This window comes from Triticum urartu, chromosome 1A (assembly GCF_056163025.1).
Source record: "Triticum urartu cultivar PI428250 chromosome 1A, HENAU_Tu73, whole genome shotgun sequence".
Taxonomy (NCBI): Eukaryota; Viridiplantae; Streptophyta; class Magnoliopsida; order Poales; family Poaceae; genus Triticum; species Triticum urartu.
The window spans coordinates 533,890,147-533,962,235 of record NC_141873.1 but is presented as its reverse complement, the minus strand read 5'-3'; the positions used below and the strand labels follow the sequence as shown (position 1 = coordinate 533,962,235).

The window sequence follows — 72,089 nt, the reverse complement described above, 5'->3', positions numbered from 1 at the left end:
GGAGGTAGTGGCATGCATGGCGAAGGCGGCCGTGCCCACTTGATCATCATCACCGTCATCTTCATCTCCAGACATGTATTCTTCATGAACAAGAGCCTTGTCATCCTTCCTCTTTGCAAACTTGGTGAACTTCTTCTTCTTAAGCATAAGCTTCTCGGACTTGTCTTCACGTCTCTCATATGGACAATCATGAACAAAGTGTCTTGGGCTATCACAATTGTAGCATTTCCTTCGTCCAAAAGATCTTCCTTGAAGATTTCTTCCTTTGTTTGCCATGGTCCCGGAGTACTTCTTGAATAAGAGAGCCAAGTCTTCTGCAAAATCATTTGCTGGGCACGAGGTATCATTATCCTCCTCACATATCTCTTCACTCACTTATTCCTCCCTTGAGGATTGGCTCATCACTTTCTTGGCCTTCAAGGCAAGATTGGAGTTCTTGGTTGCTTGAGCTATTGCAAATGTTTTCTTGGACTTGGTTTCCAAAAGAACATGGGTATAGAAGGTGGAAACAACTTGAGCCGAAGTCAACTTGTGATAGTCCGGACGTTGATGAACCATCATGACCATGGTATGTTCTGTGAGAACCATAGCATCTATGAACTTGTCCTTGATGAATTCATCATTTGCCCAAGTGCACCCAAAGGTTCTCAAGTTGAGCACAAGGGACTTCAACCTTCGGTAAACCTCTTCTGTGGACTCACGCTCATTCCTCACAAAGAGATTGACTTCTTGTTTGAGCAAGGCCAACCGAGATCTTTGAATTGCTTCATCTCCTTCAAGAGCCTCCTCAAGGCAATCCCAAATTTCCTTTGCGGTTTTGAGAAGAGCAATGGAATCACTATAGTCTTCAGTCACAGCGTTGCGAAGCATGTTGTGTGCGGTAGCATTGAGTTGATCGTCAACTGCTTCCCTTGGAGTGAGATTCATTGGGTCCTTGGGGTTGAATCCATTGACCACAATCCACCACAATTGAGTTGAAGCACTGCGCATGTGAGACTCCATATCTAGCTTCCACTTAGCAAATGCATTAGCTTTCAAAGAGGGCGGAGGCCCAACAGGATTAATGCGGGGATGTTGCAAGGGTTGAGGAGAGTAAAAGGGTTCCATGGCATTGTACTGGGGAACTTGAGTACGAGCCGGAGAAGCAAGAGGTTCCCTCGAGTCATCCGCATCATGAACCTCATTTGGATTAAACGAGTTTGATGCGGACGTTGATGGCTTTAGGCGAGCATCAATTTCCTCCTTGACCGAGGCTCGAACCTCTTTCAACATAGAGACTTTAAGGTCCGCAAACATTGAAAGAAGATCGGCCGCGGTTAAGGGGACAATCGGGTTAGTAGTAGCGGCGGGATCAACGACCGGAGCACCAAGTGTCTCAGTCGCGGCGGGGGGTTGGTTTTGACCATCTCCCGCAACGGGTAGGCCACCTCCCTCATTCCCTAGATCGACCATATCCTCTAAGGTTGTAAAACCTTATATTAGAGCACGAGGCTCTGATACCAATTGAAAGGATCGATACAGTTGACTAGAGGGGGGGTGAATAGGAGACTACAAATTTTAATCTTTCTTGTAGATTTTAAGGCTTAGCGGATAAAAGAGTTCACTAGATATGCAACTAGGTGAATGCAACCTATATGACAAGCAAGCTCCAAGAAGAAAAGCTAGGCAACAAACTACTTAGCAAGCCAACAAGCATACAACAACAAAGAAAGGTGTGGGGAAGGATTAACCACAAGTGAGCCGAGGACGCGGATTTTAACCCGAAGTTCACTCTTCCTTGGGGAAGAGCTAATCTCCGTTTGGAGCGGTGCCGGAGCCAAAGCTTGCGGAATGCCACCAAGGGCTCACCGTATTGTCCTTCGAGTCACCCCCAATGGATGAGCCTCGAACCACTCGGGCTTGGTCTTTGTAAGTGCATCTAGTGCCACCCCTAGTTGGTTTTGGAGTACTGACGACAAACCTAGTTGAGGGACTAATGTGTTTGTGAGAATTGCAGGATAACACAGGTAGAAGTCCCTCATTGATTCGGTTTTCCTACTAGAGATGACCCCTAAAAATGTATGAAGACATTGATGTCAAAGGTGGTATATGAAGATATTCTCATTGAAGACTATGACAAGAGAAGACATCGCATGAAGCCTATGGAGTTCGAAGACTTAGATCTTTCATAGTTCTTTTTCTTCTTTTGTTGAGTCATAGGAACCACCATACTGTTAAGTGGGGTCCAAGAGAACCAGTCAGAATGATTGAAGTGATGCTTAACCAAAACCTATGTCTTCGAGTGAAGACTATGAGAGCGAATCTTGTCCAGAGTCGGACAAGTCAGCTTTGCTTGTAGCCCAAGTAAAGTTGCCGTGTGTGTTTGAAATCTGACCATTGGAACACGTGTCAGTTCCTTAGTGACCCAGGGTCATTTCGGACAAATCAGGTCGGGTTGCCTAGTGGCTATAAATAGCCCACCCCGTACAACCATAAATGGTTGGCTGCTCAGAGTTAGAGTACGGCTTTTGTCGTTTGAGAGCAACCCACATCGAAGCCTTTGAGAGAGAATTCCTTGCGAGGATAAAGCCCTAACCACCCAGAGCTAAAGAGTGTTAGGCATCACTTAAGTCTTCTTGTCTCTATGATCTGAAGACTTATTACACTTGAGGACTGTGAATCCTCCAGCCGGTTAGGCGTCGCGTTCTGAGCATCCAAGAGACATTGTGGATCGCCGGTGAACGAAGTCTGTGAAGGTTTGGGAGTCTACCTTGAAGACTTACCAGAGTGATTGGGCGAGGTCTGTGTGACCTTAGCTCAAGGGGAATACGGTGAGGACTGGGTGTCTTGAGCTGTGTGTTCAGGACTGGGTGTCCGGGACTGTGTGTCCTCAGGTTTAAATACCTAGCCGCCCTAACCAGACGTACAGTTGTCACAGCAACTGGAACTGGTCCAACAAATCATTGTCTTCAATGAGTCACTGGTTTCATCCTTCCCTTCCCTTTACTTACTGTTGGTCCTTGTGAAGTCATTGTATGATTGCACTATCTTTTGTCTTCACTGAGTGACTGCTTGTTCTGATCGGCTTCATAATATCTTCCTACCTGATCCTTACTACCTAGCTGCTATTAGTCATTGTGCTTTCACTTCATTGAATACTTGACTATGGTTTGCCTAGTGTAGTCAACCTTCCACTGCATGGTAATAGGTTTATTTCTATCGTTTGTCTTTGAAACTTCCACGTTTTGAAGACTTTCATAAGAATCGCCTATTCACCCCCCCTCTAGTCGATATAACATACTTTTAATTGGTATCATAGCAAGGTATTCCCTTGTTCTGTGTGATTCGGTTTAACCACCTGGAATTTTAGCTATGTCGACTGCAGGGATAATTAAAGTCTTCGCTGCGTGCCCCGTCTTCGATGGAACTGAATATCCCTACTGGAAGAATAAGATGCGCATGCATCTTGAAGCCATTGACGTCGACCTATGGTATGTCGTCAAGAATGGCATTCCCAAGGCTGGAGAAGGTGTCACTGCTGCTGATGTCAAGAAGTTCATTCAACTGGACTCTACTGCCAAGAATATCATCTGTGGTCATCTGACCAAAGGACAGTATGGCCGTGTGAGTGCTTTGGAAACATCTAAGCTAGTCTGGGACTGGCTCTCCAAGGTCAACGAAGGCGTCTCAACCCAGAGAGATCAGAGAATCAGTGTCCTTCGCAACCTCTTCAACCGCTTCAAGAGAAATGACAATGAGAATGTCCAGCTCACGTTTGATCGACTCACTGACATCATAAATGAGCTTCAAGCCCTTGGCGCTACTGAGATCACCAAGCATGAAGTCGTCAAGACACTATTGAGATCACTTGACAGTTCGTTTGACACCCTAGCCTTGATGATTCAAGAACGTCCTGATTTCAATACACTCGATCCGTCTGACATACTTGAGAGGCTCAACACACATGAGTTTCAACTTTCTGAGAAAAGAGATATCTACGGTCCAAACTATGGGCGAACTCGTGCCTTGAAGGCAAAAGCTGTCTCCTCATCTGAAGAAGAATCTGACAGTAGTTCTGATGATCTTGAAGACATTGGAAAGGAACTTGCTATGCTTGTGAAGAAGTTCCAAAAATTCACCAAGAAGAAAGGCTTCAGAAAGTCTTCACGATCAAGCTCAAGGAATGATGAAGCTTCTGCTCATGACTACAACAAAAGATCATGCCACAAGTGCAAGAAACCTAGCCACTACATCTCTGAGTGTCCGCAGTGGGACAATGAGAACAACAACAAGAAGAAGAAGAGCAAGGAGTATGACTCCGACGACAAGAAGAAGAAGAAATACTCAAAGTCTTCTTCCAAGTCTTCCTCCAAGTCTTCATCACACAAGAAGAGCTCATCTGGCAAGGCACGTGCGTTTGTTGGCAAGGAAATGGATTCAGAGGAGGAGTCCGCTTCTGAGGAGGCGGAGGTGGAGTCTGAGGAGGAGTCCGATTCTGGCGTTGCGAGTCTGGCTACAGCATACGTTGCCAAGTCCATCTTCAACACTGAAGACAATGACTCCATCACTGACACCGATGCAAATGACAAGGACTACTCCACTCCTACCTACTGCTTCATGGCACGCGGTGCCAAGGTAAACACACGCACTACTCACTATCAAACATCTAGTGACGATGAATCTGACTGTGGTTCCAAACCCAGCTACAAAACACTCACTAAAATTGCAACTGAACAACAGAAAACCATGGAACACATTCAAAAACTGTTAGACAAAAGCGACGATCTGTTAGACGCTGAAATGACTCGATCTCAGTCCTTAATTGAAGACATAAAAAATCTTCACGTTAAGTATGAGGAACTTGAAAGTCGTCATGAAACGCTCTCAACAGCTCATGAAAGGCTTTCCTATGATTATCTTCAAAGGAAGCAATATCTTGAGAAATTGAGAGTGGCTCATGAAGATCTTCAGAAAGAAAATGAGTCGCTTCGTGCCAAACAGATCAGTTCAGCTTAGGAAGGATTTGAACCACCATGTCTTAAATGCATTGAGCGTGATAATGCTACTTCTGTTGCTGAATGTTCTACTGCTGCTACTGTTGCAATATCTTCAACTGTTGATGTGGGAACTAACCCCTCTACTGAGGATACCACGGCTATTGCTGATGAGAATGCTAGGTTGAAGACATTGCTTGAAACAGGGATGTACAAAAGTCTTAAAGGGCATCAGACACTATGTGATGTCCTCAAAAAGCAGATCCTGAACCGAAACCGAGGAAAGAGGGTGTTGGGTTCGTAAGGAAAATGAATGCTGATGGATCTTACTGGAAACCTGAGCAGTACCCCAAAACCACATGGGTTGCTGCAAAGGAACCTTCAGTAGATCCATCCACTCTATCTGGCTTCACTTGTGCTAACCCCATTGTCATTGATGAATCATTTGATGCAAACTATAAACTGTTTAAGAATCAGAGTGGTGAAGTGGTTGCCAGGTACATTGGTACTAACTGCAGGAATGGACCGCCTATGAAGAAGATCTGGGTGCCAAAAAGGTGTTTGGAGAATCTTCCTGTGAATGTCATCATGACACCACAGGTGAAGAAGACAAACCCCAGACCACAGGCTTCATACGGTCCAAAGGCTTCATATAGACAGAGGACTCACCTGAGTCGCACTAACGCAAATGTTTTGCAGGGAAACCATACTCAGGCCTATGAATATGAGCGCGGTTCATCAAACCGCCATGTTCATAAGACCAAGAACTATTCTGCTTATTCTTATGAGTACTATTGTCCGCCTGCAAGACTTTTTGCTAGGGCTCCAAAGCCAAAGTTCTCAGACGCTGCACTTAGACTTATTGCTTCTAAGCCACCCTTGAAGATGTGGGTGGCTAAGAAAGCTTAACTCTCTTTTGCAGGGAAGGGTCTCCAGCAGAAAACCAAAATCGCCTGACGCTATTGCTGGGGACCTTAAACATCTTGTAGGGAGCAAGATCAAATGCCAGAATGGTCTTATTATGTACTTCGTTCCTGAATCGCTTGCTACTCTCCCTATCAGTCCTAATCTGGATCTAAGCTTTCATAACCCACTGGTTCGTCAAATGTTTTTGCTTCACAATTCTCTTCATGAAGCCTATCCCCCTAACTGCACTGTAGGGTACGACACCAGCGTCTTCAGAATGGATTATTGATAGTGGGTGTACCAATCACATGACTGGCAAAAGAAGCCTTCTTATGGACTCAACCTTATGTCCATCCGACAAGAGTCACATCACATTTGCTAACACTGGTAAAAGTAAGGTATTGGGTCTAGGTAGAGTTGCAATCTCAAAGGATCAACACATGGATAAAGTCATGCTTGTTGAATCCCTTGGCTTCAACTTAATGTCTGTCTCAATGCTTTGCGATTTGAACATGATCATAATGTTTGGAAAATATCGCTGCCTTGTTCTAATAGAATCTGACAAGTCTCTAGTGTTTGAAGGGTATTGGAAAGATGATTTGTACGTGGTAGATTTCTCAGCAGGACCACAGCTTGCCGTATGTCTTCTAGCAAAAGCTTCAGAATGCTGGCTCTGGCATCGGAGGCTAGGGCATGCTGGCATGAGGAACCTCCACACCCTTGCAAAGAAGAAGCATGTCATAGGCATCGAGGACGTCAAGTTCAAGAAAGATCACTTATGCGGTGCCTGTGAAGCAGGAAAGATGACGAGGGCCAAACATCCCTCGAAGACAATCATGACAACCACTCGACCCTTCGAACTGCTCCACATGGATCTTTTCGGTCCCACTCATTACTCAACTCTTACTACTACTGCTTGTCTCTATGGCTTTGTCATTGTTGATGATTATTCTAGATATACTTGGGTGCACATAATCCTCTACAAGGCTGAAGTGCAGGATGTCTTCAGAAGCTTCGCAAATCGAGCAATGAACAACTATGGCGCCAAGATAAAGCACATCAGAAGTGACAATGGCACTGAAAGAACACTGGCCTTGATACATATCTTGATACTTTGGGCATCACACATGAATTCTCAGCCCCGTACACGCCACAGCAGAATGGCGTCGTCGAACGCAAGAACAGAACACTCATTGAGATGGCCCGAACGATGCTTGATGAATACAAGACTCCAAGAAAATTCTGGCCTAAAGCCATTGATACTGCATGCCATACAATCAATCGTGTTTATCTTCACAAGCTTCTGAGCAAGACATCTTATGAGCTCCTTACTGGCAAGAAGCCAAATGTCAGTTACTTCAGAGTATTTGGCGCCAGGTGCTGGATCAAGGATCCACATCACACTTCAAAATTTGCACCAAAAGCACATGAGGGTTTTATGCTTGGATATGGAAAGGATTCGCACTCCTACAGAGTCTTCAATCTCTTTCATTATAAAGTGGTTGAAACAGTGGATGTGCGGTTCGATGAGACTAACGGTTCACAAAGAGAGCACCTGCCAAATGTGCTAGATGAAGTTCCATCCAGTGAATCAATCAAACTAATGGGAACTGGAGAAATCATACCCTCTGAAGCTCAACCTGAAGAGGAACTTATCATCTCCGCACCTGATCAACCTGAAGACAATGCTCAGCCTCAAGACAATCCCTCTAACAATGATAATGATCAACGAGAGCAAAATCTTCGCCCTGTACATCCTCGTGTTGCCAATGAAGTGCAGATTGAGAGAATAATTGATAGCATCAATGCACCCGGTCCGCTCACTCGTTCAAGGGCAACACAGCTAGCAAATTTCTGTGGACACTTCGCATTCGTCTCAATAACAGAACCCAAGAAAGTTGAAGAAGCCTTCATGGAACCTGAATGGATTCAAGCTATGCAAGAAGAGCTTCAACAGTTTGAGCTGAATAATGTATGGGAACTGGTTAAGCGTCCTGATCCTCGGAAGCACAATATAATAGGCACCAAATGGATATACCGCAACAAGCAAGATGAGCATGGTCAAGTTGTCAGAAACAAAGCTCGTCTCATTGCTCAAGGATATACTCAAGTGGAAGGAATTGACTTTGATGAAACATTTGCTCCTGTGGCTCGACTTGAGCCATACGCATACTGCTGGCCTATGCAAATCATCATAACATACTTCTATATCAAATGGATGTGAAGAGCGCTTTTCTCAATGGCAAGATTGAAGAAGAAGTGTATGTTGCACAACCACCTGGCTTTGAAGATCCAAAACATCCTAACATGGTATACAAGCTCAACAAGGCACTGTATGGCCTCAAACAAGCCCCTCGAGCTTGGTATGACACACTCAAATACTTCCTGAAGAGCAAAGGCTTCATACCTGGTTCCCTTGACCCCACTCTCTTCATGAAGACATATGATGGTGAACTATTTGTGTGCCAAATATATGTGGATGACATCATCTTCGGCTGCACCAATCAGAAGTACAGTGAAGAGTTTGGATATATGATGCAAGAGCAATATCAAATGTCCATGATAGGAGAGCTAAAGTTCTTCCTCGGTCTTCAAATACGACAGCAACGCAACGGCATCTTCATATCTCAAGAGAAGTATCTCAAAGATTGCCTGAAGAAGTTCGGTATGCAAGACTGCAAAGGCTTCACGACGCCAATGCCAGCCAAACATCATCTGGGTCCTGACGACAATGGTAAAGAGTTCGATCAAAAGGTATACCGCTCCATGATTGGTTCTTTACTTTATCTATGTGCATCTAGGCTAGATATTATGCTTAGTGTTTGCATGTGTGCTCGATTCCAAGCGGCACCAGAGTCGCATCACTTAGCTGTGAAGCGAATTCTTCGATATTTGGCTCACACCCCAACTCTAGGATTATGTAATCCAAAGGGCTCAGAGTTTGATCTAGTTGGATTCTCAGATGCTGATTATGCCGGTGACAAGGTGGATCGTAAGTCTACATCAGGCACATGTCATTTTCTGGGACGATCACTTGTATGTTGGTCTTCAAAGAAGCAGAACTGTGTATCTCTCTCCACTGCTGAATCTGAATACATTGCTGCTGGATCTTGCTGCGCTCAGCTTCTGTGGATGAAGCAAACACTCAAAGACTATGGCATTCATCTGAAGCAAGTGCCACTCTACTGCGACAACGAAAGCGCCATCAAGATTGCCAACAATCCAGTTCAGCACTCAAACACAAAGCACATTGAAATTCGTCATCACTTTCTCAGAGATCATGTTGTTGAAGGAAATATGCCCTAGAGGCAATAATAAAGTTATTATTTATTTCCTTATAATCATGATAAATGTTTATTATTCATGCTAGAATTGTATTAACCGGAAACATAATACATGTGTGAATACATAGACAAACAAAGTGCCACTAGTATGCCTCTACTTGACTAGCTCGTTAATCAAAGATGGTTATGTTTCCTAACCATGAACAATGAGTTGTTATTTGATTAACGGGATCACATCATTAAGAGAATGATCTGATTGACATGACCCATTCCATTAGCTTAGCACCTGATCGTTTAGTATGTTGCTATTGCTTTCTTCATGACTTATACATGTTCCTATAACTATGAGATTATGCAACTCCCGTTTACCGGAGGAACACTTTGGGTACTACCAAACGTCACAACGTAACTGGGTGATTATAAAGGAGTACTACAGGTGTCTCCAAAGGTACATGTTGGGTTAGCGTATTTCGAGATTAGGTTTTGTCACTCCGATTGTCGGAGAGGTATCTCTGGGCCCTCTCGGTAATGCACATCACATAAGCCTTGCAAGCATTGCAACTAATGAGTTAGTTGCGGGATGATGTATTACAGAACGAGTAAAGAGACTTGCCGGTAACGAGATTGAACTAGGTATTGGATACCGACGATCGAATCTCGGGCAAGTAACATACCGATGACAAAGGGAACAACGTATGTTGTTATGCGGTCTGACGAATAAAGATCTTCGTAGAATATGTGGGATCCAATATGGGCATCCAGGTCCCGCTATTGGTTATTGACCGGAGACGTGTCTCGGTCATGTCTACATTGTTCTCGAACCGTAGGGTCCGCACGCTTAAGGTTTCGATGACAGTTATATTATGAGTTTATGAGTTTTGATGTACCGAAGGTTGTTCGGAGTCCCGGATATGATCACGGACATGACGAGGAGTCTCGAAATGGTCGAGACATAAAGATTGATATATTGGAAGCCTATATTTGGACATCGGAAGTGTTCCGGGTGAAATCGGGATTTTACCGGAGTACCGGGAGGTTACCGGAACCCCCCCCCCCCGGAGCTATATGGGCCTTAGTGGGCCTTAGTGGAAAAGAGAAGGGGCTGCCCTACATGGGCTGCGCGCCACCCTCCCTCCCCTAGTCCTATTAGGACAAGGAGAGGTGGCCGGCCCCCCCTCTCTCTTTTCCTCCTCCGCGAATCCTATTCCAACTAGGATTGGGGGGGGGGGGAATCCTACTCCCAGAGGGAGTAGGACTCTTCTGGCGCGCCAACCTTGGCCGGCCAGCCTCCCCCCCTCTAGTCCTTTATATACTGAGGCAGAGGCACCCCAGAAAGACACAAGTTGATCCACGTGATCTATTCCTTAGCCGTGTGCGGTGCCCCCAGCCACCATATTCCTCGATAATACTGTAGCGGAGTTTAGGCGAAGCCCTGCTGCTGTAGTGCATCAAGATCGTCACCATGCCGTCGTGCTGACAGAACTCTTCCCCGACACTTTGCTGGATCGGAGTCCGAGGATCGTCATCGAGCTGAACGTGTGCTCGAACTCGGAGGTGTCGTAGTTTCGGTGCTTGATCGGTTGGATCGTGAAGACGTACAACTACTTCCTCTACGTTGTGGCAATGCTTCCACAGTCGGTCTGCGTGGGTATGTAGACAGCACTCTCCCCTCTCGTTGCTATGCATCACATGATCTTGCATGTGCGTAGGAATTTTTTTTGAAATTACTACGAAACCCAACAGTGGCATCCGAGCCTAGGTTATTTATGTTGATGTTATATGCACGAGTAGAACACAAGTGAGTTGTGGGCGATATAAGTCATACTGCCTACCAGCATGTCATACTTTGGTTCGGCAGCATTGTTGGACGAGACGACCCGGACCAACATTACGCGTACGCTTACGCGAGACCGGTTCCCCCGACGTGCTTTGCACATAGGTGGCTTGCGGGCGACTGTCTCTCCAACTTTAGTTGAACCAAGTATGGCTACGCCCGGTCCTTGCGAAGGTTAAAACGGAGTCTATTTGACAAACTATCGTTGTGGTTTTGATGCGTAGGTGAGATTGGTTCTTGCTTAAGCCCGTAGCAGCCACGTAAAACAGGCAACAACAAAGTAGAGGATGTTTAACTTGTTTTTGCAGGGCATGTTGTGATGTGATATGGTCAAGACATGATGCTGAATTTTATTGTATGAGATGATCATGTTTTGTAACCGAGTTATCGGCAACTGGCAGGAGCCTTATGGTTGTCGTTTTATTGTATGCAATGCAATCGCGATGTAATGCTTTACTTTTATCACTAAGCGGTAGCGATAGTCGTAGAAGCACAAGCTTGGCGAGACGACAACGATGCTACGATGGAGATCAAGGTGTCACACCGATGACGATGGTGATCATGATGGTGCTTCGGAGATGGAGATCACAAGCACAAGATGATGATGGCCATATCATATCACTTATATTGATTGCATGTGATGTTTATCCTTTTATGCATCTTATCTTGCTTTGATTGACGGTAGCATTATAAGATGATCTCTCACTAAATTATCAAGAAGTGTTCTCCCTGAGTATGCACCGTTGTGAAAGTTCTTCGTGCTGAGACACCACGTGATGATCGGGTGTGATAGGTTCTACGTTCAAATACAACGGGTGCAAAACAGTTGCACACGCGGAATACTCAGGTTATACTTGACGAGCCAAGCATATACAGATATGGCCTCGGAACACGGAGACCGAAAGGTCGAGCGTGAATCATATAGTAGATATGATCAACATAACGATGTTCACCATTGAAAACTACTCCATCTCACGTGATGATCGGTTATGGTTTAGTTGATTTGGATCACGTAATCACTTAGAGGATTAGAGGGATGTCTATCTAAGTGGGAGTTCTTTAATTAATTTGATTAACTGAACTTAAATTTATCATGAAACTTAGTACCTGATTAGTATCTTGCTTGTTTATGTTTGATTGTAGATAGATGGCTCGTGCTATTGTTCCGTTGAATTTTAATGCGTTCCTTGAGAAAGCAAAGTTGAAAGATGATGGTAGCAATTACACGGACTGGGTCCATAACTTGAGGATTATCCTCATTGCTGCATAGATGAATTACGTCCTGGAAGCACCGCTGGGTGCCAGGCCTGCTGCAGGAGCAACGCCGGATGTTATGAACGTCTGGCAGAGCAAAGCTGATGACTACTCGATAGTTCAGTGTGCCATGCTTTACGGCTTAGAATCGGGACTTCAACGACGTTTTGAACGTCATGGAGCATATGAGATGTTCCAGGAGTTGAAGTTAATATTTCAAGAAAATGCCCGGATTGAGAGACATGAAGTTTCCAATAAGTTCTATAGCTGCAAGATGGAGGAGAACAGTTCTGTCAGTGAGCATATACTCAAAATGTCTGGGTATAATAATCACTTGATTCAATTGGGAGTTAATCTTCCAGATGATTGCGTCATTGATAGAATTCTTCAATCACTGCCACCAAGCTACAAGAGCTTCGTGATGAACTATAATATGCAAGGGATGAACAAGACTATTCCCGAGCTCTTCGCGATGCTGAAAGCTGCGGAGGTAGAAATCAAGAAGGAGCATCAAGTGTTGATGGTCAACAAGACCACTAGTTTCAAGAAAAAGGGCAAAGGGAAGAAGAAGGGGAACTTCAAAAATAACGGCAAGCAAGTTGCTACTCAAGAGAAGAAACCCAAACCTGGACCTAAGCCTGAAACTGAGTGCTTCTATTGCAAGCAGACTGGTCACTGGAAGCGGAACTGCCCCAAGTATTTGGCGGATAAGAAGGATGGCAAGGTGAACAAAGGTATATGTGATATACATGTTATTGATGTGTACCTTACTAATGCTCGCAGTAGCACCTGGGTATTTGATACTGGTTCTGTTGCTAATATTTGCAACTCGAAACAGGGACTACGGATCAAGCAAAGATTGGTTAAGGACGAGGTGACGATGCGCGTGGGAAACGGTTCCAAAGTCGATGTGATCGCAGTCGGCACGCTACCTCTACATCTACCTTCGGGATTAGTATTAGACCTAAATAATTGTTATTTGGTGCCAGCGTTAAGCATGAACATTATATCTGGATCTTGTTTGATGCGAGACGGTTATTCATTTAAATCAAAGAATAATGGTTGTTCTATTTATATGAGTAATATCTTTTATGGTCATGCACCCTTGAAGAGTGGTCTATTCTTATTGAATCTCGATAGTAGTAACACACATATCCGTAATGTTGAAGCCAAAAGATGCAGAGTTGATAATGAGAGTGCAACTTATTTGTGGCACTGCCATTTAGGTCATATCGGTGTAAAGCGCATGAAGAAACTCCATTCTGATGGACTTTTGGAACCACTTGATTATGAATCACTTGGTACTTGTGAACCGTGCCTCATGGGCAAGATGACCAAAACACCGTTCTCCGGTTCTATGGAGAGAGCAACAGATTTGTTGGAAATCATACATACAGATGTATGTGGTCCGATGAATATTGAGGCTCGTGGCGGATATCGTTATTTTCTCACCTTCACAGATGACTTAAGCAGATATGGATATATCTACTTAATGAAACACAAGTCTGAAACATTTGAAAAGTTCAAGGAATTTCAGAGTGAAGTTGAAAATCATCGTAACAAGAAAATAAAGTTTCTACGATCTGATCGTGGAGGAGAATATTTGAGTTACGAGTTTGGTGTACATTTGAAAAATTGTGGAATAGTTTCGCAACTCACGCCACCCGGAACACCACAGCGTAATGGTGTGTCCGAACGTCGTAATCATACTTTACTAGATATGGTGCGATCTATGATGTCTCTTACTAATTTACCGCTATCGTTTTGGGGATACGCTCTAGAGATGGCCGCATTCACGTTAAATAGGGCACCATCAAAATCCGTTGAGACGACGCCTTATGAACTATGGTTTGGCAAGAAACCAAATTTGTCGTTTCTAAAAGTTTGGGGCTGCGATGCTTATGTGAAAAAGCTTCAACCTGATAAGCTCGAACCCAAATCGGAGAAATGTGTCTTCATAGGATATCCAAAGGAAACTATTGGATACACCTTCTATCACAGATCCGAAGGCAAGACTTTTGTTGCTAAATTCGGAAAGTTTCTAGAGAAGGAGTTTCTCTCGAAAGAAGTGAGTGGGAGGAAAGTAGAACTTGACGAGGTAACCGTACCTGCTCCCTTACTGGAAAGTAGTACATCACAGAAAACTGTTCAAGTGACACCTACACCAGTTAGTGAGGAAGCTAATGATAATGATCATGAAACTTCAGATCAAGATACTACTGAACCTCGTAGATCAACCAGAGTGAGATCCGCGCCAGAGTGGTACGGTAATCCTGTTCTGGAAGTCATGCTACTAGATCATGATGAACCTACGAACTATGAAGAAGCGATGGTGAGCCCAGATTCCGCAAAATGGCTTGAAGCCATGAAATCTGAGATGGGATCCATGTATGAGAACAAAGTGTGGACTTTGGTTGACTTGCCCGATGATCGGCAAGCAATTGAGAATAAATGGATCTTCAAGAAGAAGACTGACGCTGACGGTAATGTTACTGTCTACAAAGCTCGACTTGTCGCAAAAGGTTTTCGACAAGTTCAAGGGGTTGACTACGATGAGACCTTCTCACCCGTAGCGATGCTTAAGTCTGTCCAAATCATGTTAGCAATTGCCGCATTTTATGATTATGAAATTTGGCAAATGGATGTCAAAACTGCATTCCTGAATGGATTTCTAGAAGAAGAGTTGTATATGATACAACCAGAAGGTTTTGTCGATCCAAAGGGAGCTAACAAAGTGTGCAAGCTCCAACGATCCATTTATGGACTGGTGCAAGCCTCTCGGAGTTGGAATAAACGCTTTGATAGTGTGATCAAAGCATTTGGTTTTATACAGACTTTCGGAGAAGCCTGTATTTACAAGAAAGTGAGTGGGAGCTCTGTAGCATTTCTGATATTATATGTGGATGACATATTGTTAATTGGAAATGATATAGAATTTCTGGATAGCATAAAAGGATACTTGAATAAGAGTTTTTCAATGAAAGACCTCGGTGAAGCTGCTTACATATTAGGCATTAAGATCTATAGAGATAGATCAAGACGCTTAATTGGACTTTCACAAACAACATACCTTGACAAAATTTTGAAGAAGTTCAAAATGGATCAAGCAAAGAAAGGATTCTTGCCTGTGTTACAAGGTGTGAAATTGAGTAAGACTCAATGCCCGACCACTGCAGAAGATAGAGAGAATATGAAAGATGTTCCCTATGCATCAGCCATAGGATCTATCATGTATGCAATGCTGTGTACCAGACCCGATGTATGCCTTGCTATAAGTCTAGCAGGGAGGTACCAAAGTAATCCAGGAGTGGATCACTGGACAGCGGTCAAGAACATCCTGAAATACCTGAAAAGAACTAAGGATATGCTTCTCGTATATGGAGGTGATAAAGAGCTCATCGTAAAAGGTTACGTTGATGCAAGCTTTGACACTGATCCGGACGATTCTAAATCGCAAACCGGATACGTGTTTACATTAAACGGTGGAGCTGTCAGTTGGTGCAGTTCTAAACAAAGCGTCGTAGCGGGATCTACATGTGAAGCGGAGTACATAGCTGCTTCGGAAGCAGCAAATGAAGGAGTCTGGATGAAGGAGTTCATATCCGATCTAGGTGTCATACCTAGTGCATTGGGTCCAATGAAAATTTTTTGTGACAATACTGGTGCAATTGCCTTGGCAAAGGAATCCAGATTTCACAAGAGAACTAAGCACATCAAGAGACGCTTCAATTCCATCCGGGATCTAGTCCAGGTGGGAGACATAGAGATTTGCGAGATACAGACGGATCTGAATGTTGCAGACCCATTGACTAAGCCTCTTCCACGAGCAAAACATGATCAGCACCAAGGCTCCATGGGTGTTAGAATCATTACGATATAATCTAGATTATTGACTCTAGTGCAAGTGGGAGACTGAAGGAAATATTCCCTAGAGGCAATAATAAAGTTATTATTTATTTCCTTATAATCATGATAAATGTTTATTATTCATGCTAGAATTGTATTAACCGGAAACATAATACATGTGTGAATACATAGACAAACAAAGTGTCACTAGTATGCCTCTACTTGACTAGCTCGTTAATCAAAGATGGTTATGTTTCCTAACCATGAACAATGAGTTGTTATTTGATTAACGGGATCACATCATTAAGAGAATGATCTAATTGACATGACCCATTCCATTAGCTTAGCACCCGATCGTTTAGTATGTTGCTATTGCTTTCTTCATGACTTATACATGTTCCTATAACTATGAGATTATGCAACTCCCGTTTACCGGAGGAACACTTTGGGTACTACCAAACGTCACAACGTAACTGGGTGATTATAAAGGAGTACTACAGGTGTCTCCAAAGGTACATGTTGGGTTGGCGTATTTCGAGATTAGGTTTTGTCACTCCGATTGTCGGAGAGGTATCTCTGGGCCCTCTCGGTAATGCACATCACATAAGCCTTGCAAGCATTGCAACTAATGAGTTAGTTGCGGGATGATGTATTATAGAACGAGTAAAGAGACTTGCCGGTAACGAGATTGAACTAGGTATTGGATACCGACGATCGAATCTCGGGCAAGTAACATACCGATGACAAAGGGAACAACGTATGTTGTTATGCGGTCTGACCGATAAAGATCTTCGTAGAATATGTGGGAGCCAATATGGGCATCCAGGTCCCGCTATTGGTTATTGACCGGAGACGTGTCTCGGTCATGTCTACATTGTTCTCGAACCCGTAGGGTCCGCACGCTTAAGGTTACGATGACAGTTATATTATGAGTTTATGCATTTTTGATGTACCGAAGGTTTTTCGGAGTCCCGGATATGATCACGGACATGACGAGGAGTCTCGAAATGGTCGATACATAAAGATTGATATATTGGAAGCCTATATTTGGACATCGGAAGTGTTCCGGATGAAATCGGGATTTTACCGGAGTACCGGGAGGTTACCGGAACCCCCCCGGGAGCTATATGGGCCTTAGTGGGCCTTAGTGGAAAAGAGAAGGGGCTGCCCTAGATGGGCTGTGCGCCACCCTCCCTCCCCTAGTCCTATTAGGACAAGGAGAGGTGGCCGGCCCCCCCTCTCTCTTTTCCCCTCCGCGAATCCTATTCCAACTAGGATTGGGGGGGAGGGAATCCTACTCCCAGAGGGAGTAGGACTCTTCTGGCGCGCCAACCTTGGCCGGCCAGCCTCCCCCCCTCTAGTCCTTTGTATACTGAGGCAGAGGCACCCCAGAAACACACAAGTTGATCCACGTGATCTATTCCTTAGCCGTGTGCGGTGCCCCCAGCCACCATATTCCTCGATAATACTGTAGCGGAGTTTAGGCGAAGCCCTGCTGCTGTAGTGCATCAAGATCGTCACCACGCCATCGTGCTGACGGAACTCTTCCCCAACACTTTGCTGGATCGGAGTCCGGGGATCATCATCGAGCTGAACGTGTGCTCGAACTCGGAGGTGCCGTAGTTTCGGTGCTTGATCGGTTGGATCGTGAAGACATACGACTACTTCCTCTACGTTGTGTCAACGCTTCCGTAGTCGGTCTGCGTGGGTACGTAGACAGCACTCTCCCCTCTCGTTGCTATGCATCACATGATCTTGTGTGTGCGTAGGAATTTTTTTTGAAATTACTACGAAACCCAACAGTTGTGAAGGAAGATATTGATATCGTACACGTCAACACTGAAGAGCAATTGGCAGATATCTTCACCAAGTCCTTGGATGAGAAGAGATTTTGCAAGTTACGGTGTGAGCTAAATATCTTGGAATCCTCAAATGTCCTGTGATCAGGCACACATCCTAACACTTATGCATATTGATGACTTAGATGTGCAACACACGAAGTAAAGTATATCTTCAATCAATGAAGACATACATTCTAAGTGTGAATACATTAATGTGGAATTTGACTTCGGAGCACCACGATAATTGTGCGCCATGTCTAGGTCTAATACTTCCTATACGGTGGGTAACGCTACCACCAAAGGTTCTGTTTGAAGTGTTTCACTCATGGCGTTACATTTGCTATGTCTTCACATTTGGTTTGGCTTCAATCTCAACATGTCTTCATGATTGTCTTCACTATGTTGATTATATATATATACTAGTGTTCTGTCCTCTACAGCATTCACTTATAGCTATGTCTACTTGTTGAATCTTTTGAACTAAGTGAATGCGATCGGACCCTAACCTCTTTATGCTTTCTATCTCAAACTCTATCTCTCCAAATCATATGCATTCTATTGAAACTGTCGAATGTCTTCTCTGCGTCCTTGTCAGCAGAAGATACAGAGACGAACATTAAGTCCATTTTCAATGCTCATTCCTTCACCTGAAACCCGGAGAAGTGGGAACGACCACCCGACAATCCAGGCATGCGTGGGACGTGGAACAACCCCCGATATGCTGCATGATGGCCACGTGTTCCTCAGATGTGAATCGCCAGGGGCACCTGTGTAATAACACTGAGCCGCCCCTGACCCTATAAATACATGCCTCACCACAGTCATTATCTCTTCTTCCACTCTCGCACGAACCCTAGCGCCACCGCTAGCCCTCAACGACGCCGATGACGAAGCGCTTCGCTGCCGCAACCTCTCTGACACCGTCTACACGCCGACCGCGGACATCGTCTTCTCCGCTGTCGCCGTAGGTGTCCTCCGTCGCCAAGTTAGGGCACGGACGATCGAACTGCTCGGCCTCCTCTTCCACTCCGTCTAGCAGTTCCTTATGTGGTAAATAAAACTTCCTTTTTATGGCCCCTTTGATCCTACAGATTCGTCACTTTCTACCACAAGTAGTTTATGTTCACACATGTTGGATCCACTTCATAGTGCATCTCATATTATGCCTAGTATGTTCACTTATGCTTCACAAAGCAGTTAGATTCCTCACTTGTACTGATCTCTGGATTCGTACAAATCTGGAACCAACTCCTTATCTATGAGTGAATGTCTTCGCACAATGAGGTCAATGTCTTCTAAACTGATTTATCTTCAAAATCTTCTGAGAATGCATATGACCTCTTCCCCTTCCCGCGCACCTCAATGCTGTCACAGGTACATGTCCGTGGGAGAATCCCTTGGTTCTCATAGTCTGCATTCATTTGCAGAATTCTTACAGCATCATATAAATTCTCCCGAAGCCAGTTCATGTTTGTCCAGCAAGCGAAAGCCTCTGAAGCCTTTGAACATGTTGAAGCCATTTAGGTTAAAATTCATGGCTACAGAAAAATCTGCAAGGAAGGGAGGCAGACAGCGTCGTGGGGGAACATCAAGAGATTTGCCTGATGACCTCTCAGAGCTTTACAAGACAGATCCTGAAGAGGATTATAATTAGCGCAAGACCCGAATCCAGTGGATTCGAAGATATTGGGCAGAACAGTGGTACAAATACAGATTGGTGACCAAGGAATATGCTGAGAAGAGTGCTATCAAAAGTCCTTGGGGTGATATTCTCTTCCGAGGCCTTCCACCCAAGAACATAGCTAAAACTATTGCTCAGGGTTTCTATCCGTGTATGGTCCGTGGACCTCAGCCTGAAGATGCCGACCCATCATCATTGCTATGGTGTCGTGACGATAATCTCTTCAAGCGTAACTTCCAGCACGCAAAGGCATCGGCCAAGGAAAACAAGAAGTCATTGGGACTAGACTTCAACCCTGGTCCTTCTGCTCCCCGGGCTGACGGCACACGCGATGCAGAACCCAATGTCATCGGTCCTTTCTACAACCTTGATGGACTCATCACTCACATCTCAATTCAAGGTGCAAAAGTGGATCATTCTGATGATGATGCTGACACTGATGAAGCCCCAGCTCCTACTCCAAAGCCGCAGAAGCCAAAGAAGGCTAAGGCTTCAAGATCAGCTGCTCCACCAAAAATCTCACGGGCGAAGCCACTGGCTACTGCACCTCCTGAAGACAGTGTGCAGTCTGAAGAGTTGTCACGCATCTCCAAGCCCCAGAAAGTCAAGATGCCTCTGCCACACACCGGCCAAGAACTGACAGCTGCTGCCATTCTGCGCAACGATACCATTGATCTGTCCAGTGATGAAGATTTTGCAGATGACGCTCTTGAGCAACTGATCAAGAGCAAAGAAGAAGCAGAAATCTTCAACAATTTGCCTCTCTTTGACGTAGCAATCATCCACAACTTCATCGATGAGTGGTTTGAAACGCCCAACCTCAGCTTTGAAGACCTGCAACTTCCCATTGGTCTCAGTGTCGCCTTCCATGGCGCCATTGCTTCAGAGCTAGCTCTAGCTCAACGCATCGTCGAACTGAAGCAGAAGATTGACTTTGAGAAAGCTCAGTTCAAGAAGCATATGGCCAAGCTCAGCGTGCAAGAGGTCAAGAACTTCAAGCTCATGCTGCACGAGCTTAAAGAAGCCTTTCTCAAGAAGCGTGAAGAAGCTCAAGGTTCTCGTGAGCGCATGAAGAGCCTGGCTGACAAGTGTGTGCAAGCCTACAATGAGGCTGAGAAGCGCAAGGCCCTTGGGCGTCCTGGAATCGACCCCGGGATGGCTGCAAAGAAGAAGAAGAAGCCTGCTATGGCCAAACCCGACGCACCAAGGCAGAAAGCAGATCCTATTGTCTTCCCAACTAGCATGACTGGCTCGAAGCCAAAGGCCCAGTCAACCGCTTTAGAGCTGAAGAAGACAAGGACTGCTGAGGCTGAAGCCAAAAAGAGGAAACATCCTGAAGCCTCTGCTACTGCCCCCTCCAAGAAGAAGCGGAAGACCAAGAAGGAACGGGCTGCTCCCACAGAGCCCTTAATTGTTGAACCCATCTCCATGGTTCGCCCAGCCACCGAACATCACGAGCGCCAACTGACTGTCCATGAGCCTGCTTTCACAGAGGCTCATGAAGCTGAAGACTTTCCAGTAGCTGATCCCATCGCTGCTGAAGACATTGGTCACCATGACCATGTTGAAGATGATGCAGTTCTTCCTCAGATCGAGCACCAACAGGTATCATCGCCTATGCTAACGCACAGCGAACTCATTAGCATTGGTCGTCCTCTGACGCCAATTGCCCAGGATGCATCATGGGCTGATCACCCACAAGCACAAGAGGAAGATGACTTTGAGGCCCAGCCAACTCCAACTCCACAGGCGTCGCCAGCGTTACGCAGGCTTCGCAAAGGACCAAGGCCTCCAGTCTCCGAGTCTGAAGCTAAAGCTGTTGAAGACATTCCGGCTGCATCAGCCGATGAAGAAGAAACCCCAAGAGTTGCTACACCCCCGTCTCACCAAGAAGCTGTTCTCGAGGAGAACGTGACTGTGACCGACCCTCCAGCTCATCAAGTGGAGGTTGAGAATCTTGAGGCTGCCACCGATGCCACTGACGCCGTCATGACTGAAGCCAATGTGGAGCCTCCACCAACTCAAGCACCAGAAGTCAGCGAATCCACTGATGCTACTGCTTCTGTTCCTGCGCCTGCTGCTGGTCCTCAATTTGACTATCATGTTGAGCACAGGCCTCAGGTACAGAAGCCAATCCCAAGATTGCCCAGGTTTCCAGGTCCTGCATCAGCACCTGGATCCTTCAATGTCAACGGCTTCAAAGCAGACAACACTTTCTTCAATAGCTCCAAGAACCCCTACTCAAGGGAAAGAATATCTTCTGATCGGTTCTGGAGCTATCCGCAGCGAAGCTATTACTCCTGCATTCTGTACAATCAAGGTCGCATCTTCCCACATAAGCGTCTTGACATCGAAGCAATAGCTGGTCTGCCCTGTCTGGAAGAAGCTCTGGATTGCTTCAAAGAGGTTGGATTGCTGCCGTTTGTCACCGACCAAGAGCACTGGAATGAAGAGTTGCTGCTCCAATTCTATGCCACACTTCACATCCGTGGGTACAACAGAGATCCGAAGACTTGGGTCCTGGAGTGGATGATAGGAAATGTTCATCACGAAGCCAAAGCCTTTGATATCATTGAGCTCACTGGTCTGCCCACTCCTGGCGATCTCTACGAACCTGGCTCTCAGCTTCATAGTGAAGCTATGGAGAGCATCTTTCAGAAGCCTGAACCAAACATGAGTCAGATGCTCAGTATGATGAAGCCATTGCCCCAAGATGTTGCATATCCCAAGGAGTTCTTTGTTGAAGACCTTGAGTATCTGCCAAGGACTATTTATCACATCATAAGGCGAACTCTCTGGCCCATCAAAGGACATTCTCCACATGCCAAGCTGGAAGGTGCAATGAAGACTTTGGTCTTCTATATTCTTCATGGAAAATGCTTCAATGCACAGGACTTCTTCATCCGCCAACTTGCTGCATCAGGCTCTGATCTTTTTGGCTTGAAGTTCTACGCTCCATGGATAATGCGGCTGATTAAACTCCACTCCGCTATCTCATATCAGCCATCTGCTCGCAATCATCGGATCTTTCTGCCTGATGTGGATATGTCTGTTGAAGCCATTTATCCTGAGCCTGCCAAGGAACCTCTTAGTCTTCAGAATGCGGAGCATCAAAGTTTTTCTCAGAACATTGAAGGAGTTGAAGCAGTCACTCATGTTTATCCTTTGGCTGGAACTACACTAAGAAGCGCACTCGTGTTCTCAATTGCCCAACGACCCAAGAAGCGCACTCGTGTTCTCAATGACCTAGAGCTTCTGGTGGCTCTTCATCAGAAACAGGATAGGCATCATGACTGGCTGAAGCGCCAAATGCAAAGCCTCTTGGTGGATGTCAACCGCATTCACAATCTTACCACCAAGAATGCCTTTGTTGCCCATGAAACCTCTCGACGCACATGGAAAGGGCTGATGCTTATGTGCTCTGAAGATGATCTTCAAGAGGATGGCTTCTCTGAACGCTTCAAGTTTGACTCCACACCTCCTCGAAGGGCAGTGCTGCGACGAACTCCATCTCTTGAAGACTCTGAGTTCTCTTCCTCTGCTACAACTGTGAATGCCAGAGTGATCGAGGATGAAGACGATGCTACTTCACCGCCACCTCCTTCAGCACGCTTCGACACTGCTCCAAGTTCTTCTGCACCGCCGAACACCACCGACGACCCTACTGCTTCCCCTACTCTTCATGGGAACAAGTAGATGCTCTATGTCTTCAAACATTTTTGGTCCTTACTGACAAAAGGGGAGAAGCATATGAGTTTGATAGTCTTCAAGCGGGTCCATATGGGCGGTTGCTTTATATTTTGCCTTGTGTTTACAACTCTCGTTTTGATACATTTGGTTCTTTGAGTTGTAACGCCTAAATTCGATGGTCGTCTGCTACTTATTTGCTACTTTGTGATGCGACGATAAATTCCGCATGTGCGACGATAAATTCCGCACTTAGATCATTTTGCAGACGTCCATTTTCCATTATGCATGTCATTATCTTCACATACCTTCTCATGCATAATGAATTGTCATCATAAGTTGAAGAGGATCTCCACGAGTACAACCTGCCATGTGCATTTGCATTCCAAAAGCAAATTACTTATATGCACATCTTCAGGGGGAGCCCTTGCAACTAATGAAGACAATTCCTTATCCTTTACAATTTCACATATTATATTCCCCGTTGAAAACTTCAACTAGTTTGTCATCAATCACCAAAAAGGGGGAGATTGTAAGTGCATCTAGTGCCACCCCTAGTTGGTTTTGGAGTATTGACGACAAACCTAGTTGAGGGACTAATGTGTTTGTGAGAATTGCAGGATAACACATGTAGAAGTCCCTCATTGATTCGGTTTTCCTACCAGAGATGACCCATAAAAATGTATGAAGACATTGATGTCAAAGGTGGTATATGAAGATATTCTCATTGAAGACTATGACAAGAGAAGACATCGCATGAAGCCTATGGAGTTCGAAGACTTAGATCTTTCGTAGTTCTTTTTCTTCTTTTGTTGAGTCATAGGAACCACCGTACTGTTAAGTGGGGTCCAAGAGAATCAGTCAGAATGACTGAAGTGATGCTTAACCAAAACCTATGTCTTCGAGTGAAGACTATGAGAGCGAATCTTGTCCAGAGTCGGACAAGTCAGCTTTGCTTGTAGCCCAAGTAAAGTTGTCGTGTGTGTTTGAAATCTGACCATTGGAACACGTGTCAGTTCCTTAGTGACCCAGGGTCATTTCGAACAAATCAGGTCGGGTTGCCTAGTGGCTATAAATAGCCCACCCCCTACAACCATAAATGGTTGGCTGCTCAGAGTTAGAGTACGGCTTTTGTCGTTTGAGAGCAACCCACCTCGAAGCCTTTGAGAGAGAATTCCTTGCGAGGATAAAGCCCTAACCACCCAGAGTCAAAGAGTGTTAGGCATCACTTAAGTCTTCTTGTCTGTGTGATCTGAAGACTTATTACACTTGAGGACTGTGAATCCTCCAGCCGGTTAGGCGTCGCGTTCTGAGCATCCAAGAGACATTGTGGATCGCTGGTGAATGAAGTCTGTGAAGGTTTGGGAGTCTACCTTGAAGACTTACCAGAGTGATTGGGCGAGGTCTGTGTGACCTTAACTCAAGGGGAATACAGTGAGGACTGGGTGTCCTGAGCTGCGTGTTCAGGACTGGGTGTCCGGGACTGTGTGTCCTCAGATTTAAATACCTAGCCGCCCTAACCAGACGTACAGTTGTCACAGCAACTGGAACTGGTCCAACAAATCATTGTCTTCAACGAGTCACTGGTTTCATCCTTCCCTTCCCTTTACTTACTGTTGGTCCTTGTGAAGTCATTGTATGATTGCACTATCTTCTGTCTTCACTGAGTGACTGCTTGTTCTGATCGGCTTCATAATATCTTCCTACCTGATCCTTACTACCTAGCTGCTATTAGTCATTGTGCTTTCACTTCATTGAATACTTGACTATGGTTTGCCTAGTGTAGTCTACCTTCCGCTGCATGGTAATAGGTTTATTTCTATCGTTTGTCTTCGAAACTTCCAAGTTTTGAAGACTTTCATAAAAATCGCCTATTCACCCCCCTCTAGTCGATATAACGCACTTTCAGTCTTGAAGGCGACCACCACACCTTTACAAACTTCTCCGGAGCACACCACAAGCAAGGAATCTTCCGGAGGAACCTCTAACCGCCTAGGAGCCCAAGCTCCAAGAGTAACAAGTCAATGGGGAAGAAATGTTGCGGGGAACGTGATTTGGTTTGGTCAAGTTGTAGATCGGGTCTTGCTCTCCCAATCCCCAAAGTTTCAACAAGTTTGGGTGGAGAGATTAAGAGTATTGAGCAAAATGCGATGTACCAATGGTGGAGCTCAACAAGACATTAGGGCTAAGGGTTGTAGGTGGAAGAAGGGCCTTTTTATAGTGTTCATGGGCTGGTGGGGATTTCTTCCCGTTGGACCCCGTGCGCACGGGCTAAGTCAGCCCCGTGCGCATGGGGTATTCAGAGACAATCGCACCACCCCGTGCGCACGGGGGTCAAAAGACCCCGTGCGCACGGGGTACCCAGAGAGTTACCCAGTACCCCGTGCACACGGGGGTCAAAAGACCCGGTGCGCACGGGGTACCCAGTAACTTACTGTTGCAACTTTCTGAGTACCACAATACACACACTAGGTTCATTTGAGGTGGTCGGAGTGGGAAGGGTAAGAAAGTAAGGCTCGGCAAAGGCATTCCCACACGACATTTATCCACACAGACCTCTCTTAATAGTGCGGTCTTTCCTACGACTCGAAGCAAACCAAAACTAAACCTTCGAAGCGTCGAAAGACCATGCCTTTGTCCTTTTTAAAATAGGGGATCGCACATCTCCATCGCCGGTACTTAGAACCAATAACCTGAGATAAATTTTAGCAACCGATATTAGTTCAACTAACCACATTGTCATCATACCAAAATATAGCTTAAGTGCCATTAGCACTTTCAAGTGGGCAACAACAAGCAGTTGCAGTAGCGGCAAACAGTAGCAGCGGGCGGCGGTAGGCAACAAGCATTAGCAATAGCGCACGCAACAACATCAGCAGTGGGCAACACCACACCCCACGCGCAACCACGATCAGCCACTTCCACGACCGACGCATGCAAGGCCGCAGCAGCCACAGCCGGCGCACAAGGGTGTGATTGTTTTTCTTTAAACTAATAGGAACTGATTGCTTTTTAAAAAACTATCAGGGACTCAATTGTTTTTTTAAAACAAACAAGGACTTGACTGTTTTTTAAGTTACATGACCTGAGTGCTTTTCTAAAAAAGTTACAGGGACCGATTGCTTTTTAATTTTTTTAAGGGACCGACATGTGGGCTTCACCTGTCATAACGGCCAACCTGACGGTTAAAGTTGACAAGTGAACCCCATAAGTAGGCCAACCATGTAAGTTTTGATTTTAGTCGTGACTCAACTTCGGATCAGTGTGATTTGTTATTCACTTGTCACAGAGTTGATGGTTATTTGTGTTTTTTTGACAACAACGGTGGCAACCTGTTATCCTAGCTATAAATATAATGGTTTTGATCAATTCATTCCATCCCACTAGTCCACGTATGGAATCCGTAAAAAAAAAAAGGACCAATGGCGCTGTTTTGTTTTTGAGAAACTCCACTGGAAACCGGCCGGTCCAAGCAGACGGCCAAGAAAAAGCCCATGAACGCCAGCGGCCGACCAGAACAATTCCCGAACCGCAACGCGTTCGCGTCCTCCCTCCTCTCTGGGTGACCTCCCTCCACCCGCAGCGCGTTCGCCGCCGGCGCCGCAATCTCCACCGACACCGCCTCCCCCTTCCAATCCTCCCTCGTTTCCATGGCATCGCCGTCGGGAAGCGCCGGGGACCGAGCCGAGCCTTGCGGGGGCTCCTCCTCTACTATCTCCCCAATCCGGCCGATGCTCTCTTCAGCTCCTCCTCCTACTCTTCTCCCCCCAGGTAAAGATCCCCCACCATCCCCCTCTGGATTCGTCTAGAACAGTAGCTTTTTGCTTGTGTTAGACTATTAGCTTTTCGCAAGACATCCATGGATCGTTCGTGAGGTAGGTCCTTTTGTGATCCTTCAGGTCGAGAGGTAGGTCGACATCTGTAGTACTAGGAGTAGAAGTGCCAGGAAGGGCATGTGGCATGGATTCATGGATAGTAGCTAGCTAGCTACTACTCCCTCCGTCCCAAAATAAGTGTCTCAACTTTATACTAACTTTAGTACAAAGTTGTATTAAGCTTGAGATGCTTATTTTGAGACGGAGGGAGTACTTTATTAATCCATGGTGCTGCAAGTAATGTTTCAGACACAGTTTCGCGGTTTGAATGATTTCGTGGTTTGAATACAGAAAAGGAGCTCTTGAATTTCAGTCATTGACACTAATATGTCATTGCCCATGATATTAACTCACTGGATCACACACAAAATAGTATGTTGTCCTTCAAAAGTTAGCAAAAGTCTCAAATAATACTTGGAAAATGATTGCCTGGAACTACCGTATGTCAAGGAAATCATCCAGTAGATCCAAATATTAGGACAGGAAAGTAAGCTTACATATTGCAGGCAGTTTACCTTTGATACTAAGCAATTAACCATCAGCACCTAGTTACCAAAGCACCTGGTAGGTGTGCTTCAGATCACTATTATTTCTTTTGGGCAAATTCCAGATCACTTGCACTTTCTGCCAATGCCGCAGATTGAGATGGTTTGCTTACTCACTCACTAGTACATATATAGTGTTATACTACTATACTAGTAGATAGTTTTGCAATAAAGAGTAAACCCCTGTTTTTTTTTGAACCGGGCGCAACCCCTTTCCATTACTCAACATAACGGAAATACAAAGTTCAGACCAGTGCACAACCCACCAACTCAGACTGCCCAGAGACTGATCAACAACCTGAAGGAAACTAGACCCCTGTTAGTTACTGGAGAACAAAGGCCGGATGTATGTAGCCTTGTGGTTTGTTTCTATATCCCACTTAACTGTAAAGGGGATCGATTGATAGCCAGAATCATCTCCTTTGGGTTCAGCTTTGATTACATCTTGATATAGACACCGCTACCTTTCATATGCATGCATGCTGGTCATGTTGCTTTGCTATGGTTCCTTCTTGAGTGATTTCGCTAGGACCACAAAAGTAGGCAATGTAGTTAGTCCCCTGAGCAATCGCACGCATCGGCGTCCAGAACCTCACCAACTTCTGTGCCCCCCCCCAGTCTCTCGTTCGCTTGTGTCCCGAACTTGGGGTCCTTTGTATTAACTTGAGATGAGGGTATTGAGATGGAGATGGCTCAGCGTGAGTTTGTGGTTTATCAGGCTTATGATTTTGACCTGATTTAATGATACGAGCCATCTGTTATATTTTCTGTAATATAGGTTTTGTTCTATGCAAATAGCAGGTTATTGTTCATATTATTATTATTTTTTGCCTTGCATTGGATGGTTATGTAGTGAACATGCTTCTGTGAGCAAACATTACTGTTTAGATCCGGACATGGCAAAAGGGCAATCGATGTATCATATCCTTGCCCACTCATGAAGCTGATAAATAGTTTGACATTTTTAGAATGGATTATCTATTTCACTACAGTAAAGCTATAATTTTATGATGGTTCATTTTCACCAAAATTTGGCTGCACCTCGACAGCAGACTATGTGATAATTTGTAATAGAGTCTGTAGAACTGAGCAACACACAGTTCCCAAAAGTGTGCACCATGCTGTTACTGAGACAAATCTCCTGATGCAGTATGGAGGGAATTTGTGTGGGGAGCAATTGCAGGCGCATTTGGAGAAGGCATGATGCATCCAGTTGACACCCTGAAAACAAGGCTTCAGAGTCAAGCTATAATGTCAGGTGCTAAGGTGTGGGATCGTTTTCCTAAAAATTTCCATTCACTTTACATGGCCATGAGCTGTAGAGTTTCTTGTTTTATTGAATGATTTTGACACATGGATGCCATGCCTTTCTTCACTTGTTCTGAACAGGCTCAGAAGAATATTTTCCAGATGGTCAGGACAGTTTGGGCTTCTGATGGACTGAGAGGTTAGTAACCCCTCTGATTTTTAGTGGAAAAAGAGAGTGAAAATCCTGGAACACTGTAGTATTAGCTTTGTGAAAATCAGAAAAAATCTCCCTGTGCCTGAGCCCTGAGATTTGATTGACCTTATTCAGAGCTCCAATAGTCATCTTGTAAACTTCAGTACGCTTGCCATATTTCAGGTTTTTACAGAGGAATTAGTCCAGGCGTTACTGGTTCACTTGCTACAGGTGCAACATATTTTGGTATTATTGAATCAACAAAGACATGGCTGGAGAACAATAATCCCAATCTTAGTGGTCATTGGTCTCACTTTATTGCTGGAGGAATTGGTGAGAAATTGTTTACTTTATGTGTACTGTATTTTACCCCCCAGAAAATCTGCATGATGCTGCTTAAAATTTGTGAATGCTTATTATCAGAATGTTACTAGGATTTAGAGGCAGAAACTGATTTTTACACGCTGTCTACATCGAGTTCTCAATAAGTTATTCTTTGTCATTTTTAGTGTCACAGTCTCTGCATATTCAAACTTTTCTGTTTTTCTGCTTCGTCACTCATGTAATGCTGTATTGATATAATTTGTCTTTTCATTGGCATAATGTGCTGCTTCATTGACACCACACAAACTTTTGAATGCCCACTCCAGGAGATACACTTGGATCTTTTATCTATGTGCCTTGTGAAGTTATGAAGCAACGGATGCAAGTCCAAGGCTCCAGCAAATCTTGGGCACTAAATGCTACAAAAGGAAATGTTTCTCAATCTCCTGGCACTCAGATGTATGGGTACTATAATGGAATGTTCCATGCTGGTTCTTCTATCTGGAGAGATCATGGTGTGAAGGGACTCTATGCAGGGTACTGGCACTGACTGCTTGTTGCTAGAATAAGATCTTCTGTTTTCTGAAGAGAGAAAAATGAGTTTAAACATATAGTATCTTCAAGGAGCAGATTAGCTGATTGTTCAGTCAATAATTTATTTTCCTCCATTCTAAAATCGAATCCAAGGAAGTATGCTAGCAGACTTGAATACTGTGATACAAGTATAGGAGTATCAATTTTAAAAGTTATCACAATTTTTTGAGTTATTTATGCGCACATTTTTGAAGCATGAGTATGTTTGTTCATGGAATAAACTTGGTCAACTTTTGTGTAAAAAAACCCTGATACTATTCTGCACATGATGATAGTCTATTTGTCACACATTTTAGTTTTGCTTCAGTCACACAACCATTTATTTCTCGCAGATATGGGTCTACGCTTGCCAGGGATGTCCCGTTTGCTGGCCTAATGGTAAGTGAGAATTCAGCTTATGCTTTTCTCATTGTTCTTGTAACTTTGGAAACCTGTTCGCCTCTTGAAAGAAATGTTTATCTTTATGTTTGGCCAACTCCTATAGCTAGTAGGTAGTAAGATGACTAGATCTTGGTCATGACATTCAACTCCAGATGTTGTGGATATTGGTTTTGTCTGACACTATTATGTCATGGCTGGATCTGTTCATTTAAAAAAAAAAAAACTGCTTGTGGGCTGCAGAAAATTTAAGATATTTTCCTTCCAATCCTTTTTATGTGCATGATCTTTGGCATCTCCAGGTAACTTTCTATGAAGGGTTGAAAGAACTTACTGTGTATGGGAAGAGGAAGTATTTGCCAGACAGTGATTTACAAGTCAGCAACTCTTTTGAAGGGCTTGTTCTAGGAGGATTATCAGGCGGTAGGTCTGGTCTATTATATACTCCCTCCGTCCCAAAATTCTTGTCTTAGTTTTGTCTAGATACGGATGTATCTAATACTAAAATGTGACTTGATACATCCGTATTTAGACAAATCTAAGACAAGAATTTTGGGACGGAGGGAGTATATTTGATAAATCACATTGTTGGTATCATGTTTCTTGAGAATCCCAAAGTGTTTAGCCTGTTGATTTACCACTCTTTTCCAATGTGTTTTGCAGGTTTTAGTGCATACTTGACAACCCCCTTGGATGTCATCAAGACAAGACTTCAAGTACAAGGATCAACAACTAGGTACATGGCAAAATCAGACCCTTGTGATTGACACACGCATCTGTTTTTCTGCTAGCCAGTTTGATATTTATTCGATGCACATTGATATTTTCCTCCCCATCTTTCTGTTAACCTCTAGAACCATTAGTTCTCTACACATCACCGTGACAAAGTTCATTTCCCGTTCCGTTTGATAGCATGTGATTTGTCTCCCAGGCTACTAAGTCTCTTCTGTTTTGTAATACAACAATCAGGTACAATGGATGGCTGGATGCTATAAAAAAGACATGGGATGCTGAGGGAGTGAATGGCTTATTCAAGGGAAGCGTCCCTCGGATAATATGGTATATACCCGCATCTGCATTCACGTTCATGGCGGTGGAATTCCTGAGAGAGCATTTCAACGAGAAGACCGATACAGATGCGGAGACGGCCTTGAACTAGCCTACCTGCTGAGTCTGAGGCTGAGGTGCAAGAGAGAATTGACCCAGAGGATTTTTTGGTTTGTCTGACAGCGGAGTTCCATTTGGCTGATGCAGGAGTAGATATGCATTTTCAGCAATGCAGAAACATATGTAGGTAGAAGAGAGAAGTAGAGCTGGCTGTCCTTCGTTAAGTCGGAGATTTTTGGGAGTTAGAGACCAGCCGTCTTGGAGCTAGTTGCCTGTACCAATTCCATTTGTAGCCCCTACCATTTGTGCCACATTGAAGATTCTAAATGCAGTTGCGATCTATAGCTAGTATTCCTTGTGTTTGGCTTCTGAAGCTCTTAGTTTTCGACGAAGATCATATGCAAATGTTCAGTGTCATGCGTCTCATACATTTTCTACCTATAAAAATCTGGGCGGATTCTAGGCTGGTCTTGGGTCGTTTGCCTGCTGGGTTCTGGGCTTGGGCCTCGGCATGCAGTACAGTAGCAGGCCGGTCGGACTAGCGAGGCGACGCACGAAATCAGTAATTAAGACCCCTTTTTCTTCTAAAAGAGAAGAAGTAATTAAGACCCCTAAAAAAAGAAATAAGTAATTAAGGATCACTCTTTGCAAAGGTCACTCTCACCTTTGCAAGTTGCGACAAATGGTGCATTGATGTGCCCTACTTGTCACAAGCTATGCAGTGTGCCACTTGTCGAAACTTAAAAGCTTTCCCTTTTTTCTATCCGTTTATTTAAAATGTTTTATCTCCTAAATTGTGCATTCAAATCTTGAACCGTATCCACCATTGAATTGCTCGCGTTGAGATCTTCAAAATTAGATCCCATGTTGATAAGTTTTGACAAACTTTTTGTTTCATGAAAAAAACCGGACCGGAAGCACGTTTTTTTTTCTTTCCAAAAGAGGCACGAGTGTGCCTCTCACGGAAGGAAAAAAAAGAAAACATATTTTTTTTCGTTTCCAAGAGGCACGCCGTGCCTCTCACGGAAGAAAAAAAAGAAAACATGTTTTTTTTTCTGTTTCCTATCTCTTGCGGAAGCAAAACCGTGCCTCTCGCGGAAGGAAAACAAAAAAAACGCAATTTTTTTCCGTTTTTGACCATGCCTCTCGCGAAAGCAAAATTCGTGCCTTTTACGGAAGCAAAACCGTGCCTCTCGCGGTAAGGAAAACAAAAATGACAACATATTTTTTTTCTGTTTTCAAGTGGCACGCCTCGTGGAAGCAAAACCGCGCCTCTCGCAGTAGAAAAAAACACGTTTTTTTGTGCTAAATTATTTTTATCCAAAAGCTAAGAAAAACCGGTGGAAATAAAAAAGCCGAAAAAACCATCTAAAAAGTCAAAGACGTATACAAAAAAATAAATAATAAAATCCGAAGAGAGCACTCAGAATGCGACATGTGGTGGCGGCTGAGAGCGCGCCACAGAGGCTGCCGTAGGAGCGCTCCTTTGTTAGTTGCTCCCCTACTATTAGGAATGCAGGATGCTGACGTGAGCAGCAAGGTACACGATCGATCGCTAGCTCGGATGCATACATATGTGCGTAGGAAAAACCGGGGGCTCCTATTTGGCGCATAGGGCGCTGTCTAGCGCCCTAGCGTGTACCCCCCACTCTGAATCGGTCGCACAGTGGGTTGGCCTAGTTTTTCCAGGATATTCACTGAATTCTCGCCTAGTTTTGGGAAGGTTTCTAGAAGCTTCCCTGAACCGGGACTTTTTTCTTGTTTTTTTGTTCGGGTTTTTCTTTTCTTTTCTTTTGTCCTTTTATGTTTTTATTTTTATTTTATTTTCTCTCTTTTCTTCTTTACCTTTTCACATTTTTTGCCAATTTTATTTTAAATTCATGAACATTATTTTTTTATCAGATTCAAAAATATTCAACAATGTAATGTTTATCGAATTAAAATTTTGTTCATTGAATTAAAAAAATGTTCATCAAATTCAAAAAATGTTCATTGAATTAATTTGTTTTTATCATATTCGAAATTTGTTCACTTTTTTTAAAAAATATTCTTCAAATTCAAAAAAAATTCATCATTTTTACAAAAAGTGTTCAATGAATTCAAAATTTGTTCACCCATTTTCAATAAACAATGTTCTTAATACTGGATAATTTTTTCATCAAGTTAAAAAGAAGTCCATAGAATTTTGAATTAGCAATTTTTTTTGGAATTTATGAACATTTTTAATTCAAAAACATTTTTTAAATACGTAATTTTTTTCCGGAAATCATGAACATTTTTCTAAACCAGAGCATGTTATGATTTCTGGAACATTTTCCCAAAAAATCATTTTTCCTTAAATTTTGATTTTTTTTTTGATATTCAGATTTTTTTAAAGAAGAAAAAACAGGAAAAAAATATGGAATTAAAAAACTGGGGCTCCCAACGCCGCTTATGGGCAGGCCCATGAGGGGCGCGTAGGAGGGGAGTGGGTGCGCGCTCGCATGTTCGCCAGTGCCCCACGCGCGAAATAGGAGCTTGACGAAAATCCATGCTTGCTCATTTCCTTTCTTCCTGCGTCGTCGGGTAGTGCGCCAGTTATCGCAACCTGGAGAGATGCGAGTGACTTTGCAAAGAGTGCTTCTTAATTAGTGGTTTCGTACTAGTGAGTAACACACGTCTTCTACGCAGGAAGGAAGGGGCGATAATCCTAGACATACAGAGAAATACGGGCATCTCATGGGCATCTTCAAAACTAATTAATCTCCACCTTCTGATTTTCATGGGATGGGCCCCGCCTCACTCCTTATTACAAAACAGTAAAACAAAGCTAGCTACAGCCATCCACAGCAATTTGACGTTTTCAGCTGTCGGATCTCACGTACGAACACATCAGATTGGTTTACCCTCCCGCCGCACGCACCATGACCATTCTAATCTATTACCGCACACATCATCTTCGGCCAAACGTGCCCGGGCCGCTGCTCCGAGGGACGAGCTGCGCGCTCTCTCATCATTTGGACCAAGAAATAGTTAATTCTGCCTTCATTCTAGCCCATTGTGCGGTTCGTTTCCTAAAAAAAGGTTACCCCAACAGCAACTCCCAAACCCTCCAGCGGCACGCACGCCGCCTCCACTAGCGGCGGGGGCGCCGGCCGCCGGCTCATCCCGCTGCTCCCCACAAGAAAAAAAGTCAGGCAGAACACCGAGCATTGCGACAAGGTGGCAGCGGTACCTACTGGCGATGGCGAGTAAGTTTGCGACTGCGATGGCGCATGGCAGCGTTCGTTTACGAGTGGACGAGTTGTTTTGCCCTCTTCCAAGATGGTTTCACCATGTACTCTATGTCAGATATTTTGTTTCAATCTCCTGCATGCCCTGCCCTATCTTGTAATTGATTCTTTACTGCTTTGGAGATTTTTTTTAAGGTTTGCTGTTGGTAATGAATTGGGGAAGAAAGCCCGCTACCCTCTGCCACAGTTCCAATCGAAAATCTGTATTGTTTTCTCCCTATGCTCCAAATTGTTCATTAGTGGTAAGAGTTAATACATGAGGTTCTTTTGTATGCCGACATTTCACTCAGTTTGCCTGTCTGGGTTTAAGATATGAAGTTCCTACTATGAGATTGCAGTATGCGTACCTAGCTAATTTTTACTAAATGTAAATGTTAGGAATGATTTACATCAGTTCACATGTTTTCATCTCTTGGTATTTCTTCCACTAAGTTGAAGGTTTGTCCTATGACACGGGAACCCACAAAAATTTCTTCAAGTTATGAACGATGAGGTAAAATACTGCTTCATGGCATCCGTACATAAATCACAAGCCAAGTGTTGCACGGCAATATGCAACCCTCGGTGCAATTAATTTCCTTATGCTAACAATGTTTTTGTATACAAAATGATTTCAGCTGCTTGATGGAAGAAATTAATACACAGTAATGCAAACAACGGACAATATGATGCTAGATGAATAAGGTGCTTATTCGATATCCATTCCCCCCCCCCCCCCTGTATTGTTTTCTCCCTATGCTCCAAATTGTTCATTAGTGGTAAGAGTTAATACATGAGGTTCTTTTGTATGCCGACATTTCACTCAGTTTGCCTGTCTGGGTTTAAGATATGAAGTTCCTACTATGAGATTGCAGTATGCGTACCTAGATAATCTTTACTAAATGTAAATGTTAGGAATGATTTACATCAGTTCACATGTTTTCATCTCTTGGTATTTCTTCCACTAAGTTGAAGGTTTGTCCTATGACACGGGAACCCACAAAAATTTCTTCAAGTTATGAACGATGAGGTAAAATACTGCTTCATGGCATCCGTACATAAATCACAAGCCAAGTGTTGCACGGCAATATGCAACCCTCGGTGCAATTAATTTCCTTATGCTAACAATGTTTTTGTATACAAAATGATTTCAGCTGCTTGATGGAAGAAATTAATACACAGTAATGCAAACAACGGACAATATGATGCTAGATGAATAAGGTGCTTATTCGATATCCATTCCGCCCCCCCCCCCCCCCCCCCCCAAAAGATAAAATTTTTGCTTGGAATATGTGATGTTAAATTGAGCCCTTGACATGTGCCCTGGATTTTTTTTAGATGAACAGGGAGGTTCCCCCTCCCCGGTTCCATTACTCAGCATGAAACCAAAAACGCGATCTCCAGTTATACAGCAGCTCACTTAAAGGAGCAGTTCAGCCTAAAACGGCACTACGAGTGAAAAGGGAACCGGGAATACAGATTGTGCCCTGGATTTCATACATCCATGGCACCAATGCACATTTTAGGTTCAATATTATACCCACTTCTGTAGCTTGACACTTCTGTAACTTATGTAGTTTCACTTAGAATTATAAATTATGTATACTTAAGCTCAAATGTAAAATCCAGCATTATATGTCATTTCTGTACGCGATGCCACAACTCATTATTTTCACTCAGCTTCAATCTTTTAAACGTTTCCTTCTCTGTCTTCTATCTTAGGGGTCTGTAGAAGATTTGTAAAATCTCATGCGGATTAACTTGTTCAATAATATTTGATGATTATTTGAACTGGCCCTTCAGTAGGGGTATTCAAAATAATTTTTTACCTTGCTATTAAAAATATATTGTTGTCCATGCTAAAAATTGAGGCGTTCGATTCATATCTTGATTGACAATTATACTTTCCTTTCTCTCATAAGTAGCTATATTGCCATTAATATGGGAGGGCGCAGCAACGCGCGCCTTGATGTTCTAGTTTCCAATAAAGAAGTGCCACCAAATTGCATTCCGTTGAATCCGTAAGAGCAGGTCCGCACTGGCGGACGTTTGGGAGGGCAAAAAAACTCTACTTTTCCTCATCTTTCTCTCCAAAAAAAATTCCTTCACATATTTACAAAAGCGGGGCGGGGGGGCATGGCCCCTGTAGCTTACAACATAGCTCCGCCACTGCAGGTCCGTGCGTGTAGCATTACTCAGTTTCAAGTGGAGGCCCATTATGTTTCCGATGAACTCCGGTCCTCCGCAATCCGCATTGCGTCACACACAATGACACAGGGCAACACTATACTTACTCATTAGCAAGTAGCTGCCCATGGACTTTGTTGAAGAAATGATTTACTTAATACCATTCACAATAAATCACACTAGACTGGATAATACGTACTCCGGTGAGTATCAGATGCATGCACCATGCAGTTACAACAAGGCTAATAATCAACAAACGCTAATTAATTGAGGGCGTGGCATTTCTTCCTGATCTCTCCCTCGGCCCCGGTGAGCACGCCGACGTCGCCCATCTTGGCCATGGACGCGCTGAAGTCCCCGAAGAACTCGCCGTCGAACTTTCCGGTGGCGATGCGCCGGACGTAGTCCCTGGTGCCGGCGTCGAAGAGGAGCGCGGCGTCGGAGCGGAAGAGGCCCCTCCGCTTGGCGACGTGGCGGTAGTAGCTGGTGTCGAAGGTCCTGAAGCTGCCGGGGTCCATCTCCGACAGCATGGTGCGGTCGTCCACGCTCCTGCACCTGAGCCTCAGCTTGTCGGCGTACTCGCTGTCCAGGGACGGGTCGACGAGGCCGTCGGTGGTGTTGTAGAGCCGGTCCGCGAAAGATGGGCAGTGCGCCGTGCCGAGCGTGTGGGCGCCGGAGAGCACGACGAGGTCCTTGAGGCCGAGCCCCTTGGAGGCGAAGATCTTGGCGAGCAGAGGGACGTCGCCGGAGGCCGGGGGCAGCTGGGTGCTCGCCTCCGCGGCACTGGACACCCTGCCGTCTCTCCTTCCCAGCGCCACCGGCCAGGAGGGGCCCTTGGCCAGCACGACGGCGTCGCGGGACATGAGGGTGAGCACGTCGGCGCAGGAGACGATGCCAGGGCACGCGGCCTCGAGCTTGGCCTTCACCCGCTCCACGGAGCCGAACCCTCGCAGGCTCTTGTTCGGTTTGGCGTCCTTCTCCGCCACGTTGCCCTCCGTGGATTCCAGGAGGACGGAGGCATCACAACCCTGCAATGAATTCATTTGCACGCACGGCACGATCATTGTAAGTACACATGTCATGACATTATCGATGGCAGCACAAAGAATTACGGCAACAGGCTAGGCAAGTTAGTACGTACTCTGACGAAGCAGTCGTGGAAATGGAGCCGGAGGAGCGGGCCGGCGAGGCTGGGCGCGGTGGCGATGATCTTGGCCATCTCCTTGCGGACGATCTTCTCGGCGTCCGGGCATGTCTTGCTATAGAAGCCGATCTCAAGATTAGCCACCGCTGCCGAGCTAGCTGCGAGGGCCAGCAGGGCCAGAGGGAGCAGCAAAGACCTGATCGCCATGACCTCAGCCAATTACACGATCGAATTAAGCTCCAATTTTTTGGCTACCGAGAAGAATGTCTTGGTACTGGTGGTATTTACGTCGATGGTGGTGTGTATATGCCTCGCAACTTCCTGTATTTATACATATGCCGGCCGGCCGGCCGGTTACGTAGTGCATGCATGTCAACGTACGTGTTACAAGTTACAACCTGTTTTCTATGTACACAGCCATGTGCTAACTACCATCTCAATACAACCACCTCAGTTATCAACTGATCGAAGCAAACCGCGGCTGAACGAACAAGTCAATGCGGAAAAAATGGGAAGAAAATAGATGTCGCCGAGGCCGTTCAATCATCTAAGATTGCCGTCCATGGTCCACCGTAACATGCCATGAATCTATCATCTGTCTCTGAACTGGTTTCAGCGGACTGGAGGGCAATTATCCGATAATTGCATCAAGAATTCAAGATATAATATGCACCAAGGGAATAATAACCTTCTGTGGCGCCATGTGCTTGATCGATGCATGATTTGGGCAGGCTGTATATATCTAATACTATAGCTGCAGAATTTCCACGGGTGACTTGTTGCTTCAAGTCGAAAGCTCCTAATTTGTACGCTATGGCGCGCCAATTACAATCATTGGGTTCTCTCTTAGTGTGTCATTGCAAGGAACACAATTTTTTCGCGAGCAATGCTGTTCATACGAAGGGATTTTACGGAACTTTTACGTACTAGTGCAGTATCATGACGGTTGGCTAAAATGATGGGGTAGTTATGATCCTAAATGAACTAGTGCGCAGATTTTTTGTAAAACATTTACATAGGACCAATTTGTTCGTAACAAAAATTGGATGGTCATAGCGATGACTTACAATAAAGGCGTGAGAACACTAGTGCAAAATTGAGTAATGCCATCAACTGCACTGGACCCAGCCGATTTTATCCCATTTCCAAGCAAGTCGGGTCAATGATAGGTGGCCCCTCTTTTGTTCGGCCCCACATGCCTTTCACTTCCCCTTCTTCTCTAAATCTGCTTCTTCTCCCGTGCATAATTCCCCTCCTTTTCTAAGTCCCTAACCCTAAATTCCAGTGGTTGGCACACATCTACCACCGCCTTCATCGTTCGGCTGCATCCACACTAGCACACATCTTCGTCTGCATTTAACACAAACAATTTCTCCACTCTAATACACCCAACTTCTCCACTTTGACCGACACCAAAATTATGGATATGCAATTTTGGCGCATGCGGGGAGAAGGATTTATGGCTGTACCACCAGGGCACGCGTAGAGAAGGAAGCCAAGGAGAGGTCATGTCCTCCTCAATCTCCACCAAATATTCAATTTTTCCACATGGCATCTATAAAATAGGTAATTCATTGCTCTGCACTTCTACACTACCATCACTTCGGCTTGAATGCCAACAACTACCACCCTCTACCTTACCCTGCTATTTAACCAACCATCAAAAGCTACTAGCATCCCCAAGCAAGTCCTTCATCCATTCTTTACCTTCCCTAACATTAGACTGAGCTCTGAAATGGTGTCCTTTGTCCACCCAAGCACAATCGAAGAACAACTTTACCTCCTCCCAGCTTGTCCATCGAGAATGAGCTCCGTGTGTGCGCTATCTTCTATAGGAGGAGCTCGTGGGACAGGACGAGCGTGTTCCTCCGAGCCAGGTTTGGCTGGCACCACATGCCAAACCGGTAGATGTACATGATGAGGAATACCATTTATGGTCCATCATCATGGATTTCTGTAACCGTCGGGAAGCTGAGCTCCTCCTCGGTCATGCCTACTTCTCTGTCGTCTAGCACATCGTATTCACCCGCTACAACATCCACACGAATTATCAACCAATGTTCCCTAACGTGACCCACATCCATCTCTCGCGGTTTGAGTGGTAGGGAGGCAAAAATAGTCCTTTTCTTTTGTTTAAGTTTTCAACGATAGTTTGTGTTCTAAGGCCCAGTTCTTTTGACAGCTTATGGCATAAGCCACCCCCTCCCCAGCTTAGTCCTAGGGTTTCTAGATTAAGCTGGGGAGAGGGCACCTTATTTTAGCAGCCACCAAAAGAATTGGGTCTAAGTATGCCCGCGCTATTTTTGCCCTAAGATGCATGATTTTGTAGTATGCAATTACTTCTTTTGGATAGTCATGGTCATTTCTCTAGAGTAAATGGACATTAGAATTGTTCAACAGTTGCATGTATATTACTTAATATATATGAAATTCTTTCAAAACGTATCAACAAACTTCAATAGCATATGGAACATATTTTTTTCTTGAGTTAAGATTTTTATAGCTATATTTAGCAATATAGAAACACATTCACACACGAACAATTGGCTAGAGAGGCTCATTTTTATTTAAAAAGCGTGGCTCCTTTGGCTTGTTCTTAAGTTTTTTTTTTGAGGCAAGGCTTGTTCTTAAGTGAGGTCGGTTTCCCCGGCCCTCTCGCTTAGGAAAGAAAATGATGTTTTGCGCAACTGACATCTGAAGGGCCCAAGTGAACCACCCGACAACAGAAGGCTCCTAGGCCGCGAGAGTTATGTGGCGCTTAAACTGATTCCTATTAAGAATTGCCTACATCGCGACGACTGCTAGGCCGGCCCAACATTGTATCTGAACATGAGTCGGTTTTCGGGTGGTTTTTGTGTTGGGTTTTCCACTATTGCAGCATCCGTTTTCCTTGGTTTTCTTCAGTTTTTTACTGGTTTTCCTCATTTTGTTTTTTCATAAATATAACTATTTTTCATACACATTGTACATTTTGTCTATACACTTGAAATTATTTTATACATGTTTAATATTTTTCAATACATGATTAACATTTTTCAATATATGTTTCGATATCTATTTTTTTCATACACACTGTATTTATTTATATATCTAAAACATTGTCTTATATGTGTTTACATTTTTAAATACATTATTTTTCAAATAATTTTTTTTCAAATACACGTTGAAACATATTTTTCTATGATACAAAACATTACTTTCAAACTTTGTGAACATTTTGATACATTGGATATTTTTTTCAGTGTCACAAAAATTTTGTTTAAAAGCCGTGAACATTTTTATAAAATGTAACGTACATATTTTGAAAGGTATTAACCATTTATACATTTTAAATAAATGTCATGTACATTTTTTTGCATGAACATTTTTGTGATGTCATGTACACTTTGAATGGTACAAACTGTTTTTATAAGTAGTGCAACATTTTTATGTACTGCATTTATATTTTCTACTAAATGCGCGATTAACACTGTTAAAAAATTAGCTAATTTATTTTTTCATAATATATGTATTTAGTATCATTTTCAAAATAAAATACAAGTATATAAAAACATGCGCAACATCAGCATGACGACGCCATGTGGGTCTTGGGCCGGCCACGTAAGAATCGCTTCAAGCCATACGATACGCCCTCCTGGGCTGCCTTGGACGGGTGACCACCCACTGACATGTCTCTTGGGCTCGTCGATAGTGGTCACTTTTCATTGATCGGCCGACGCCTGTCATTGGACACTATCTCCCCATTTATTTTCTGACAATTATTAAAACCTCATTTATTCAGAAATTCATAATAGAGCTCGGGCTCCATGGAGCGCGATATTTGAAAAATTCATAAATCAACCTTTTGTGCTAAAAAAAATTACACATGTACATAGGGATTTATACTACATGTCCGTAAAATTTCATGATGTAATACGTTCTTATGTGAGCTACACAAAAAAATCTAATGACTTTGAAAGACCTGTACCATTCATTGTAAAAGTACATGGTTTTGTATGTGCGTGAAAGACCACATTAAAATGTATTTCATCATGAAAATTTACAAAGATGAAGTATACACCACTAGATACATGCGTGTTTACAATTTTTTGAAACTTTTAATTTTTGTTTTTGATTCCCCCCCCCCCCCCCCCCCAGATTTTGAGCTCCATGGAGCTCGGGATCCAAAAAAACACTCTCTTTATTCGGTTATAAGAATCATAGCACCGCTTACGAGCATGGGGATCACAACCTCAAGGGCGGAATCCATCAAAAGAGATAATCTAGCTAGTTTGGCTAGTTCATGAGCTAGTTGATTACTTTCCCTATTACGATGATCATAAATGACATGCACAAAATCTAAAAGCATGAAATGACAATCATAAAAATAGCTCTTGCCACGGATGAATGGCTCCCTTCTTGCATTGTGATGGTCACTTATTTCTCTCGAATAAGCGAGGTTGCATATCATTCCATTGATGGTCACTTCTTGTTGCCATAATTGGCCTCAATTTTATTGTAGTTGACAGTTTGGGCCAGGTTCAAGCCTAACCTGAGCGCTATAGCTCCTGCTGTGTGTGACAAGCTCCCCAAGAAAACCTTAGGGTTCCTTTGCCTCCCGCCGCCGCCGCCGCCGGTCCGCCTCGTCTGTGGTGGCCTTAGGGCCATGGCGGCGCGGTGGATCTCAGCCCTTGCCGGCGGGCGGGCTCCGTTTTAGATGTTTTTTTAACTTTTGTTAGGGTTTGTATCCTACTCACGAAGACGAGACAACGGCGGCTCCCTGAAGATGGAATAAGGTTCTCCCCGCCTATCCCCCATTCCAGTGATGTGTCTAGCACCGTTGATGGGCGTGTGGAGGTGTGTCTTCGGCGGATCTATCCTTGGTGGATTTGCTCGGATCTGGTCGTAATTTGTCTACGTTTGTGTTTCTTCAGGTTGGATCCTTCCAATCCACGCTACTCTTCATCGACGATGGTTGTTGTTCTGCTGCGCTGGTCCTATGGGATCTTAGCACGACGACTTCCCAACTGTCTACTACAACAAGTTTTGCCTGGCTTCAGCGAGGGAGAGCGCGACTTCGGCTTGTTCAGTGCTTGTACTCGTCGTTAGGTGGTCTACGGACCTGGATGTAATCTTTATTATTTCTGGTGTTCATTGTATTGCTATGATTGAAGGTGAATAGATTGAAAGTTTTCTCGCAAAAAAAGAAAAGAAGACAAGCTCTAAACTCAAGTGAAGGGTTTAACTGCCTGAAGGGTCAATCTGGACTCTGGAGTAGTGTTGTCCACATGTGTTGTGTTTCAGTTTCTCCTTGTGTTGTAAAAAATATATGATGAAAAAACACAGACAGTATCTAAAACAAATGTAAAAAAGCAAAAACAAAAGAGAGTGCATTCAGATAAATGGGCCGAAGCCATAGGTGGGCTAGTTCGGCTTGTTGCATGCTCTCTGGGCACTTTGTGTGAAACCACCTGCAAGTCATGGGAGACGAGCCATAAGCTCTGAGGTCCACATGCGACGGTGCGAGTACAGTGAAGCACCCCACAACTGAAGCGAACTGGGAAAAAAAGTTTGCTTAATTTGAAGTTTGCTTCGATCATCTAAAAGAAGGATTGGTCGCTGCAATCGATGCCTGAAATCGGGGGATCAGGAGGCCAAGTTGCTTGCCTTGGCCGCGACCCCGCACGCATTTTCGTGCGTGTAATCTTTCGTTTCTCATTTCATGGACCGAGACGAGTGCTAGAAGCAAACAAACGTCGCCGTTCCGTAGAAACCTCCGAGCCACGCTCCCCAATGACATGATCAATTAATCTACCCATCTACTCATCTATTTTAACAGGGTAATACTTAATAGGACCACAGTAAGTAAAATATGGCATCATGTGGGAGTAGTCAAGATTCAGTTCAGTAAAAGGGAGGGGGCAAACACTGTCAAAGTAAACTCAGCCAGCAAGTCCAGTCCTACTACCCGGTTCAACGGATTTAAGCTTAACTAGCCGAGGGACAGAGCACGGATGATGAACTACATTTGTTGGCACAACATTGGCACAATTCAACTGACTGTTACCCAACAAGCGCCAAGAAGGCTCCTGGCGGTTCATGCCTGCCTGCTAGCTAGCTCCACATGCAGGTGTACTCCAAAAAACATGGCAGGATTCTGGCCCACTGTAGAGGTAGTAACATAGACTAATAACATGCATATGTTATTATTCTATGTTACTATCCATTGTGGCTAGTCTTATGAAATGAACGTCGCTTCCATGCCTGCAGCAGACTTGCAGTAGAACCCTACGGCGTCGCTAGTGTTGGCAAGACAACAAAAGCATTAACTGCAGACGGGATCCCATCCAGCCGCTAGCTCGGTCTCTTATTTGATCACGAAGCAACTGGTCAAACATAAGACATGATCGAGCCCTAGCTGGTCGAGGTCGATGGACCTCTCCCTGCTGCCTCTCTATAAATTGGCTCATGCTCGGTTAACGTCTCACCACCGTCGTCCAGCTTTGAAAAAAAAGCAGCTAGGCAGGTAGCTAAGAAGCTAAGCTAAGGGCTCAGTGAAAATGGTGTCCGTCAGCTTCAAGATCCATGGAGCCGTTGCTGCTCTCCTCCTGGGCTCCCTCCTCCTCTGTTCCGGTGCGTCCATGGACGAGCCGGCTGCCTACAAGCACGTCGCTCCAGCTCCGGCGCCGGCGCCGATCCAGCCGGTGATCATCGTCCAGGGTCTCATCTACTGCAAGTCCTGCAACCTCCGCGGCTACAACGCCGGCATGGACGCCTCGCCTCTCGCCAGTACGTCCTCCGACGACGACATCCCATTCTACCTCTCCCTAACCCCTTCGTGTTGTGTTAACCAAGTGCAATGTGCAATGCAGACGCGACGGCGAAGCTGGTGTGCTACGGGAGCAAGGGCGGGTACAGGGTGCTGAACATGACGAGCACGGCGACGGACGAGAGCGGCTACTTCCTGGTGATGGTGTACGACCTGTCCATGTTCAGCCGGCGCAGCTGCCGGGTGTACCTCCGCACCTCGCCCACGCCGCTCTGCGACGCGCCCTTCCTCCCGGCCGACGCCTCGCTGGGGATCGTCCTCAAGAGGGAGGAGGTGAGGCCGTCGTCGCCGGCGGGCGTGCGCGGCGTCTACAGCGCCAGGACCGCGCTCATGTACGCGCCGCGCAAGGGCGGCAAGTGCCCCGCCTACAACTACTGAGGAGTGAGGACGGACACGCACACGCCCGCACCTGATGAGATGGGCAAGTGTTGTGGGTCGCCGCGGTATGGTATGACCACGAACGTAGTCGGGGACTCGGAGACAATAATAAGCAGAGATTGTTGTCGCGTAGGTTTGGGTCGTTTTAGTTGGTTTGGGTCTAGTTTGTAATCCATCGAGTACTTGTTGTGGTTTGAATTTGAAGTTGTTTCCATGTTGATCCGTAGAATGAATGAGTGTTCGCTCGTGCATTTGGAATTGTTTTTAGCATAGTCGTTCGTCATATATGAGTGCTCCGTCGCCAAGTTGAGCCTGTGCGTGACCTCCATTTACACTCCGTCATGGATAATGAGCAGCCTTTGTAGATATATTTTCTTCTCGGGCTCTCTCTGTTCGCATGTCCCTTCATCGCTAATTCCACCAACCGACCCACCCGTGCATGCTCGTTGAGGCAGAGTGTTCCTCATTGTCAATGTCACCTCGCCACGGGCAAGACCACCCGGATGTTGGATATTGGATGGCTCGGGGCGGTTGAAGGTGCAAGTGCAACTCCTAGTAGATGCAACCATGTATTACCCCAGTGTCAGTGCTTTCGGCGTTGTTGTTGTGCTCATTCGACAACCTTTCGAGTTTGCCTCTGTGCTGGCCTCTGGTGCTCTGTTCTGCCTTGTCAGCCTCTCTCCTTTGCTTGTGTTGCCATATGCTATGACATAACCGGTGCTTCATCCCTCAACCACCGAAAATACTAGACTCACAGACTCTTACAGGCTAATACGGGCTCTTTCCTTCTAATTAAACTTGCCCCCCCCCCCCCCCCCCCCCTCTCCGATTTTCAGTTGGGATGGGGCCCCTCATCCTGATTTGCACCCAATTAAAAAAGCCCACCTCAGCCTTTCTGTGAACACCGTAAAATTGTTGCCCGTGTGTGTAGCATTGCCCCCCTCAACCACCACTGATCTTTGCGTTGTGTGATAACTATGTACTTGCTATTTTGCTTCTTCTGTGTTTCTTGCTTCCACAAGATGTATTGTCCCTCAGGCTATTAAGCTTTTTGACATAGATTTCGACCTGGTTTCCCACATAAATCGGCTCGATTTATTTTGAATTGAAATCAATATACAAGTGAGAGACCCCCCCCCCCCCCCCCCCCTCCCGCTTCTCATGGAAAAAACGTGTCAGAACATATAAAGAAATGGAACAAACAACTAAACGGCCTGAAGTCCCCTATATAAAGTTATGAACTGAAAATTTACATTAGCATCTTCCAAAGTCGTCGTCTCTACCTCTGCTCTTAGAGTATATATGTAGCATGTTTGGAGGGAGTCGGGTATGTTGGATGATGTTCATAAGTCGATCATCGACAGGGCTCGCTCTGCTATCTTGAAGAGCTCCTCTATCGTACTGGTTCAAATCTTAACCAACTTAATAAATCTCCTAAGGACGAGTTGCAGCGGTCACATGTTGGTTCATGTGGTGGGAGCGGCGGCAGAAAATTCATAACTATGGTATTTTCATCCAAGCACTTGCTCTGAATCATCATCGTGCAACAAGCATTGTAGCTTATCTGACAAAAGATGAGAGATGGAACAAACCATCGGCGGGAACTCTGAAACTTTAATGTAGACGCCTCATTCTCTCTTGCCGACTCAATGGGAACCTGCAGTGCAATTATAAGGGATGATGCCGGTGACTGTCATGGCAAAGACCTTCTCCATGGGACCTATGCTTATATTTCCTAGTTCCCACAGTGAGTCCATAACTCTAAAGTGTAGTTCCCTTGCACGGGAAATGGGCATTCAAAAACTGATCTTTTGTGGTTGGTTGATTATCCTGGTGTGCTTGAGATCTCTTGTTAGTATTTGTTTAGGCAATCTCACGAAGCCTTATTGCATGGACAGGCAAAAGATCACCAGATTGGCCTAATTAAACATGATGGCCAACCCCTAAATTCAAAACATGCTTTGCTAAATTGTGAGTCTTGAAATTCAAACTCCTAAACTCATGAACGAAATTACATAAAATAAAACTACTAGAATACTCTATAATTCCATGTATGATAGCTTCATACACTATTGCACTGCGATTCTTGGTGTCATCAACCACCACCTTGCAGTTGGATGCAACATGGATCCGTTGAAATTCAGATCCTCCGACAGAGCCAGGGCTTTCGTAACTGCAAGTGCTTGAAGTGTTGCTGGATTAGTAATTTCACTTGTTACAATGACCGGAAGCACCCCCCCCCCCCCCCCCCAAAAAAAACCTTCATGATCTCTACTGATCGCGGCAAAAATACCCATGTCGGCACCCCTCCCGACCTCTGAATGAACACTCACCTTCACTAGGTTCCCGAGTGGAGGAATCCACTGAATCGGCCGCGATAGGGGCACATTTCCCGTCACCCTCGTCGGTTTTTCAAGAATATGGAGATCATTCAAGTAAGCTTCAATAAAAAGATGTGTTGATAATGGACTTTGGAAAATGACTTCATAGATGGTTTTCTTCCTCACTCCCCAAATTCACCGTGGGATAAAGAATCATGCAAGGCAAAAAAAAGTTTTTGGCATTAGCAATCTGATGCTGGCACATTTGCTCTACTAAGCCCTCTTCTGCCAATGCCCACACACTCCGTGCTGTCGAACAATCCATCAGTGCATGCCTCCTGGAGACCTCTTATTATGGTGGTCGTTTTGGCCGCACATGAGTTGTGTCTGGTGGTTTTGGGCCTTGGCTCTCTTTTGTCTCGTTCAGAAGATGTTCCATGATATTGGGAGTGTGTGTTTGTCTAAATCCTATCCCCGAGCTCTAATTTTTTGTGTTTGTATGGTTTTTACTCCTTTTTAATGAAACAATAGATGTATGGTTTTAAGATCCAAATTTCCTCATTAGCTTAATCAACACTCAAAATGTATTCTATATCTAAATAGCTAGCCTCCGCAAATCTAATTTTCTCAACATGCACACATGCCACTTCATCATGTAAACATGCATGAAAAAAAACCCACCTGTCGGGGATATACCTCGCGGTATGACCCGTCCAGATGTATAATCCGGCCGGACTTGGCGACTCACTAAGTGACCCACCCGAGCCTGGCGACTTATGGGTGACCTGGCAAGAAGATCAAAGGAGCGACAAGACCCGGGGGCCCAAGAGGCTCAAGACCCAGAAGGCCGGCTACGTTATGGTAGGCCGGCTTAAGAGGAAAGGCGTGAGGAATATCTCCTTTACGAGGAAGCAAGACCCGGACTTGTAATCAACTTCTAAGAGAAGATAGACTAATCCTAGTCCTACTAGGACTCCACATGTAACCCGCCCCTCTAACTTATATAAGGAGGGGCAGGGCTCCCCAAAGAGGGACAGGGAAAAAGAAACAATCTCTAGGGCTAGACACAAAGAGCCGGCTTACCGGCGACTCTCTCATGAGCATAATGAGACCTAGCCACAAACAGCATGTAGGGCTATTACCGGATGATGTTTCCCGGGGCCCGAAGCTGTCTAAATCCTTATCTTGTGTGTTGCGTCTCTAGTCCCGATCAACCCCTTCAAGCTATCACATAGATGCGTTGGCCTCGCGACTAAGTCGTGACACTAAGGACATCTGCCGTGACAATTCTACGACAGTTGGCGCCCACCGTGGGGCTGGACGCACGATGATATTGAGTTCTTGGAGGGATCTTTTCTAGGGTTTGAGAAGTTCGCAATTTTCCGGTTTAACTAAAGCCGGCGTGGAAGATTCACATCAACGTCAAGTTCGTTAGATCCAAAGTGGGGGAGTTTCCGTTTGGTTCAGCAAGGATTCATCGGATCTGATGGGTGCAAATCGCAGATATGTACAAGGGCAAATTTCCGATCGAGTTATCGGATCAGACGAGGGATCGGGCACTATTTGGAAATTGATTAGCCTTATATCTGATGAATCAAACAATGTAGAAGACAAAAAGACCAAAAGCAATTACGTTCCCGATCCAAAAAAGGAAACAAACCACAACCCAGAAGTTTGGGCGTGAAACTCGTTTTGACTGTTTTCCATCGGGCCGGTGGCCCCTGAGCCGCCGCGGCTCTCCACGTCCGAGTCCGGGTCCGCCTCCACTTGCGAGCCAGCCTGCCACGTCAAATCACCGGGTCGTCTCTCTTGGTTCCCTCTGGGCTGCCCCCGTGATGAGCCGACCTGTTGACCAGCGAGGCTCGCGTCATTTTTCTGCTGCGGCCCCGCGCGTCCACGGACCAGTCTCAGGAGGCTGGTTGACTGACATGATATTTTCTGGGGTTAAAGTGGAACTCAGCCATATTGCAAAATTATATATGAACACTACTTATGAGCAATCTGTCGTCCGAACAAATCAGGTGATATTAATCTAAAGTTTATTTTTCTTAACACATATTGTTTTTATCAAAGAACAATTACTTGGTCTTGTAATATTTTTGCAGGACCATTACGAAAAGGTGTCGCCTAAGGGGGCGCATCAACATCACTTTTTGCATTGGTGTTTGTCCGTGCTAGGATGCTCGACGGATATACGTGCAAGTCACCGCCCCGATGTTCGGATTACATCCGTCCGCACCTGTTACCGATTCATGCATCTACACCGGTTAAACAACATCACGTTTGACTCGCCGCTCGCGCTGCTTTACAAACGCCATGGACGACTCGTCCATCTGCCCTCACGACGGCTCACGCATCCGCACCGGTTCACGCGTCCGCACTGGCTTACAATGCCACGGCCGACTCATCTGTTGTTCGGGCGAATCAGGTGATATCCCTCTAAGTATAATTTTAGCACATATTGTTTTTGTCAGAGAGCAATTACTTTGCTCTTTGCATTTTATATGCAGGACAATTGGTCATTGCAAAGTCGATGGCCGGATCATGGATATATAAATTGCATAATTACTGTCATGTGCTAGCATATGACCGTGCCACAAGGATCAAAGAATATGTGTGCAAGACGCCGCCCTTGTGGCGCGGACTATTTCGACTCACCGGGACCGCACCTGCGATTAACTCGCCCGTCCGTGCCGGTTTACAACACCTGTGAAGATTTTCCCCGTCCGCACCGGCTTACAACGCCGCGGCCGACTCATCTGTCGGGGCCGCCACTGATGCCGCGGTCGTCTCTGCCGTCCGTCTCTCACGGCCTGGTCTACATCAACACACTGGGCCGCACCTGTCAGCATGAGCTGTTTATTGAGTATGAGCAAGTCACCGCTTGGGAAGCCGGTTTTCTCTTCCAACAAATTGGAGGCAAATTATCATATATTATCAACCGTCGTCTGCACTGGATGGCTCAATGGGCAGGCGCACAAATTGCCGCCACTACAGTTTGGTTAAGCTTCAAACAACCAGTTGGAGGGAACCATTGGCCGAGTTGCTGACACGGCTCATACGGGATCATTTATAACCCGCCGCAGTCACCTCAACCTTCTGTGGATTCACATCGCGTTATCAACGCCAATGATATACACCTTCTGCTATGGTCAAATATGGAGAATCTCAAGCCAACTCTTTGAGTCATCTTGAGACTCGAGGGCTACAATGGTATGGCTCGGCAAAATTAGCCGGTTTCAATGAATTCAAGAACTCCGGGTCATTGAAGGGAAGATAACCCGGCCCCGGAGGCTACTCTTTATTGGCGAATATTTAAAGGCCGTCAGAAAAATTTCCGGCTCAAAATGAAGATTCCAGTTTAAAATATAGCTCAAGAGACATCTCTCTCTCGCAAAGCTTTGAAGCTATCAAATCCGGTTCAAAATCCGGCTCAAGGTAAATTTGTCTTTCACAAAGTTTTGAAGTTTTTAAATCCGGTTTAAAGTTCCGGATTCAAAAATATTTAAATCTCTAGCAAGTTCGAGTTCTCAGAAAAATTAAAGGTTGCCAAAAGAACTTGCTGCCATGATGCGCGGTTCAAACTTGGATATCCTGCCTTATGGCTTATCTTATTATGATCACTTGGGGGCTTCCTGCTCATCGAGCATAGCTATCAATACCCTCTTGATCAGCGCAATGCCAAAATTTAACACTTGGGGGCTTCCTGTTCAAACATAGGTCGTATTCGAACCAAAGAGAACATAGCTGTCGATACCCTTTTGATTGGCAAACTGCCGAACCTACTTGGGGGCTTCTTGATCGTATCCGAATCATAGCTCAACCCCTTTGGGAATCAACGTGGATCGTATTCGAATCAGCGTCGTTAAACAACTCTCAAGGTCATTTGGGGGCTTCCTATTCAAACATAGGTCGTATTCGAACCAAAGAGAACATAGCTGTCGATACCCTCTTGATCGGCATCGCCAAAGCCACTGGGGGCTATATGATCGTATTCGAATCTTAGCTTAACCCCTTTGGAATGGTTTACTGATCGTATCCGAATCAGAAGCCTCAAAAAGTTTTATTCTGTCTCTGGTAAAGTTATTGCAGCCACAATTACTTAACTTGAGACCTTTTTGGGATTATATCTCAAATATATATAAGTGTTTTATGCTTAACCCGGCTTGACTTTTGACTATAAGTCGCCATTTTATGACAATCATCATCTATGTGGAAGCATTGGCTTCTAAGGATTGGGTTATCACCCTTACTGCACAGGTTATGTAAGCCGGCAGTACAAATTCAATACCACAGTAGTTATATGTGAGATATTATGACCCGCCCTGGTTTTGACGCTAAGTCGCCAGGGCATATGTTGTTTAAACTCTCTGCAGGATTTGCAGAAATATGACATGTAAATGATTAAGTTCAAGCTCATTACCAAAGTTGATGCTTCAAAATGATTATCCGTTCTGGATTTTTATCAAAAGGCTATATGCCGCCGGGCCATGAAAATTCCGGTTTACAATGAAGGCGTATTGAATCGCCATCGGCCAAGAGCCGCCGGGTATTTAAACTCCGGATTTACTTGTCAACATATAAGGTATTTGAATTCTTTAAATAGCCAACATGGCTGGATTTTCAATGATGATATTGAATGATTGAGGTTTTCATACCGGATTATATTATTCAAATTTTGAATAGCCAACATGATTGGATTTCTATTATGATTATTAATAACCAGTATTATGATTGAGGTTTTCAAAGTCGCTTTAGCGCCACAGCTATTATCTTTATCAATGGGCATGATTTATTTTACAATGGAGGAAATAGTCCCGAGTCGCTGCATACGACCCGACACTTGGGGGCTACATTATTCAAGTTGAGGTTATATCAAATATGCAAGTCTCATGTCGCTGCAAGCATGCACCATGACACTTGGGGGCTAATGCAAAATCATTTTTATTGGCCTTATTGAAGACCCGACTCATCCCATTATAATGAGCCGGCCCTTGGGGGCTACCAATTGCTCCTATTAAAATTCAAGATACACAAGCCTTATTCCATTATATATTGAAGGATCCACTGCTCAGTTGGTAAAGCATAAAACTCTTAACCTTGTGGACGTGGGTTCAAGCCCCAGGATGGGGGTTACATCATATGATATTATTTCCAATGAAAAGTCCCAGCTTAGTATTGTCTTACTAAGCCGGCCCTTGGGGGCTACACGTTACTGCTCAAATTTACATCATCATATTTACAAAGTCCCTGCTCATTATTACATAATGACCCGACACTTGGGGACTAATGCATATTGCTCTTTGCTTAAGACAATTCTAGGATGACCCGACTACACTACTATGACTATAGCCGACTCATGGGGGCTACACAACTGGATTTCATTTAAAGCCATGGTGATAAGTCCCGTCTTATTCATGCTGATTAAACCGGCCCTTGGGGGCTACAGGTATTATGGATATAAGGGAGAAATATCTTCAAATTTTTAGTTTGAGTAAATCAGATTGACCCGGTGTCTGCAAAAATCATAAACTGGCGTCGGCGACAATTATGACTCGGCATCATCTATTTATAACCTGGCAATTTTGGTAATCATAAACCGGCAAATTTTATATCTCAAGTCGGCTGAATATAAGTTGAATATTTGAAGACCAATATTTTTGTCAAGTCAGAGCATTGAAGGCTGACTCAAATGGATGCTTTATTTACAATATTTCTTCTACAAGCAAATTGACTACGAAGTTGATCCATTGACCCGGATTTTCCAGAAGGAGGAGATGACAAGGACTTAAGGATGATCAAGTGCTGGCTTACAAGAATATTTAACCCGGAATGCAACCTGTCAATTTGTTCTTGTGTTTATGTTGCAGATCAGTTTAACATGGATAAATCCAAATTAAACTTGGGGGCTAATGTCGGGGATATACCCCGTGGTATGATTCGGCCAGATGTATAACCCGGCCGGACTTGGCGACTCACTAATGAACCGCCCTGACTGGACGACTCACTAAGTGACCCACCCGGGCCTGGCGACTTATGGGTGACCTGGCAAGAGGATCAAAGGAGCGACAAGACCCGGGGGCCCAAGAGGCTCAAGGCCCAGAAGGCCGGCTACGTTATGGTAGGCCGGCTTAAGAGGAAAGGCGTGAGGAATATCTCCTTTATGAGGAAGCAAGACCCGGACTTGTAATCAACTTGTAAGAGAAGATAGACTAATCCTAGTCCTACTAGGACTCCACATGTAACCCGCCCCTCTAACTTATATAAGGAGGGACAGGGCTCCCCAAAGAGGGACAGGAAAGAAGAAACAATCTCTAGGGCTAGACACAAAGAGCTGGCTTACCGGCGACTCTCTCATGAGCATAATGAAACCTAGCCACAAACAGCATGTAGGGCTATTACCGGATGATGTTTCCCGGGGCCCGAAGCTGTCTAAATCCTTGTCTTGTGTGTTGCGTCTCTAGTCCCGATCAACCCCTTCAAGCTATCACATAGATGCGTTGGCCTCGCGACTAAGTCCTGACACTAAGGACATCTGCCGTGACAATTCTACGACACCACCTCAACGCGGACATGCATGGAAAAGGGACCTGCACAATAACTAAATACAATAAATCATATGTGATTTTAGTTTTAGTTATCATAATATTCATCCAAACATTCAAATCCAAATCCAAAATCAATATCATATAAGTATATTGCAACCAATTCCCTTCGCAACGTGTGGGATATTATCTAGTTTTACTAAGATGTGGCACCCTAGTCAACTATTACATGCAAACATGAACATGCATGTCCAATACAGAGTTCCGATGCTAGAGCTTTTATGTTACTGCTATATAAGTTTACCCGGAAGATAAATGTCAGATGCAGTTATTGATGAGGTCTATTAAGTCCGTGTGCACATGTATACCCATCACCCATATATATACAAAGACTTTGGGTCGGCTCCCAGTGAATAGCAGGACAGAGCGGTAGCACAAAATTGCTAGCTTCTACTCCCAGAGTATCAGCTAACTTTTAGCTAGGAGAACTAGAGAGACGGAGGAGTGTGATGAGGACACTAAGAGGCACCTAATGACGTTAATGTGTCTATTCGAATGGGATGCACCGAGAATTTAAGCGCCAGACAGTGAATGAATTGATGTTGTTGTTTAGCGTGTCTACCAAAGATGGATCGGCCGATTTCCGGGTTTCTCTTGTTATTTTGTGTGCTTCTTGTTTCCCATATTCATCGTTTCATTGTTGTGCCGTCGTGCCTCAAACTTGACATGTCTAAAAGTGCACATGCCAACTTAAATGCCACGTACACTATTAATCTACCGGTGCACATATCGACTCAATCATGTTGGCAAAGTCACCACACACTCATGACCATGTGGTCACTGTGGTGCGGTGTGTGTTATTACCGATTTTGTGCCCCTCCACATGCATGCTAAGCCACTATGGCGCCAAATGGCACGGTGTAATACCTAAGGAATAAAAAGAACTGGCACGGTACCCAATTTGTTTTTTATACCTTGTACTGCCAATGACGGAATATGCGATACAAAATAGAATATACTACACTCACTTTAGGTCTTAAAACTGCGCTTTACACCGGCGATTACGTATGGCGACAACGACGCCTTCCAAATACAGACGCTCCTAGCCCTCGGTGCGATCGCCTCTTTGACCATGGATACGGAAACACAGGCAACGCAACGCAACGCAAGAACATGGAAAGAAGGCTACGTACATTTCATTTATCTACTCCCATTCGTACACCATCGCGATCTCAACCACCGTCTCCTGCGGTTTGTTTACGTGATCTCTGTACGATCGATCGATCGATCGCTGTCGAGACTGCCGGCCGCGGCCACGCCGCTGGGTTGCCGGCCGGCTATGGAGCCGCGACGGTCACGCGCTCCTTTGTTCGCGGGGTCAGGCGGCATGGGCATATAAGGTCCGTCCATGGCCGCGGTCGAATGAAGATTGCACCGTCCGTTTGTTAGAGCTTAGCGCTACCCAGCAGCCTAGCAGCTAGCACGTACGGCGAGGCGACTGAACGACGGCGGCCAGAGGATGAGGCTGCCGAGCCCGTACTCGGGGGTGTTCAGGGGCGGGTCGACGGCGAGGACGGGGCCGCACGCTCTGCCGCTGGCGCGGATCAAGAAGATCATGAAGCGGTCGGCGCGGGACGGCAGCGGCGGCGACGGCGCCGGGGCGAGGATGATCTCGTGCGAGGCGCCGGTGTTGTTCTCCAGGGCGTGCGAGCTGTTCGTCGCCGAGCTGACGCGCGCCGCCTGGGACGCCACGCTTGAGGGCCGGCGCCGGACCGTGCACGCCGAGGACGTCGCCGCCGCCGTCAGGGACACCAACGTCTTCGACTTCCTCGTCGACGTCGTCAAGGCCAGGCCGAGTGACGATGGCGTCAATGCTGGGGACGGTGAAGGCGGCGTCGCGCCGGCCGTAGGTGTCCACGGCGGCATGCAGGGTCGTAGGTTGTGATTATGAAATCAAACTATGCCGCGATTAATTGCACTGATAGGATACAAATGTTTCATGATTACAAGCTACCCAAATGTTTCATGATTACAAGCGAACGGGGCTCTGGTGCGGGTGCTCACTGACATCAACTGGCGTGCCTGGACTACGGCGGCGACCTCAACTAGCGATGTACTTTGATTTCATGGGTGTGGAGCGGTGGAAGGGCACCTAGGCAGCGCGGGTAACGGCTGCTCTTCAACCCCACGAGGGAGGTCCAGGCGCAGCGCTGCCGCTCCCTGTGTCCTTCCTATGGCGGGCGACGACACATTCCCCGGTCCCTGCGAGCGACGGTAGCACGGAGTCCAATAGTGTACAGGAGGAGCTCCAGAGCGCTCTGCTCCTGACTAGCAGCGACAGGGAAGAATTGACGCAGGAGGATGTGCCCTGCTACCTTTTGGGACCGAGCAAAGAGAGGGGAGAATTTTTGTTATTAGTTTTTTCGCTGCATGGGTCCCACATGTAAGGACGGGGTTCAAAAGGTGAGGTGGCAGTGTCCAGTCAACAGTCAACGCGGTCAAAACCACTTGAGCGAGTTAAAACCATGAGGAGGGTTGATTTCTGAACCACATGGTTAGTTCGGGGTATAGCTTGGCGGTTTTGAAGTTTGAGGTTGAAAATTAAACCGAGTGGTTAGTTCAGGATTGTAATATGGACTTTTCTTAAAAAAGTAATCCCTATTAACTCTGCTTTTCTTTGAACTCGCTATTCCCCAGTTCTCGGAATATCTGTGTGAGAAGAAGAGTGTGGTTTTGTGCATCCACGGACATTGCACCCCCGGTTCACCCATGCATGATAAAAACTTAGCAAAACATTTCAATTTTTTTTTGAAACTTTGTGGATGTGATTATGACTAAATGTTTTAGGTGCTTGTAAAATTTGGTGGCGAAATGACATTCAAGGAGCTCTGTACAGAAAAAACAAAGTTTGGGTTGAGAACATGTGAACAATAACATGGGTGCAGAGCATCATTTGTATTTCGTTTTGTATAAAGATCATTTGATGTTTTTTGGTGACCAAACTTTGCAAGGTCCTAAAACATTTGCTCATAATCACATCCACAGGTTTACACACAGGCCGCGTCTCCCCCTCGGCCCCCGCGTCGCCTGACCGGGCGACTCGGGCGGCGGCTAGGGATCCCGAGCGCCGCCTCCCCCACCCCTCCTCTCCCTCCTCGTCGCCACCTGAGGTGGTCTCCGGGCAAGCCTGCGCGGCCGCCAGTGACGGTGGCGGCGAGGCCCTCGTCGCTCCTGCAGCGGAGGATCTGGATCCCAGGGGCGGCGGCCCCTGCCGGCGTGGCGTCGCCGTTCTTTCCCTGAACGACGCTCGCGGAGGGCTCTGGCCAGCGTCCTCGACTGCGGGGGCGGTGGGGCGTCGGCGGCCGGTGGCTACAGCGTGGAGGCCTCCTCTTCCTCGCCAGATCTGGAGGTTTGCCGCCCCCAATTCGCGCCCTCCCCCTCTGCGCTTGTTCCCGCGGCTGGTCGCTGGATCCGGTGGAGTTTGGGGCTGGTGTTGCAGATCGGGACCGGGGGAAACCCCTGGCCGGCTGGTTCGGCCCGACATCGATGTCGGCCTTGGGCGACGTTTTTTTCTTGGAGGCAATGTCGTGGTCTCCTTCTCCCCACCTCCGTTCCCTCTCCCGGGTGAAAACCCAAAATCCGACAGGATTGGGCAGCGGCGGCGCCGTGTGTGTCATTTCCTCCATGGAGGCGTTGTCTGGGGAGTGTGGATTCGGGCGTAGGGTTGCTGAAGGTGGGGTTTTTGGCCGGCAGCAGGTGCAGTGCCTCTCGCTGTCCCGTTGTCCGCCTCTCTGTTGTTGCTCGGCGGCTTTCCTGCAGCCTTCAGACGTTCTTGGCGCGTGATGGTGTGGTCGGCTGGGTGTTTGTCCCAGCGGCATTCCTCCTGTGCCTTTGGTGCCTGAGGGTTGCGGTCATCGGTTTATGCTAGTAGTGCCCTTTCTTAGTACCTATTGTAACTAGCTCTCCGATGTGTTGTAAGTTCAGAGTGCCCCCTTATATCTTTTGGGCTTTTCTTGTTGTTCGTTTTTGTGTCGTTTGTCGTCATTTGGCGTCATGGTGGCGTTGATGGCGGAGGAGCCTGCCAAGGTTGGCACCACAATCTGCTTGGAGATGAACCAGTGGAAGATGGTGGAGACGATAGTGAGTGCGTCAGACCGGTTTATGTCCCAGACCCGGTATGTGGCTAGGCTGGGGATTCCGGCTTTCGATATTAGGATTAGGTGAGTGGTCTGGATAGTGGCCCAGCTAGCACCCCTTCATCATATGGATAGGAGTAGGGGCATATGTTGCCTAGATGGTGGATTCAGGCTTATTGTTGTAACACTTTGTAATGTCCTCGATAATAATCAATAAAGTGGCCGTATGCATCTCCCAGATGCAGAGGCCGGGGGTCATCCTCCTTTTCTAAAAAAAAATAATCACATCCACGAAGTCTCAGAATTTATTTCTATTTTTTTGAATTTACTGTTCACTTCATGGATGCACCGAAGTTAGGTGTAGCCACTACTTTCACTGTTAAGAATGAAGTCCCAAGCTAGAGGTAGAAATGTCGCAGCGTCCCCGGTAAGGGTGAAAAATGAAGACCGAAAGATGAAGGTCGTTGCTGTCCTCACCGGCGCGCTAGATTAGAAACTTGTCAATGCATGCAGAGTCGTACGTTGTGGTTATAAAATCAAACAATGCCTTGACTAATTGCACTAGTGGATTCTTTTTTCATATTTACGAATTGTTGGATCATATTGGAAAAACTCGTATAGCTTTTCTATGACCGGGGATGGTGGGAAAGAGTCGGAGGCTTGACGGATTCAGGGTGAGATCGCCAACATTGAGAAGGCAGGGCTTAGAGGATGACCGGGGATGGGGACAGCACAACGGAGGCGGCTGCTCTGCAATGTCGGCCGACCGCGGGTGATGGCGGCAGGCGGTTAGGCTGTAACAGGATGGTTAATGGAGGAGGAAGATGAACTATGCAGCTGGAGAAAGAGGAAGATGAACCCACAGCTCTGGAAGTCTGGATGGCTCTAGCAATACTGACTGAAACAAGAAAATCGGTTTACTGATGCATAGGTGGTTCCTATATCGATTGTGTTGAACCTGCTAGATATCAAATAGTGAAACCCAGCCCCTAGAAGAGACATGTCGAAAGAAACCTATACTTCCCTCAAAAAAAGAAGAAGAAGAAACCTACTATCCACATCGACTAGACCCCCTTGGATAACTACATGTGCTTTACATGAATTTTCATCGTACATAACTAGTTGGTGGCGATGGTTTCGTACGAGGTAGAGAATTTTCGTACGTACTACACCACAACCACCAGCTGCTTACACGGCATTCAGTTGGACATAATTGGGAGCAAGATATTACTGCGTGCACTGAATGTGACGTGCTTGGGGCGGATAGCCAGATCACATCGGATTTTATGTGTTTGTGACCCATCGTTGTGTGTTCACCTCAGTTCGTGTACCTTTTTTTTTCTGGCGGAATTCAGTTGGTGTAGTTAGAGCATCTACAGTCGGACTTGGCAAATCTGACCCTTCATACGTCCGTGGACGCGTTCGGTGAAATTCAGTTGGTGTAGTTAAAGCATCTACAATCGAACTTGGCAAATCTGACCCCTCATCGCGTCCGCGGACAGTGACCGGTCACCCCTAAAAGAAATGCATTCCACATCGGGATACCTCAAATTAGAAATCTCAAATCCATATTATTACATGCAACGCATCGTTCTTTGAGCTGAGCTTCGTCCGGTTCCGCTCGCCGCTCGCCCGGCTCCGTCTTGTCCATGTCCGACGGCCAGCTGCGCTCCTTAGAGTATAGGTCCGGTCACTGGCAAGGTAGGGTAGGGCATGAGACACGAGCCAGCTCACGGGACTCAAGGCCCTGCCGTCTCCCATGCCCTACTCTTCGTCTTCGGAGACCGGAACCCGAACGATGCCATTGGACGTTAGATCGATGATGGATCCGTCCGATGATGAGCCGCCGACGTCCACCATGATGCAGTTGCGGCGCCCGAACTGATGCGCCATATGGGGCACCGAAGAATGCGACTCCGTCTCACCGACGTCCGCCGCCGCGAGGGTTGCCGCCGTCTCCCGCGCCCGGTGCCTTGCACAGCGGGCACGTCGTGCCATGGCCTCGTGGGACGATGGTGCGTCCCGAATATCGACGCACTACTGGAGGGGTTGCGTGTCCGCCAGTGCGTTAGGACGCCAGACGGACCGCACGGCCTCTAACGAGGCAGCTACGGCCAGCCTAGCACCGGATCCATGCGCCGTTTGGGCGGACGCAATGGATTCCCGACGGATATAGTCCGAGCGCAACCGTGCACGGACATTCTCCTGGGCGCGGCGGAGCGCAAGCCGAACGACCATCTTCTCTTCGTGGCCGCTTGGGATGAGATCGGGGTCGACGGATCTGGAGGTGAATGACTCGAATCCGCTGCCCGCCATGCCGGAGACGACCGGAAGGAGCCGGAGATGAGCTCAGGTGGCAGAGGGGAATGAAGGGGAGGGCAGTGAAGTGGAAAGGATTTAGTCCGATGAGCGGATGGGAGGATTTTATATGGGGTTGGGTGGGCCAGCATGGTCCGGATCCAACATGGCGGGTGTGCCTGGACGCTCCCATATCCGTCCCATATTTAGGCTGGATATGGGGGATGCCGGTCAGTCCGGGCGTTTGAGGGCCCGTCTAGGTCAATAAATTGGGACCGGCCGGCCAACCTGGATGTATGAGACGGGTTTGAGAGGTCCGGCTGTAGATGCTTTTTACCACCGCCACAGTGGAGAAATAAATTACAATACAATTTCACTCTACTTGATTTGAGTAGTTGAGTGTATGTGTTAACGTGGATCACCAAGTCATATGGTTATGTTCAGTTCGACCGGTGCAACAACCTCCTAGAATTGAATTAATTAAGCAGCACAAGGTAGGTGTTATATATATGTGAAGCTCCTACCTTGAGCTGGATCGATAGACCAAGAGAAAAAGATGGATGCAACAAAGGTGCTTTGTTGAGTTTACGAGCTCACCTAGAGCGGTGCAAAGTGCAGACTATAGAGAGATGGGCGTGGGAGGTGTCGGTAAAATGTTGGCCACACGGGCCGAATCCAGTTTTTCCACATGTATGTTGGTGTTCCCGGTCTATCTTGACAGTCTATTCGTTGGAGGTCCATGCAGCAGTTCGACTTCCCCGTGCGGCAAATTCTCCAAAAGAAGCCTGCATGGATGCACGACTGTTGCTCTCGCCGTGGATTGAACACGTACATACTAGCTGCTGGCTCAGCGTGTCCATTGACCCCCTAGCCCAAGGCCTGCTCTGGTAACTTTCAGTTTTCTTCCGCACAAAAAAAAACTTTCAGTTTTCTTGGGGTTTTCCATTTCATGCATGTGCATGACGCACATCTTCTAGTCTTTCTAGCAGTCCGGACGTATTTGTACCTATCCTGAACGATATTTAACAATGAGCCAATGACATGCAGTCACTTTGAAAAATCATGAAAATCAATGGGACCCATGACGATAAATCCGGAAATATCAAAATACTTCTGCCCAACAATGCTCACATGTACATATAAGTGTGAGCGCTTATATTTGAACTCGGGCGGATTGATCAATATCTCCGTAGGGATGTACTCCCTCCGTCCCAAAATATAAAAACGTTTTTGATACTATAATAGTGTTGAAAACGTTTTTATATTTTGGGATGGAGAGAGTACTTGCATACAGTGAAGGGGAGGTTTGTGGATGCGCCAGAGGCCCAGAGTACAGGGGATGATCGCAGATCGATCATATCGTCGACCTTAGCAACGAATGCCAATTAAACCTGCCCACATATTACAAACGAACTTGCTACATGGTTCTTCTTGTCCAAAGTACTTTTAGTTGCTTAATAATAGTGCTCTCCTCATTACTGAAAAAGACTTCCGTCCCATTTTATATATAAACTAACGATCATCAACAACCTGATACAAACACACGCCATGCCACCCCAACACATGCACACATCCAAGGCCGGATACATAAGAACTAAGCACAGCAACACCACCCCCTATCACTACAAGAGCTACCGGGGTCCTACACCGTGAACACGGCACCGTGAGGGGACGAAGCTGCATATGACGAACCGTGAGCTTCAAGGCAGTGCCTTTAGAAAGTTCACGGCACCGGAGCGCCGCCACCGCCCGATCCGAGAACTAGAGTTTCCCCTGAAGCTACACGATGGGCAATGAGAGCCGCGACGACTCCTTCTAGAAGGGTACGACAATAGCCGCCGCTGGACTGCCCGAAGTGCTCTCTCCATTCCATATAGGTTTTTCTAAAGTCGGACTTTATAAACTTGCCCAGGTTTGTAGAAAAAACATCATCATTTAGAATACCAAGTAGACATCATTAGATACATCATGAGATGTATTTTATACTGTATATATTTAGCACTATATATATGGGTCGCGCTATTCGTCATCCTGGGTGAGGAATAGTTATTCTTCACCCCCTCTCTATTTTGACGTCAATGCACCATAGGTTTCGTAAATTTTCTCTTATTTCATATATAAAAAGAGAACGTAAGAAAATATATACTCGCCGTAAAAAATATTTTATGTTACGTAAAATTACAAACGTAAAAACATAGTGTAAAACATACATAAATGCGATATTTCTGGTCTTATAACCTATTTTTTTATGTTCTTATACCAAATTTTACGTAGTGAATCAATATGAATGTAACTATTTGTATTCCAAACGTAATTTATTTATAAAATGATCGTAAGATTATCTCAGATGAAGAATAACTTATTCACATCCTGGGTGATGAATAATATTACTATATATATAGTTTTTCACATAAACTTGATCGAAATTTGCATGATTTAGCTTTAAAAAATGGACTAATCATCACTTTGTTGTCTCATCCGTGGATGAAGGTCAGACGCACCGGTGGTGGGAATGAACTGTTTTCATTTTAGGTTCCTACTAAGATTTAAATTAATGGATTCATTAATTTCGAAGCGAAAGAATTCGGAACATAATCAAGCAAAATAATATAGATTTGAGCATATGCTATATGCATAATCAACTCAACTCAATATAGATTTAAGCTTGGTCAAGCCAAGTAATCCCCACCTCAATTTTTGAATAGCAAAAAAGACCCATTTCAGCTTATTGAGAATGCTATGAACCTAAGCACTCGTTATTCAGCTGCTATTATTGCTATACTCATCAACTCCTAAACTCTTTAAGAAAAATGCTGCAATTGGGTTACAAACAAACCTACGATCATCTATGTCCAAACCAATGTAGAAATCAAAGAGTCCAACTTTAAGCTACATATAATTAAGAAGATACTTATAAAAGATGTGTGTTGGAAAAAGATACTATCGCCGACCAACAGTTGGTTGGGAAATGTTGTGACAGATAGTCAGTTGGAATAACTTGTGAACAGTAGCGGACCATCTGACGGGAATACAAACTCATTTATTGTTGAACTGTGGGTTGGGAAAGCTCCCATGCACATCCGTGCGTCGGTCGGCAAATAACGCCGACCAACGGTTTGGTCCAAATGGGCCTGTGCGTGCGTACAGAAAAATTAGCGCCAACATTTGGCCCAAGTCCGCGAAAGTCCCCTCCCCCCACGCATAAGTCACCAGGCGCGGAGCCAAATCCCTAATTCACCTTCCCCGTTCCCCACGTGCACCTCCAAGGGTTCTCTGCCGCCGGCTTCTCCGCGCGCCACCGCGCCATTCTGCTGCTCCCACGCGACCCTGCTGGGCTGCCGCCCCACACCGCCTGCTCCCATGCGCTCGAACCCTCTCCTCTGCCCCAGTGCTCTCCTCTGACCACAAGAACTCTGGCGTCGTCGCCGTCATGGCGTGCGCCGGGCAGATCCCGTGGGAGACGGGGTTCAAACTGCTGCAGAGGGACGTTGCCCTGTACTAGAAGACTGTGACGGCCGTGCTGAAGCACTCTCACCTACCTCGCCTTGAACCTTTCAGGGTTGGGTTCCAGGCGAGTGATGACCCACAAGTATAGGGGATCTATCGCAGTCCTTTCGATAAGTAAGAGTGTCGAATCCAACGAGGGGCAGAAGGAAATGATAAGCGATTTTCAGCAAATTATTCTCTGCAAGCACTGAAATTATCGGTAATAGATAATTTTGTGATAAGGTAATTGGTAACGAGTAACAAGTAACAAGTGTAAATAAAGTGCAGCAAGATGGCCCAATCCTTTTTGTAGCAAAAGACAAGCCTGGACAAACTCTTATATAGAGAAAAATGTTTCCGAGGACACATGAGAATTATCGTCAAGCTAGTTTTCATCACGTTCATATGATTCACGTTTGGTACTTTGATAATTTGATATGTGGGTGGACCGGTGCTTGGGTACTGTCCTTACTTGGACAAGCATCCCACTTATGATTAACCCCCATTGCAAGCATCCGCAACTATAACAGAAGTATTAAGGTAAACCTAACCATAGCATGAAACATATGGATCCAAATCAGCCCCTTCCGAAGCAACGCATAAACTAGGGTTTAAACTTCTGTCACTCTAGCAACCCATCATCTACTTATTACTTCCCAATGCCTCCCTCTAGGCCCAAACAATGGTGAAGTGTCATGTAGTCGATGTTCACATGACACCACTAGAGGGATGACAACATACATCTCATCAAAATATCGAACGAATACCAAATTCACATGACTACTAATAGCAAGACTTCTCCCATGTCCTCAGGAACAAACGTAACTACTCACAAAGCATATTCATGTTCATAATCAGAGGGGTATTAATATGCATAATGGATCTGAACATATGATCTTCCACCAAGTAAACCAACTAGCATCAACTATACGGAGTAATCAACACTACTAGCAACTCACAGGTACCAATCAGAGGTTTGGATACAAAGATTGGATACAAAGATTGGATACAAGAGATGAACTAGGGTTTGAGATGAGATGGTGCTAGTGAAGATGTTGATGGAGATTGACCCCCTCCCAATGAGAAGATCGTTGGTGATGACGATGGTGATGATTTCCCCCTCCGGGAGGGAAGTTTCCCCGGTAGAACAGCTCTGCCGGAGCCCTAGATTGGTTCCGCCAAGGTTCCACCTCGTGGCGGCGGAGTCTCGTCCCGAAAGCTTGCTTATGATTTTTTCTCGGACGAAAGACCTCATATAGCAGAAGATGGGCATCGAGGGCCACAAGGGGGCCCACGAGGCAGGGGCACGCCCAGGGGGGTAGGGCGCGCCCCCACCCTCGTGGCTGGTGGGTGGCCCCCCTCTGGTACTTCTTGCGCTCAGTATTTTTTATATATTCTGAAAATAACTTCCGTGAAGTTTCAGGACTTTTGGAGCTGTGCAGAATAGGTCTATAATATTTGCTCCTTTTCCAGCCCAGAATCCCAGCTGCCGACATTCTCCTTCTTCATGTAAACCTTGTAAAATAAGAGAGAATAGGCATAAGTATTGTGACATAATGTGTAAGAACAGCCCATAATGTAATAAATATCGATATAAAAGCATGATGCAAAATGGACGTATCAACTCCCCCAAGCTTAGACCTCGCTTGTCCTCAAGCGGAAGCCGAAATCGAAAAATATGCCCACATGTTTAGAGATAGAGGTGTCGATAAAAATAAAATACTGACATGAGGGCATCATGATCATTCTTAGAACAACACACACACACACACACACACATATATATTGTCATATGATCTCTTATGCTAAAGTAACAATTCAATCACAATTTCAAGTATGAATCATAAACTTCATTGAGAACCAACAAATTCTAATCTCAGTCATTGAGGCAATTGCAATTTATCATAACATAGGAAAGAGTCAATATAAGAGCTTTTCAGCAAGTCCACATACTCAACCATCATTTAGTATTTCACAATTGCTAACACTCACACAATATTTATGGGTATGGAGTTTTAATCGGACATAGAGAAAGATAGGGGATTATAGTTTTGCCTCCAAACATTTTACCTCAAGGGTAATGTCAACCATAATAGTTCATGAAAACTCACATCCAATTAGCTATATATATGTGGATCTTCCCAACACATTGTGCTTGCCAAAGGATAAAATGTAAAAAGGAAAGGTGAAGATCACCATGACTCTTATATAAGGTAGAAGATAAAAGTAAAAGATAGGCCCTTCAAAGAGGGAAGCAGAGGTTGTCATGCGCTTTTATGGTTGGATGCACAAAATCTTAATGTGAAAGAACGTCACTTTATATCGCCACTTGTGATATGAACCTTTATTATGTAGTCCGTCGCTTTTATTTCTTCCACATCACAAGATCGTATAAAGCTTATTTTCTCCAAACTAATAAGTCATACATATTTAGAGAGCAATTTTTATTGCTTGCACCGATGACAACTTACTTGAAGGATCTTACTCAATCCATAGGTAGATATGGTGGATTCTCATGGCAAAACTGGGTTTAGGGATATTTGGAAGCACATGTAGTATCTCTACTTGGTGCAAAGGAATTGGCTAGCAAGAGAGGTAAAGGCAAGCTCAACATGTTGGATGATCCATGACAATATAATTTATCTTAGATGAAAGAAAACATAACCCATTACATTGTCTTCCTTGTCCAACGTCAACTCTTTAGCATATCATACTTTAATGAGTTCTCACAATCATAAAAGATGTCCAAGATAGTATATTTATATGTGAACCTCTCTTTCTTTATTACTTCCTATTAATTGCAATGGTGACCAAAACTATGTTTGTCAACTCTCAACAACTTTTATTCATCATACTCTTTATATGTGAGCTCATTACTCTCCATAAGATCCATATGATCTCTTTATTTCTTCTCTTTTATTTTATTTAATTCCCTCAAGATCATAGCAAAATAATCAAGCCCTTGACTCAACTAATCTTTATTATATAGCTCACGGACTCGATTACATAAAGGGATCATAAAGCAAAACTCACAACTAGATCATACTAAAACTTTATTCTACTAGATCAAGATATTACCAAAAGGATCGAACTAAGAAAAATGGTAAAGATAAAAGTTGTGATGGTGATACAATACCGGGGCACTTCCCCAAGCTTGGCAGTTGCCAAGGGGAGCGCCCATACCCATGTGATTATGTCTCCTTCTTTGTTGGTGAAGAAGATGATGGTTTTGTGGATGGCGTAGGCTTCTTCCTTAATTTGCGCTTGAGGACAGAATTTTGATCCCTCAGGTCATCAATCTCCTGCTCCAGGCTTAATATCTTTTTGCATAATTCCTGCTTGTTTTCTCGCAAGAGGCGAAAATGGATAAACTCAATCTTAAGTTTCTTTGCTCTATTAGGGAGGCTTGACCTTTTGAACTCCACATGCATGTCCCCAGGTTGAGGTAATGGGACTTCATCTTCATCTGAGCTCGTCTCCTCATTTTCCTTAGGTTCATAGTCCTATTCTTCTTCCGTAGTCCAACCACAATACTCCACATCCCCATAGACCTTAGGATCTGCAAGGTAATCAACCACATAGCTTTCTCCTTCCGAATCCTGGGACGACATGTTGCTCAAATCTGCAGCAGGACAACTCGAAACAAAGACAGGAGATATTTGCGTGATACGGTGGTCAAAACCTTTGGGAGATTATATAATGAATTTTTACCGGCCAAAAGGAGTATCATGCAAGAAAACAGAGGCCAGAGAGCACACGAGGTGCCCACGAGGCAGAGGGCGCGCCCAGGGGGGTAGGGCGCGCCTCCCACCCTCGTGTCCTTCCTGGACTGCTTCATATTTTCCTATTTTTCTAAATATTCCAAAACGGAGAAAAATTGCCATTAGAACTGTTTTGGAGTTGGTTTACTTACCGTACCACATACCTATTCCTTTTCAGAGTCTGAAACGTTCTGGAAAGTGTCCCTTATGTATTCCTCCGGGGTTACGGTTTCAATAATATTGGTTTCAACATTTATGGGATTACTTGAGATATAATGTTTGATTCTTTGACCGTTCACTGCTACCTCTTGAGCACTGCGTTGGTTTTCCCCGAAGAGAAAGGGATGACGCAGCAAAGTAGCGTAAGTATTTCCCTCAGTTTTGAGAACCAAGGTATCAATCCAGTAGGAGGCTACGTGCGAGTCCTTCGCACCTGCACAAAACAAATAAATCCTCGCAACCAACGCAAATAGGGGTTGTCAATCCCTATAGGGCCACTTACGAGAGTGAGATCTGATAGATACGATAAGATAATATTTTTGGTATTTTTATGATAAAGATGCAAAGTAAAATAAAGGCAAAGTAAATAGCAAAGGAAATAACTAAGTAGTAAGAGATTAATATGATAAAGATAGACCTGGGGGCCATAGGTTTCACTAGTGGCTTCTCTCGAGAGCATAAGTATTCTACGGTGGGTGAACAAATTACTGTTGAGCAATTGACAGAATTGAGCATAGTTATGAGAATATCTAGGTATGATCATGTATATAGGCATCACGTCCGATACAAGTAGACCGACTCCTGCTTGCATCTACTACTATTACTCCACTCATCGACCGCTATCCAGCATGCATCTAGAGTATTAAGTTAAAAACAGAGTAACGCCTTAAGCAAGATGACATGACGTAGAGGGATAGACTCATGCAATATGAAGAAAACCCCATCTTGTTATCCTCGATGGCAACAATACAATACGTGCCTTGCTGCCCTTACTGTCACCGGGAAAGGACACCGCAAGATTGAACCCAAAGCTAAGCACTTCTCCCATTGCAAGAAAGATCAATCTAGTAGGCCAAACCAAACTGATAATTCGAAGAGACTTGCAAAGATAACCAATCATACATAAAAGAATTCAGAGAAGATTCAAATATTATTCATAGATACACTTGATCGTAAACCCACAATTCATCGGTCTCAACAAACACACTGCAAAAAGAAGATTACATCGAATAGATCTCCACAAGAGAGGGGGAGAACATTGCATTGAGATCCAAAAAGAGAGAAGAAGCCATCTAGCTACTAACTATGGACCCCTAGGTCTGAGGTAAACTACTCACACTTCATCGGAGAGGCTATGGTGTTGATGTAGAAGCCCTCTGTGATCGATGCCCCCTCTGGTGGAGCTCCGGAACAGGCCCCAAGATGGGATCTCGTGGATACAGAAAGTTACGGCGGTGGAATTAGGGTTTTGGCTCCGTATCTGATTGTTTGGGGGTACATAGGTATATATAGGAGGAAGGAGTACGTCGGTGGAGCAATAGGGGGCCCACGAGGGTGGAGGGCGCGCCTGGTGGGGGTGGGCGCGCCCCCTACCTCGTGCCCTCCTGTTTTCTTTCTTGACGTAAGGTCCAAGTCTCCCGGATCATAATCTTCCTAAAAATCATGTTCCCGAAGGTTTCATTCCGTTTGGACTCCGCTTGATATTCCTTTTCTTCGAAACCCTAAAACAGGCAAAAAACAACAATTCTGGGCTGGGCCTCCGGTTAATAGGTTAGTCCCAAAAATAATATAAAAGTGGATAATAAAGCCCAATAATGTCCAAAATAGTAGATAATATAGCATGGAGCAATCAAAAATTATAGATACGTTGGAGACGTATCAAGCATCCCCAAGCTTAATTCCTGCTCGTCCTCGAGTAGGTAAATGATAAAAACAGAATTTTTGATGCAGAGTGCTACTTGGCATAATTTTAATGTAATTCTTCTTAATTTTGGTATGAATATTCAGATCCGGAAGATTCAAGACAAAAGTTCATATTGACATAAAAATAATAATACTTCAAGCATACTAACAAAGCAATTATGTCTTCTCAAAATAACATGGCTAAATAAAGTTATCCCTACAAAATCATATAGTCTGGCTATGCTCTATCTTCACCACACAAAATATTTAAATCATGCACAACCCCGATGACAAGCCAAGCAATTGTTTCATACTTTTGACGTTCTCAAAACTTTTTCAATTTTCACGCAATACATGAGCGTGAGCCATGGATATAGCACTATAGGTGGAATAGAATGGTGGTTGTGGAGAAGACAAAAAGGGGAAGATAGTCTCACATCAACTAGGCGTATCAACGCGCTATGGAGATGCCCATCAATAGATATCAATGTGAGTGAGTAGGGATTGCCATGCAACGGATGCACTAGAGCTATAAGTATATGAAAGCTCAAAAAGAAACTAAGTGGGTGTGCATCCAACTTGCTTGCTCATGAAGACCTAGGGCGATTTGAGGAAGCCCATCATTGGAATATACAAGCCAAGTTCTATAATGAAAGATTCCCACTAGTATATGAAAGTGATAACATGAGAGACTCTCTACTATGAAGATCATGGTGCTACTTTGAAGCACAAGTGTGGTAAAACGATAGTAACATTGTCCCTTCTCTCTTTTTCTCTCATTTTTTTATTTGGGCCTTTTCTCTTTTTATGGCCTTTTTTCTTTCTATTTTTTATTTGGGCTTCTTTGGCCTCTTTTATTTATTTTTCGTCCGGAGTCTCATCCCGACTTGTGGGGGAATCATAGTCTCCATCATCCTTTCCTCACTGGGACAATGCTCTAATAATGATGATCATCACACTTTTATTTTTCTTACAACTCAACAATTACAACTCGATACTTAGAACAAAACATGACTCTATGTGAATGCCTCCGGCGGTGTACCGGGATATGCAATGACTCATGAGTGACATGTATGAAAGAATTATGAATGGTGGCTTTGCCACAAATACGATGTCAACTACATGATCATGCTAAGCAATATGACAATGATGGAGTGTGTCATAATAAACGGAACGGTGGAAAGTTGCATGGCAATATATCTCGGAATGGCTATGGAAATGCCATAATAGGTAGGTATGGTGGCTGTTTTGAGGAAGGTATATGGTGGGTGTATGATACCGGCGAAAGGTGCGCGGTATTAGAGAGGCTAGCAAAGGTGGAAGGGTGAGAGTGCGTATAATCCATGGACTCAACATTAGTCATAAAGAACTCATATACTTATTGCAAAAATCTACAAGTTATCGAAGCAAAGTATTACGCGCATGCTCCTAGGGGGATAGATTGGTAGGAAAAGACCATCGCTCGTCCCCGACCGCCACTCATAAGACAATCAATAAATAAATCATGCTCCGACTTCATCACATAACGGTTCACCATACGTGCATGCTACGGGAATCACAAGCTTCGACACAAGTATTTATTAAATTCACAACTACTCAACTAGCATGACTTTAATATCACCATCTCTATATCTCAAAACAATTATCAAGTATCAAACTTATCATAGTATTCAACACACTCATAAGAAAGTATTATTATTAATCTTGTATACCAAGCATATTAGGATTTTAAGCAAATTACCATGCTATTAAGACTCTCAAAATAATCTAAGTGAAGCATGAGAGATCAATAGTTTCTATAAAACAAATCCACCACCGTGCTCTAAAAGATATAAGTGAAGTACTAGAGCAAAATTATATAACTCAAAAGATATAAGCGAAGCACATAGAGTATTCTAACAAATTCCAAATCATGTATGGCTCTCTCAAAAGGTGTGTACAGCAAGGATGATTGTGGTAAACTAACAAGCAAAGACTCAAATCATACAAGACGCTCCAAGCAAAACACATATCATGTGGTAAATAAAAATATATAGCTCCAAGTAAAGTTACCGATAGAAGTAGACGAAAGAGGGGATGCCTTCCGGGGCATCCCCAAGCTTTGGCTTTTAGGTGTCCTTAGATTATCTTGGGGGTGCCATGGGCATCCCCAATCTTAGGCTCTTGCCACTCCTTGTTCCATAATCCATCAAATCTTTACCCAAAACTTGAAAACTTCACAACACAAAACTTAATGTAGAAAATCTCGTGAGCTCCGTTAGCGGAAGAAAATAAAAGATCACTTCAAGGTACTGTAATGAAC

General features: G+C 45.0%; 4 protein-coding genes and 1 pseudogene across 4 annotated transcripts; 3 read left to right on the top strand and 2 right to left on the bottom strand.

Moving 5' to 3' along the window:
- The window catches only part of LOC147992307 (uncharacterized), a 3,138-nt pseudogene extending 1,686 nt beyond the window's left edge, over positions 1–1,452 (bottom strand).
- Positions 1,453–26,804: 25,352 nt separating this feature from the next.
- Positions 26,805–31,939, top strand: LOC147992306 (Mitochondrial substrate carrier family protein). The gene is made up of 9 exons (XM_087529236.1): positions 26,805–27,077; positions 28,877–28,992; positions 29,116–29,173; positions 29,351–29,500; positions 29,818–30,028; positions 30,418–30,463; positions 30,766–30,886; positions 31,127–31,199; positions 31,433–31,939. Exons 1-9 carry the CDS (start codon positions 26,957–26,959, stop codon positions 31,620–31,622), a joined length of 1,086 nt encoding a protein of 361 aa, XP_087385362.1. The 5' UTR covers positions 26,805–26,956; the 3' UTR covers positions 31,623–31,939.
- A 5,197-nt stretch (positions 31,940–37,136) lies between these two features.
- Positions 37,137–38,449, bottom strand: LOC147992305 (peroxidase 1-like). The gene is made up of 2 exons (XM_087529230.1): positions 38,150–38,449; positions 37,137–38,036 (listed from the first exon to the last, which is right to left on the bottom strand). Exons 1-2 carry the CDS (start codon positions 38,357–38,359, stop codon positions 37,272–37,274), a joined length of 975 nt encoding a protein of 324 aa, XP_087385356.1. The 5' UTR covers positions 38,360–38,449; the 3' UTR covers positions 37,137–37,271.
- A 6,116-nt stretch (positions 38,450–44,565) lies between these two features.
- LOC147992304 (non-classical arabinogalactan protein 31-like) lies at positions 44,566–45,589 on the top strand. The gene is made up of 2 exons (XM_087540173.1): positions 44,566–44,920; positions 45,004–45,589. The coding sequence occupies exons 1-2, from the start codon at positions 44,692–44,694 to the stop codon at positions 45,336–45,338; spliced, it is 564 nt and encodes a 187-aa protein (XP_087396299.1). The 5' UTR covers positions 44,566–44,691; the 3' UTR covers positions 45,339–45,589.
- Positions 45,590–55,661: 10,072 nt separating this feature from the next.
- On the top strand, positions 55,662–56,541 carry LOC147992303 (nuclear transcription factor Y subunit C-3-like). Its single transcript, XM_087540166.1, has one exon. The coding sequence runs from the start codon at positions 55,724–55,726 to the stop codon at positions 56,147–56,149; it is 426 nt and encodes a 141-aa protein (XP_087396292.1). The 5' UTR covers positions 55,662–55,723; the 3' UTR covers positions 56,150–56,541.
- The last annotated feature ends 15,548 nt before the right edge of the window (positions 56,542–72,089 follow it).

Excerpts from the sequence above, each read along its gene's own strand:
- LOC147992304 (XM_087540173.1), top strand. The coding sequence starts at position 44,692 with ATGGTGTCCGTCAGCTTCAAGATCCATGGAGCCGTTGCTGCTCTCCTC. Across the intron at positions 44,921-45,003 it reads GGACGCCTCGCCTCTCGCCA|ACGCGACGGCGAAGCTGGTG; the intron begins GTACGTCCTCCG and ends TGTGCAATGCAG.
- LOC147992306 (XM_087529236.1), top strand. The coding sequence starts at position 26,957 with ATGGCATCGCCGTCGGGAAGCGCCGGGGACCGAGCCGAGCCTTGCGGG. Across the intron at positions 27,078-28,876 it reads TCCTACTCTTCTCCCCCCAG|TATGGAGGGAATTTGTGTGG; the intron begins GTAAAGATCCCC and ends CTCCTGATGCAG. Across the intron at positions 28,993-29,115 it reads CTATAATGTCAGGTGCTAAG|GCTCAGAAGAATATTTTCCA; the intron begins GTGTGGGATCGT and ends TGTTCTGAACAG.
- LOC147992303 (XM_087540166.1), top strand. The coding sequence starts at position 55,724 with ATGAGGCTGCCGAGCCCGTACTCGGGGGTGTTCAGGGGCGGGTCGACG.
- LOC147992305 (XM_087529230.1), bottom strand. The coding sequence starts at position 38,359 with ATGGCGATCAGGTCTTTGCTGCTCCCTCTGGCCCTGCTGGCCCTCGCA. Across the intron at positions 38,037-38,149 it reads TCCACGACTGCTTCGTCAGA|GGTTGTGATGCCTCCGTCCT; the intron begins GTACGTACTAAC and ends AATTCATTGCAG.